The sequence below is a fragment of the Trachurus trachurus genome, assembly GCF_905171665.1.
Source record: "Trachurus trachurus genome assembly, chromosome: 16".
In the NCBI taxonomy this organism is placed as follows: Eukaryota; Metazoa; Chordata; class Actinopteri; order Carangiformes; family Carangidae; genus Trachurus; species Trachurus trachurus.
In genome coordinates, this window is record NC_139902.1 from 32,848,184 (window position 1) to 32,920,272 (window position 72,089).

The window sequence follows — 72,089 nt, forward strand, 5'->3', positions numbered from 1 at the left end:
AGGTGGAGGGGTGTCAAAACAGCGGAAAAGAAATGGGTTTTTCCCCCTAGAAATGACTATGGAAAGCTGCAGAAGACGATAGAATTTGTAACTTATGTGACATCCAAGAGGTGGAGAATGAAATTCATTTTGTGTTCTACTGTCCTTTTTATGACTGTATAAGACAAAAATTGTTTAGTAAAGTAGATCCAAATAATGAATTTGTGTGGTTAGACGATGCTGAGAAGCTAAAGCATCTTTTTCATTTGAATATTTTTGCATTTTCTTTATTTCTTGAAAAGGCTTGGGCAATGAGAAGAAGAGCGATATATATAGTTGAGTACTGAAAGTAATCTGAAATTGTTTATTTATGTCACACCTGTGTGGCAGGTAACACCAACAGGAAGGACTGTCTAGTTTTGGTTTTTTGTATTTGTTATTGTGTCTTGTACTCTCATATGGGATGGAACACAGTGGTGGCATGACACCAAAATAAAACATTCATTCATTCATTCATTCATTCTGTAAGTGCAGGACCTCCTCCACTACCACAGGTCAGTTTACAAACGGGGAAACACCTGCAGCTGCACTCTGCTGCTGCTGTTAATGCTGCTGCAGCCAAACCCTCATGTAGCCAGAAACAGCTCCATGTCTTACATAACCATAAAACTCTACTGAGTCCAGCTGAGTCCGGCCCAACTCTGATTCACTGTCAGAGAAAAACCCAATAGATACATTAAAATTAAAAAAAAAAAACCCCGATCCGGTCCAACAGGAACAGGACCAGGTCCCATCAGACTCCAGAGTCCAGAGGCTGCAGCTGTTCAGGTTCGACTTCATCACTTTCACACTGGGTTTGAAACGTGGCACAGATCCTCCTTAAAGGGATAGTTCACCCAAAATTCAAATTTCACTCATTATCTCCTCCCCCTCATGTGGACTAAGGGCTGGGAGAAGTTTCAGAGTCCTCCGTGGCTTCTCTGAGTTACAGCGGGGCTCCGTGCAGCACTGCATGTCCATATGACGGTTGAGAACGGAGCTCACTTTTCTTCGTAACAAAAAGACACACCAAAAAACATCCAAATACCTCCATGCTGCTCGTCTGTAATGTCCCTCTTGTACAATTTTCATGTTGGGGCTTCAATACAAGAGGGACATTACAGACGAGCACTATGGAGGTATTTGGATGTTTTTTTGGTGTGTCTTTTTGGACGGAGAAAAGTGAGCTCCGTTCTCAACCGTCATATGGACATGCAGTGCTGCACGGAGCCCCGCTGTAACTCAGAGAAGCCATGGAAATTTGAATTTTGGGTGAACTATCCCTTTAAACACAACTCTGTCCAAGATGGACGCCTGCTCCTCTGTCCAGACAGACAGTGTGAATCCAGCTACAGTTTCCCATCTGATCGATGCAGCTGTCAGAACAGCTGCTTTTCTTTCCCCCCCCCAACAATATCTTTATTTATTTCCAGACATAGTAACACATCCATAACCACTGGGACCCATGTCCAGCAAACCACGACCAAGACAGAACAACAAAACAACAACACAAATAAATAAATATAAATAACTAAAGAAAGAAAGCAACTTAAAGGAATAGTTCACCAAAAAATGAAATTCATAAAACTACACAAAAACCATTAAATATTCCTCCACACTGCTCGTCCACTGCAATCCAAGTGTCCTGAAGGGAGATAGTCCAGAGTTTACTGGAAACGACCTCATTTAGGACATTTTTACAGCCTCAACAGTCCTGGATTGTGGACTATGTCCCTTCAGGACACTTGGATTGCAGTGGACGAGCAGTGTGGAGGAATATTAAATGGTTGTTGTGTAGTTTTATGGACGTTTTTGTGTCGGGCCCTATTACTCATATAAAGTTTTGGTTGGACTAGGAACCGGCCTCCCGGGTCTCCAGATGCACTTTGAGGAATAAGAAACTACTCCGGAGTATTCATCAGCATGAGGGGGAGTCACTAATCACTGGATTTCATTTTTTTGGTGAACTATTCCTTTAACTACACAATTAAATAATGAAACAAATACTACATAAGCAAATAGAAAGGGGGGAATAAGTACAAAACCAACCACACACAGCTCTGTGCACTACACTGAGTTAGATAGTGGTCATTCAGCACCAGACATAAACATTTCTCCCAAATAAAAACTGTAAATTAACTGCAGAAGGCGACTGATCATCCCCAGGTGTTTCCACCAAAGTCTTTATTCACAAGGAAATGTCTAAAGGGGCTCCAGATGTTGGTTGCTTACCCCTGATCGCATACGTGATATTTTCTAAGGGCAGAGTTGCTGTTCATTCTGAAATCCATTTACCTACAGTATCCTCGGCCTATCAACTCGGTCTCTTCCCAACCAACTGCAACAACAGGCCGACATCTAGATGAGATAATTGATGCTTCTTAAATACTCAATAGAAAGATTTTTGGCTCTAATTGTAATTGTATCAATCGATACACTGCCACACAATAGTTACATTTAACAACAACAACATGGGTCAACTTCAGGAAACCTCAAGGGTTTACCTACAGTTAACAAAATAAAAGCCACAGTTAACAAAATAAAAGCCCAGCTGAAATAAAATACAACAACCACATAAAATCTAGAAACTGACTGTAAACAGTGTGTAAATATGAGCTACACACTGCAAAAACTCAAAATCTTACCAGGAATATTTGTCTTATTTCTAGTCAAAACAAACCTCATTCTACTTAAAATAAGACTCATCACATTAAAAAGTAGCTTGTTTTTAGACACTTTTTACTTCTTTCAAGCAGATTTTCACTTGAAATAAGTAGAAAAATCTGACAGTGGAGCAACTTTTTCTTTCTTATTACAAACACAAAAAACTTGCTTTCACTGGCAGATTTTTCTACTTATTTCAAGTGAAAATTAGTTTGAAACAAGTGAAAATGATCTAAAAACAAGTTCATTTTAAGGTGATGAGTCTTATTCTAAGTGGAAAGAGATTAGTTTTGACTAGAAATGAGACATTTTGACAAGAAATAAGACAAATATTCTTCGAAAGATTTTGAGTTTTTGCAGTGTATAAACAGTATATGGTTTATTACTGACTGGCCGTTGCTCCTCCAGGTGTTTAGAGGGTCAGGGTCAGCTGATGTCACCGCTCTACGCTGCATTTGATTGGCTGAGCAAAAAGCCGTCGTAAAAACACAATAAATTAAATATTTCCTTTGGTTTGAGGGCCTACCTCGGTCCTGCCGGGGCCTCGTGGTCTCATCCAGCTGTTACAGGTGTTACAGGTGTTAGAGGTCAGGTGACCTCGCGTGCTGCTGCACCTGTAACAGGAGGAAACACAAGCTGATGTAAAAAACAAACAACCAGGTGAGACTGGTGTAAACTGTGTGAGGCGTCAGGACGTAACTTCAGGTGGAGTCCAGGTCCAGGACGTCCTCGGCTCAGCCAGCAGCTTCCTGTCCACACCTCCAAACACGTGCAATCTTTAATGCATCATAATCTTATCTATTCTTATTTATCTTTTTATTTTACTTAAAGCAGAAGTAAGTGGTCCGGTCGTTTTCGCTAATGCTGCGTTCCAGGCAGGCTTTTGAAATCGTAAATTACAGCTTCAAGTCACAACTTACGACTTTGTAGCGTTTCAGGCAACCCACTCGTGTTTTTCCGACCTGTTTTACCGGTGAAAGTCACTATAACGGCCACTCGTAACTTCCGACCGGTGAACTCGTACCAGATCGAACTGGTACCACTTCACGGTCGGAAAAATACGAGTTTCCTTGAACGCACCATAACAGTCCTCGTCGCTACGTCGCCACATTCACGGCGTTCCTTGGCTGCACACACAGCCCTGCATGCCGTTCTCTCTCCTCATTGGATAAAAACTGTAGGATACGATAAAAGTTTTCTCCTCGGCTCAGAGCAGAGCAGAGGGACTGACAGACCCGTGTTTCAGTCCAAACACTCTATGTAAGTGATTGCTGTCGGAAGATATAACTATTTAAGACTTATATTAACACAAATATATCACTCACTTCTGCTTTAGCAGAAGTGAGTGATATATTTGTGTTAATATAAGTCTTAAATAGTTACAGTATATCTTCCGACAGCAATCACTTCTATAGAGTGTTTGGACTGAAACACGGGTCTGTCAGTCACTCTGCTCTGCTCTGAGCCGAGGAGAAAACTTTTCTCGTATCCTACAGTTTTTATCCAATGAGGAGAGAGAACGGCATGCAGGGCTGTGTGTGCAGCCAAGGGATGTGCCTGAATGTGGTGACGTAGGGACGAGGACTGTTATGGTGCGTTCAAGGCAGCCCGTAACTCGTGTTATTCCGACCTGTGAAGTGGTACCAGTTAGATCTGGTACGAGTTCACCGGTCGGAAGTTACGAGTGGCCGTTATAGTGACTTTCACAGGTAAAACAGGTCAGAAAAACACGAGTGGGTTGCCTGGAACGCTACAAAGTCGTAAGTTGTGACTTGAAGCTGTAATTTACGATTTCAAAAGCCTGCCTGGAACGCAGCATTAGCCAAAACCACCGGATCGCTTACTTCTGCTTTAACAAAACTGCTGCTGTCTCTTCCTCAGAATTATTGTCTTTTTTTTTCTCAAATGTGTCTCCATTTTGTGTGTCTCCAAACAACAAGACAGGGAGAACGGCTTCTCGCTCCCATGTTAAACAAAGTGACAATAAATTGAGTTAAATTGAAGGAATTGAATTGAAACACACACCTGAGCACACACTGAGAATCAGAGCCGGCCCAGGGCATAAACAAACTAAGCACCTGCTCGGGGCCCTGTGACTATTGGGGCCCCCAAATGGCATGAAACTTTTTTTTAAATTGTAGTGCGTAACTTTTGTCAATCCTTAGAGAAACACTGCGTAATTACAAAAAACGTATTCAATTATTGTTGCATTTCAAGTTGTTGTTGCACTTTTCCGTTGCAGTTTATTTAAAACCAAAAATTTTAAAAAGCAGATGATGTGTTTACAGTAAATGCATTGTCTGTTTGTTTATTTTGTTACTATTAGGTGACATTCAGTATCCCAGTACTATATCAATATGAAGATTAAATGTAAATCAACCCCAGGCTGCTGCACTTTTAGCTGAATTTGGTGCCATTTCACCATGATGATTCGTAATGACGAGTAAAAAATGAAATAGTATTATTGGCAGTAATAGAGGGTACCAAAATAAAGATCTAGCTTAGGGCCCCATGGAGGCTTGGGCCGGCCCTGCTGAGAATAAAACCTGCAGTAACTTCTGTCACTGTTGTACTGACCAACAGCCTCGTTAGCGCTGCTGCCGCCCCCTGCTGGTCTCTGGACAAACACACACTTTCATTTACAACATATTAATTATGTTCGTTAAAGGTTTGGACGACTTTCTAATAAATAAAGTGTTTTAGTTTGGTGTCTGAAGTTGAAACAAAAACAACTACACTTCACTGAATTTATTGTATCAGTATTGATTTTCAATATTATAACAGCAAACGGCATCAATATGATCAGATGATTGTATTGATTGTTTGGTTTATAGATTCTGTCTAAACCAACAAACAGCCAATTAAACAAAAGATATGAATAATTTAAACTAAAAGCGAGTTTCTTCTGGTCAATACATTGATAAAGGTGTGAATGTACTTCACTGAACCACATCACCAGACTTATAATCAGGTTATGTGGCGCCGCCTTGTGGCAGACAGGGAGTACTGCAGGCTGCAGCTGGAAACATCTGGGCCCAGTTGTTCAAAAGTAATCTGATCAGATTCTGGATAATGGATTGATTGGATTAAACCAGTATAGTGATAAAGTAAATACAGTTTTTTTTTTTTTTTTTTTTTTTTTTTGAGTATATTTTTTCGGCTTTTTGCTTTTTATTTGATAGTGATGACAGTAGAGATAGACAGGAAATGGGGAGGCAGAGAGAGGGGGAATGACACGCAGGAAAGGCCTGCCCGACGCGGGATTCGAACCGGGGACGCCTGCGGCGAGGACTGTAGCCTCTACATGGGACGGCCGCTCCACCCACTGCGCCACGCACCGCCCCTAAAGTAAATACAGTTAACTTTTGAGTATTTCACAAATGAAGAACTTTTCCCCAACTACCAGATATTTACATGAAAACGGAAATTTGAAGTTTCGATTTTGAAGATTGAATTTGAAACACATGGAAAAATATCTTGTATTTGACTAATGTATTGAATATTTTTTTTTTTTTATATAAATTTAAAGGGATAGTTCACCCAAAATTGAAATTTGGGTGAACTGGGAAGAGGACAGACCCTGGTTCGTCCAAATTTGACGAACCGGGAAGAGGAGCTTCGAGAAGCTTCCGCTACTAAACAAGCTTGAAATATAGACTTATTTAATTTTTTTTCGGGACAATTTCGCATTTCGGGGCTTCAATACAAGACGGACATTACAGACGAGCAGCATGGAGGTATTTGGATGTTTTTTTGGTGTGTCTTTTTGTTACGAAGACAGTTGGTATCCATTTGAAACCGTTATATGGAAATTTCAAATTTGGGTGAACGATCCCTTTAACCTCATGCTGCTGTTCTACCTGTTGTTTACAGACCTGTCAGTCTTCAGTCTCATACAGTCACATTTAACAGGATCTGGATTCGGTCAAACATTACATGATCCTGGATGGGAAAAAACAAGGGATTTAAAGATCTGGGCTGAGACACTGATAGACGATGCTGAGCTCTGGTGGATTCCTGTCATGTAACTTTTAATAATTATTTTAAAAAAAACAAAAAAAAAACTGGATCAGTACAAAAACAAAAACATCTCATGCTGCTATGGAAACGTGGAAACGAGAAGTGATGGAGGAAGCAGATGGATCCTGAGTCACGGCGGTGAAAGATGAATATTATTAATGAGCGATGATTGTTCCTTTAAAACGTCCATGAGTCCTTTTAGTGCCGGCGTTGGGCCACGACTCCTTCTACTCCTCCTCCTCCTCCTCCTCCTCTTCCTCCCACGGTCTTCATGGCACACAGGTTCATACACTCCCTCTGCGTGGCGAAGCGGTTGGCGTTCCCGCCGCAGCCGCCGTACCTGAAGGGCAGACAGCGGCGGTGCTCGCTGCTGAAGAACCACATGATGCTGAAGGAGCTGCAGCTGCCGCGCTCACGAGGGAGCCAGCAAACATCTGGACCAGAGAGAGAGGGAGGGAGAGTGTGTGTTAGTGTGTGCAGAGCCGTTGTATAGGCAATATTTTTTTTCGTAGGATAGGTCTGGGAAAGTCCCGCCTTCTCTGCCTCTGATTGGCTGGATGAATTCTCCTCCGATTGACGTCATCTCACAACAGTACTGTAGTAAACTAAAATACACACAACTGAAGTTCCCAGTGTAATCAGACGCCATGGCGTAGCGGTTTGCATTTTCGCCTGCGGTGTGGTGAATCCGAGTTCGATCCCCGCTGGTTTCACATAACGAAAAATTTAGTTTTTAAATTTATATTCCAAGTTTACATTTTGAGTTTGAGAAAAGTGTAATTGTCCCATTGGTTAGGTTTAGGCAATGAAGAAAAGAGTTGGTTAAGTTTAGTAAAAAGACCAGGTAGAGGCTAGACAGGCCAGATAAGTAGAGAGAGTCCAGGTAGATCTAGGCACTTATCACACTTTGCCGACAGCCTGCGTTTCACAGCCGTTTCACAGCCAAAACAATCAACCAATAAGGCGAGAGTCCTTCTAGCCAATCAGAGGCGGGAACGGCGGGAATTTCCCGGACCTATCCTACGAAAAAAAATATTGCGTTGTATAGGGGAGAAAGGTGATGATAACTCTAGGGGCCCAGCGCCCAGTGGGGCCCATAAAAAACCCCAGTAGTCTAATCTTTGTATGACTGATTTATTCTGCATAAGACCCTGACTAGTACTCATAGTAATGCTGCATTAGCATCAAAACAAAGTAGGCTAAATAATAAATGATAATACGTAGTCTAAAAAAAAGTGGAAAAGTCAGGGGGTAGGGGCCCACTTTAGTATTCTTTCAGGGGGCCCAGAATTCCTAGCAACGGCCCTGTATGTGTGTGTTCAGTGTTGGACAGTAACGGAGTAAATTTACTTGAGTACTGTACCTAAGTACATATCCAGAGGATTTGTACTTTACTTGAGTATTAGATTTCTTTGGTACTTATTACTCTTACTTGAATACATTTCCAAGACAAATATTTGTACTTTTACTGGAGTTAATTAGTAGGAAGGCTGAAAAGTACTGGTTACTTTCAGGTCTTTGTCTAAAATCCTATTGGACACAAGCTGTGTTTGTCAGAGAAGGAAACCCTGACCCCTAAAAGCAGCACATTTCACACAGTTCATTCTCAGAAACAAGAGTTAAAAGCTGCTTACATTCATTTAGAAACTATTAGAGTCATTCATTGATGTGAAGAATAAGACATTTACTCTGACTCTGACTTTGACTTAAAGAACATTTAAAAGCATGTACTTTTGGATACTTAAGTACCTTTAAAAGCAAGTACTTTTTTACTCTTACTGGAGTAACATGTTGACTGTGCTACTTTTACTTGTAACGGAGTAAATTTTGACCAGAGATATTTGTACTCTCTGTCCATCTCTGTGTGTGTTAGTAAATGAGTGTGTGTGCAAGAGTGTGTGTACCTTTAGCAGCCAAACTGATCGGTTTCGTCATCTCAGGGATGTTTGAAACTGTTGGGAAACACACACACACACACACACACACACACACACACACACACACACACACACACACACACACACACACACACACACACACACACACACACACACACACACACACACACACACACACACACACACACACAGTTAGGCTTTGGTCTGTAAAATACAAGACAACCACTTCCATCTGTAGACGACTGTGCGTTACCATGGATACGGACCGAGCAGTGACACCAACACATGGTTGTGTAGCTACATCTGGCTCATAGATCCTTGTGTTTTTGTTTGTTTTTTTTTTTTACATAGTTTGGTTCATTTATTAAACCAAAATCTAAATTTCTATTCTTGTTATTTCTGTTTCATTCTGAATTGACTCTGAAGTTTCAAAGTAAAACTTCCTGTAACTGGAAAAAAAAAAAAAAAAGCAAACATGTTCCACTTTCTATATCGGCCATTTTCTATTCAAAATTTGAAAATAAATAAATAAATACAAATTCACTGCAAGACAGTCGACAAACTAAGCAGCGTGTTCTGGTATGAAAATATAAAGTTTAAAGGGATAGTTCACCCTAGAATGATATTTCGCTCATTATCTACTCACCCTCATGTTGACTAAGGGCTGGAAGAATTTCCAGAGTCCACCGTCCCTTCTCTGAGTTACAGGGGGTCTCGGCGTAGCAGTGCATTTCAATGCAACGGTTGCAAAGGGACACCAGAGCTCTTCGTAAAAAAACACACACAAAAAAACATCCAAATACCTCCATGATGCTCGTATGTAATGTCCGTCTTGTGCTGAAGCCCCAAATTGCGTAATTGTCCCGAAAAAAATTAAAGCAGAAGTGAGTGATCCGGTCGTTTTCGCTAATGCTGCGTTCCAGGCAAGCTTTTCGTAAATTACAGCTTCAAGTCACAACTTACGACTTTGTAGCGTTCCAGGCAACCCACTCGTGTTTTTCCGACCTGTTTTACCGGTGAAAGTCACTATAACGGCCACTCGTAACTTCCGACCGGTGAACTCGTACCAGATCGAACTGGTACACAGCAAAACCAGCAGAGTTGATTTTTCGGTGTCAATGTGTTGGGAGTATAAAGTGTTACTCATTGGAGTCAATTCAACACCATGTAGTGTCTTATCTGTTTATTGTAACACTCTGTCCAGTGTCTTGATGGTGATAGAGTTGGGTGTCAAATGTGTGAGTGTCATTTTCAGCAAATCAACTCTGGATAGGTGTTAAAAAATTGCACATGGGTCCCTGCCCTTGCGTTTCAGCCCAGGTAAACCCGTGCAAGGGGGGCGGCCCTTGTTCATTGTTCTCCCTTCGCGCCACACTCGAAAAAGGACAGAAGGTGGAGGTCGCATCGCCCGGTGTGCACCAAGACCCTTTGGTAAGTATTAATATATTATTTTAATGTGCCTCATCAAACTGTAAAGTGTCAGGGTAAATTCGGGATCTAAATAATCCACCAACTCAATCATATTTTTAATGGCATTCATGATAAATTTTAGCTTTGTTCAGCAGGGCTGCTTGTGAGCTAGCAAAGGGCAAACTTCTTTTGTGGTTTTGAAGTTTAACATTATTTCTTTAAACCATATTATCGAACACAACCGACGTAAAATTTAATTTGTAACTTTAAACAGTCGCTCGTCTAAACACGGCAGGAGACTGGTGAATTTTAACACTTATGTCCGGTATCTAGCACATTTCAATTTGTAGCTGTTAGCATTAACCGGCATTTTGATGCAGGTGCACCTCAGAGTTTAGTTTGTGAAGGAGACTGAGCATGTTGAGGATAGGTGTCAGAAGCTAAGCCAACATAGTATGTCTGTTATGGACAGCAGCTTTTTCTGTTGTATTGTAGCCTACTGTTATTGTCTTCCATTATGTGATAGTTAAATTGACTATTGTCTGTGGCCAACAGAGTATTGTATTGTAAAAAATTATTGCTGGCATACATTTAATTATGTGCATGTCCAAATATGACCTTGTCTCTAGGATGGGATACTGATGTCTGCACCTCCTCCCCCCAACCTCTCGATCACCATCGTGTTGTGAGATATCTTCAGGTATGTGTTTATCCTGTGGTGCCTTATGATAAAACAAAAATAACTTTTGTCTTGCTCAGTAAAAAGTTGCAGTCTGTAAAAGTAAAAACAAAAGGAATACCTTTACAAACAATCACTAACATAACATTCAATTGCCAACAGGAAGGAGCCAGTCTTTCAACCTTCCTACCTGGGAGGACTGATGGGATGGGAGCGCAAACCAGACAATCCTTCCCCCTTGCTCTTGGACAGCAAAAAAAAAAAAAACAAGATCCAAAGGTGTGTAGTGTGTAGAGAAAATGTTTTACGAGTGCAAAGTGCCCGTGGTGGAACATGAAACTATGGCTTGATATCTTCGATTTTAGTAATGGTTATTTCTGTCACAGGTTCTTCATCGTCCTGGATCAAAAGGAGATCCCCTGCAAAGGCCAGACCGCCGTGGCAGCCTTTGAAGAGTTATTCAAGGCTCATTATGTCTTTGGGCTCATCTACGACGACATGCTCCACAGCTTTTATTGTGTTGAAAAATGTTGACTATTTGAGTCACTGGTCCTGTTTTGTTTGTCAAATTGTTAATGTATTTTTTAAAATAAAAATAACTAAAGTCAAATGCCTTCATTTTCATTGTACTAGTTATTATCAACACCTGCAAGAGTCATCGACTAACCCCTGCTTGAGAGTTAAGTTAAGTTAATTTAATTTAAGTTAAGTTAAATTAAGTGACACTGCATTGGTGTTGAGAAACACCTGGTGGGTGTAAAGCAAGTATCCATAAGTGTTAAATCCCAACTCCCCACATAGTCAATACTTAACTCCAAACATGGTGTAAAAATGCCAACTCTCTTACTAAGTGTTAAATTAACACTTTCTGGTGTGGATCGTATAGGACACCAGGAATAGTGTTAGAATTAACTCCCATAGAGTTAATTTGACTCTGCTGATTTTGCTGTGTACCACTTCACGGTCGGAAAAATACGAGTTTCCTTGAACGCACCATAACAGTCCTCGTCGCTACGTCACCACATTCACGGCGTTCCTTGGCTGCACACACAGCCCTGCATGCCGTTCTCTCTCCTCATTGGATAAAAACTGTAGGATACGATAAATGTTTTCTCTTCGGCTCAGAGCAGAGCAGAGTGACTGACAGACCCGTGTTTCAGTCCAAACACTCTATGTAAGTGATTGCTGTCGGAAGATATAACTATTGGACTTATATTAACACAAATATATCACTCACTTCTGCTTTAAATAAGTCTATATTTTAAGCTTGTTTGTAGCGGAAGCTTCTCGAAGCTCCTCTTCCTGGTCCGTCCAAATCTCGCGTGATTCGCAATAACCGCACTGACGCCGGCGCAAATCACGCGATATTTGGACGGACCAGGAAGAGGAGCTTCGAGAAGCTTCCGCTACAAACAAGCTTAAAATATAGACTTATTTAATTTTTTTCGGGACAATTACGCAATTTGGGGCTTCAGCACAAGACGGACATTACATACGAGCATCATGGAGGTATTTGGATGTTTTTTTGTGTGTGTTTTTTTACGAAGAGCTCTGGTGTCCCTTTGCAACCGTTGCATTGAAATGCACTGCTACGCTAAGACCCCCTGTAACTCAGAGAAGGGACGGTGGACTCTGGAAATTCTTCCAGCCCTTAGTCAACATGAGGGTGAGTAGATAATGAGCGAAATATCATTCTAGGGTGAACTATCCCTTTAACTCGTTAAAAATCTCTCTCACTAAATCCTTTTGGGAGGTGACGATAATCTGGACTTCAATAGAAAATATTATTAGACATGAATTTATTCAGTCTACATTTATTCTATTGTTGTTTGTATAGTGCATTATGAACCATTCTGTGTGTGTGTGTGTGTGTGTGTGTGTGTGTGTGTGTGTGTGTGTGTGTGTGTGTGTGTGTGTGTGTGTGTGTTACCATTGACGTAGGTCACTGGACTCTGACTGAGGTCTCTGGTCTCCTCCTCCTCCATCAGCGGTGGCTCGTCAGCCATCCACCCGTCAGGCTGGGCCGACCCCTGACTGCACACAGAGGTCACAACTAAGTCATCTGAGTTTAGTTTATTTATGTTGTATCATTCATTAAAATAATGAAAAATAAAAACAGTTTACTTCATGAACGGGGGCAGAAAGAAGCAAACTTATATTGTCTACCCCAGTGATCCTCACTATTTTTTTCACAAGAGCCACATTGGCAGTGCAAAATCAAGGGGAGAGCCACTTTTGCGACAACATACTAAGTCACTTTTGCAAATGTGCATTTCTACATATAAATTGGACATCCCACCAAAAAAGAAACAACACAGCCAGTACATTTTCATTTAAGACCATATTTACCTTAATACTGGGATGAGGGGAAGCTGGGCATGCATGTCCTTGACTTTCAATCACAGTGAGGGTTTGTTGCATATTAAACACAGACGGTTCATGCCGAACAAATAAAAATTCATCTGCCCACTTGTCTTGAAATTTTCTGTGCTCATCTTGTGCTACCTATTTTTTCGTTTCTTACTGGGTAGCCTACACCGTTTGCCTTCATCCCCTCTCTGGTGTCTTCGTGCTGATTTTTGTTTGCTGCTTCCTCAGACTCTCACCCACTCCACTATTCGTTACAACACTGTGTGTCTGTCCGTCTGGTTTTTGAGCTGGTTTCTCTCCTTTTTCTTGTTAAAAACGGTCCATCACGCTGGCTAGCGGAGCTAACGTAGCCTGCCTGCAAACGTGCGCTACGGTCAAGTGTTTTAAACAATGCCACATGGCCTGCGGGCTGCGTTGCCAGGTTTGACAATTATAATTATATTAATGCCCCCTTTAGGGATGACCTTTAGGCCAATATTAGAACGTCTCTGATTAGGCTAAGGCTTGAATACTTCCTTTCACCTTCATTATTTGGGTGAAGGGAGAAGTATAATTCGGATGTTTGCGTTTTTGTAGTGCAGTGTTGTATGTTTATGTAGCACATTTGAAAAAATGTATTGGCTGTGTTACCACATAGGAAGCTACCAAGCGAGCCACCAATTGACCCTTCGCGTAAGCCCCGCCCCCTTGGTTACTGTTGCTAAGCCGGGCAAGCTTTCACTCCCAGCCATGCTCCTGGCAATATTTGGTATCGATTTCAAAGGAAATATCAGAACATTTCTGGATAAACTGTTCTGAGATAATAGAGAGAAGAAGTCACAAAGATCATTCATAGTTTTCAGTGACGTGTGACTCGCGCAGGAGGATAAAACATCTGTTCAACGACACGACTGGACAATGTACAGAGCAGCAGTAAGGGCTGGTCATTTTACCGTCTATCAACCCACGAAGACTTAGGTCATCTCACTGGTCATGAAACGTTGTCAAACTGCAAGTTTTTGGGCGATTGTGAACCACATACAGCTTTCGCTGCTGTTTTTTTTCTCCCACCGCTGTATCAGTCAGTGAAAGCAGTCCCTGCCTGGAGGATCCCTCGCCTAAAAGCCCAGGTAAAAGCCCTAAAAGTACAGCTGTCATTTCGGAGGTGAACATATGGTTATCCCCATATTTACACTTGCTCAAGTCGAAAAAAAAGTCAGCTCGTATCTGAACATCTCTATATTGCTGCTGCCGCCGCCGCCACCGCCGTAGTAGCAGCAGCAACAACAACATCCTTCTCTACAAACAAATGTTTTTCGTCCTAGTCTCAAAATGTGTCCACAAAAGCAAACGTAATGACTCACTGCCGAAAGCTTGCCAGGCCTATAGTTACGGTTGCTAACGTAGGATTGGACAATAGCCGCTTGTGGGAGGAGTTGGCGAAGGGTCAATTATAGCTTGACGAGCCGTATGTGGCTCGATGCTGAAACTTTGGTTCATTCATGGAGACTCACCCCGGACTGAGTAAGTCGCTGTCGCCTCGGCCGGGGAGTCGACTGCAGGTCTGCCTCAGAGAGGGAGGGGGGTACCTGTTGATCCCCTCTGAAACAAACAGGACAGATGTGTCAGTGCAGCGTCACAGCAGAGTCCAGATGTTGCCGATGTGCCGGGTTGTGGCCTCACTGTGGACGGCGTTGAGGAAGACCCTGAAGAAGCGCTGGACGTAGCCCTGCTCGTCCGCCTTCAGCCGGTCCACGTGGATCAGGTGCTGCTGGACCGGAGCGCTGGCCAGCTGCTCCGCCTGCGTGCGGCTGTAGCGGTCGCCCACCGTCACCACGAACAGCGCCACGCCCTCGCACTGGGCCTTCTGGGAGACGCGCTGCAGCAGGGCGCGGTCGGCCGAGGACGTCTCGGTGCCCACCACGGCCAGCAGCACCTTCTTCCTGCGGGCCGGGCCTCGCAGCACCTCCCTCAGGGTGTACTGCAGCGTGTGGCCCAGCGCCGAGGAGCCGCCCCGCTGCTGCATCCTCTGGACCAGGTGGCTCCGCATCGAGTCCCGGTTCTGGTACGTGGCGAATCCGAACTCCAGCTGGGGGGTCTGGGCGCCGCTCTGCTGGACCACGGCCACCCGGGCCTGGGTGGAGGCCTGTCGAGGCTGCTGGCTCACCACCAGCTGCTCCACCACTGAACCCAGGAGCTGCTGAGCACCGGCGAACTCGTCAGCCTGCATCTCCCTGGAGCCGTCCAGCAGCACGGCCAGGTCCACGTCCACCTGCTGGGGCTGCAGCTCGTGGCTGAAGGAGCATCGGTCCGGGTGTGTGCAGGGGTCTGAGCACCGGAGTCAAACATCAGTAAACTAAATAGTGCATATCTGAGGCATTTAGGGCAGTGGTCCTCAAAGTGTGGTCTGGGGACCCCCGGGGGGATGGTTTTTCTATAATTTTAAAAACATTTTTCTTGAAATTTGACCACTTTTTTTTTTTTTTTCAAAATTAGACCACTTTTCTTTCTCCAAAATTTTACCACCTTTTTTTTTTTTTTTTTTTCAAAATTTAACCGTTTTTTTTTTTTTTTTTTTTTTTTTTTAATTTGACCACTTTTTCTTTTTCGAAATTTTATCACTTTTTTGTAGAATTTAAAAAACTTTTTTCTTGAAATTTGACCACTTCTTTTTTTTTTCAAAATTTTACCCCTTTTTTTTTTCAAAATGTGACCACCTTTTTCTTTTTTTTCTTTTTTTAGAAATTTTAAAAACGTTTTTCTTGAAATTTCACCACTTTTTTTTTTTTTTTTTCAAAATTTGACCACCTTTTTTTTGGGGGGGGGGGGGGGATTTCATCACTTTTTTGTGGAATTTTAAAAACTTTTTTTTTTTTTTTTTTTTCTATTAAAATCACATTTTGTTCCTGAATCCACCAAACTGTTGGAATCAGATTAATCTTAATGTTTTGGATTCGGATTTATATTGTATTGATGGATTGTTTGTAATCAGGGCGTCACTGGAAAAGAGAGCTTGTTCTCAATTGGCCCTCAATGAATAAATAAAGGTAAAAGAAAAGAAAGGGCCTACTTTAAGGTTTTGAACAATGGAGACAACGTACCGTGACAGATGGCACAGTTCTTCACACTCCTCAAGTCAGCAGCCATGTCCCTCCCCAGCACTGTGACGACGTAGTGTTTTGTGTCATCAACCTGAGATGAAACAGAGGCTGTCATCATTCAGAGTGGATAAACCCAGAGGAAACATTAAAAAGACAGGGAGCTCAGTGTCTGGCACTGAGAGAAGAACTCCAGTCGTTAAGCACAAGAATCATTTTTTTTATCCTCTGGAAGACAAACTGCTGAAGGTCTGGGATGTCTCCAAACATCATCAAACTAAACAAAAAGATGTTTTTTTTCCCTGATCTCTCTTGTCTGGTTCAACAACTTCTTCAATTGATCATCAGTAGCTCAGAGAGTTCTTCAGGCTCTCATCCTGCTGGGCTGAAGTCCAAGAGCACTCTGCCTGATCCAAATCACAGCCAGGGGATGAAATTAAGAATATATTTTAAAGGCAACTTTGGCATCCCTAGTCTAAAAAATGGGTGCACTCTTAAAAACGTTTGGGGATCACCAATTTAAAAAAAAATAAAGCTTTAAAGGGATAGTTCAACATTTTTGAAAATTGGCCCATCGCTTTGATCCCCCTAGTAATAGCAGTAGGTTCGTTACCTTTAATTGTTGGTCCAAGCTGCTTTTAGATCGGGGGAGAAGAATACCGAGCGGCGCAGCTACACTACGGAGGCTAATGGAATTTCTTGGTTTTGCTCATCAAACTCAGCAAATACACAACCAAAAAACTCAAAAACGCTGTGGTGGACAAGTTGTGACCTGCACATTCACCACGCTATGAGATAATAGCGGAAAGTTGCGAGATGGAGTTGTTTTAGAGGCAAAGTCGGACTTTACACTCTAGACGGCTGCTCGGCGGAGTGATTTCAAAAGCGCCTGTTTACTGCAGATACGTCCGTATACTATGGCACTGGCTGAGGTGCGCACACTGTGTCCCTCCGACCAGTGGTTCACTGAAGAAAGTAGTTCCGAGTATTTGCTTCACTTCTCTTAACTTTCCGCTATTATCTCATAGCGTGGTAAATGTGCAGGTCACAACTTGTCCACCACAGTGTTTTTGAGTTTTTTAGTTGTGTATTTGCTGAGTTTGATGAGCAAAACCAAGAAATTCCATTAGCCTCCGTAGTGTAGCTGCGCCGCTCGGTATTCTTCTCCCCCGATCTAAAAGCAGCTTGGACCAACAATTAAAGGTAACGAACCTACTGCTATTACTAGGGGGATCATGGCGATGGGCCAATTTTCAAAAATGTTGAACTATCCCTTTAAGTTATTCTTTATAGATGAAAATCCTAAACAAATGGAAGGCATACTAATAACATTGAGAATAAAGATACATTCTTAGTCTTACATACCAAATACATATACTACATACCGTAAATTCTCAAATAAAAGCAGAGTCTCTGACAGACTCTGGTCTCCTGTACTGTATGTACTTCATTCTTGTGAACTCTTTCCTTCTATTCTTACTCTTTTAAACAATAACAACAGAACCATCTGAGAAGATTTCCCATCTTTGCTGATCACAAGATTTGTTCAACAAGCCACTTCAGTGGCTGAGAGCCAAAGAAAAGAGAAGAGAAGAGGGACCTACCTCCATGGCTCGAGCAATCGCAGGCGTGTTCTCCAGGGAGATGATTGCAGGGAAAATGTTGAGGGCCCGGTACTCCATGACGGAGGTGACCAAGTCGTTGACGTCCTGGGTCGGTCCACCAGAGAAGAACACGGCCACCTTCCTCATCATCATCCCCGCTCGGACGCGCTTGAAGACGTTCTGACCCACGAAGCGCATGGCGGCGGCGAGCTGGCGCCGGTTGCTGCTGCGCTCCAGGATGATGTTCCTCACGGACTCCAGCAGCTGCTTCTTGCTGTGGTAGTCCTGGAAACGGATCAGGTACCGGACGTTGGTGTTGTAGCCCACCACCACCACCCGGGCGCCCGTGGGACAGTTGCTCTCAGAGACGGTGATGTCATCCAGCAGGGACAGGAGGGCGGAGCGCTGCCTCTCAAAGGCGGCCGGGGTCACGTCCTCGGACATGTCCAGACCGAAGACAAGCTCCGTGGGGAAGGCCGGGCAGGCAGACATTCCTGGAAGAGGTAAAGCTGCAGTCAGATAAATCCCAGAATCCTTAGAGTGAACAGGAAGAGGTTCCTACAACAAACATTTTCCTGGGTTAAATGGATTTAGCTGCTGCAGCAGACAACATTGTGTTGTACTGTTCTGATCTCGTCACACTGAATCACAGAGAATCTCAAAGAGAAACAAGAGCTGTTTCTAAGAGTCTGAGGACGATACAACACATGTCGTGCCATCAGGATGTGGTCCTGATGGCACTATTGGCCTGTGACCTTCAGCACGCACTGCACCAGTTCACAGTGTGTGAAGAGTGTGAAGCAGCTGGGATGAGGATCAGAACCTCCAAGTCTGAAGCCATGGTTCTCAGCAGGAAACCAATGGACTGCCTACTCTTGGGACAGTAGTGTTGTGGTACTCGAGACCGGTCTCGGTCTTGGTCAAGACCTTTGACATTTTATTCGGCCTCGACCCTCTCAAAGTCTTAGTCTTGTCTTGGTCTAGGTATGATCTGGTCTTGGTCTTGTCTCAATCTCGGGTTAGGCGGTCTTGACCACAACACTACAGGGTATAGGGAACAAGTCTTTGCCCCAAGTGAAGGAGTTCAAGTATCTCGGGACTTTGTTCAAGGGGTATTGGGCATTGGAGTGTGAGATTGGTCAGAGAATTGCCACAGCAGGAGCGGTAATGCAATTGCTGTACCTCACCAAGAGAGCTGAGTCAAAAGGCAAAGCTCTCGATCTACTGGTCGGTCTCCGTTACTACCATCACCTGTGGTCATGAGCAATTGGGCCATGGCCGAAAGAACAAGGTTGTGGATACAAGCAGTCAAAATGGGTTTTCTCAGCAGGATAGGCTGAGGTCTCCTTTTGAGATAAGGTGAAAAGTTCAGTCATCCATGAGAGGCTCAGAGTAGACCCACTGAAAAAAAGAGCCAGTTGAGGTAATTTCAATTGGCTATAATGGATGCCCTACTCATACTTTTTTGTTGCTTGTGTGGGCCACCTATTAATGCGAGGTGGAGACTACGCCGCCAAAGCATTGGCCTACCGATATGTTGATATTAAATACCCGCTACCTTGCCGAAACGGCGATCATTGAGGGTGGGAAGTGTCCATTGTTCCACACTCAACTTTTTGACCGTTATGAGTTATTGAAGATTGAATGGATGGACTCAATGCTACACAACAAACTGTGATGTTTGTGTATTCAAAAACCTTTCTATCAGAACCAGCATGAACTTCCTCAGCAGTTTGAGCAGCAGTAGCTGGTCTGTTGGACCAGTGAGTCTTGGTACTGCTCCTTCCTTTGGACAAACCTCTGATAGATCCTGACCACTGCAGACCAGGAACACCCCACAAGAGCTGCAGCTGTTGAGATGTACTGACGCAGTCGTCACTGTTTGGACCTCATTGTCAAACACCTGACACTTGAACCATGTTTCCTGCTTCTAACACATCCGCTCTGAGACAACATGTTCCCCTGTTGCCTCATATATCCAACCCACTAACAGGAGCCATGCTCAAGTGTTATTCACCTGTCAGTGCTCATCATCCTAGGTTGTTAATTTATCCCCTGTTTCTTTTAATGATTCCCTTGCTTTCACTCTCTTATTTATCTATCTATCCAGCTCATCTCTTCTGTTCGAACTTGGACTTCAGCCGTTCATCATCATCAACTCTGAGTCTGATCTCACCAACAATCTGAGTCCAAAATAAACTCCACACACGAGACCAGAGAGGGGGGGGGGGGGGGGGGGGGGTGAGAGGTGTCGATGTTTATCTGATACTTTCAGTGGTTTGGCAGCTCGTCAGCAGTGGATCATGTGACCATACTCACCACTACCACAGTTCACAGATACACAACACAGAGAGGTACGCACCAGCAGAACAGGCTGTGGACCGGAGAGACAGAGAAACGGGTCAGAACTTTTTAATTTTTTGATATTGTAACATGTTTGTATGTGTGTGTGTGTGTTTGTGTTTCCATCACTCACCACAGTTGTCTTTGATGAGGTTGACCAGCTGACAGTCCTGATACACACACACACACACACACACACACAGGAGACGGTGTTGGACACAGAACACAGTATGATTGTGGGTGTGGTGGATTTAAGGTGGATTTAAGGAGGACTCACAGTATATCCTCTGGTTCCAGGAGGACCTCTGGGACCCTGGACCGAGGAAACACACAATGTCAATTCTGCTCATTCATTATTAAAGAGTGCATTCACACCTGGCTTGTTTGGAGCAGTTGTTCAGAAACAGGGAGCGTTTCACCCCAAAGATTGGTTTGTTTGCTTCAGATGTGAACACAGCAATCGCGCTCGATTGTGGGATAAAAGAAGCGGGCCGAGATTGCCAAAAAAGGCTGGTCTGGTCTCCACACAACACACTGCTGATGGTCAATGGTTCTCAACAACCAGACGTGCTGGTTCGGGCTAAACAATTTATACCTAGGATGACTCGGTCGGCTTCCTGTTTTTTGGGCAGTGTTTGGGTCGGACTTGGGCCAAGAATATAGACAAAAGACTTGGATCTGATCGGGTTTCAACAGCGTTTAATTTTCAGGCCAGTTGAGACCTCTATTCCATGTTTTTCTTTGTTTTTCCCAGGTCCTTCTAGGTAAGATTTGTGATCAATTAGAGAACAGTTGGTTCACATAAGGTATTTGTTTACAACTTTGGACCGACTGGGACTGTTACCATGTGAACACAAATTACCCAAAAGAAAAAATGCAGCAATAGTATCGTTTTAGCTGCTGATCAGACCAAAGCAAACAAGCGCAGGTCTGAATAAACCCCAACCGTGTCATTCAGCTGCTCCAAAGGTTCGATCTCTGTCTTACCCTGTGTCCTGTATAACCCTGGTTTCCAGGAGTGCCTGGAGCTCCTGGTCTGCCGGAGTTCCCCTGGGAACAAAAAAAAAAAACAGTTCAAATGAATTCTAAAGATATAAACAAAGAGTTGTTGCTTCACTCACATCTCGACCATCGTTTCCGTCACGACCTGGATATCCTCTGGTTCCCTTGTCACCGGGGTCACCCTGAAACACAACAGCAGCTTCTCAGAGAGGAAACTAAGCTGCACAGGTCAGCACAATAATGCAAATGAAAACAGCTCAAACTATCTAAGAACTATGAATAAATAAATACTGATTCCTGCAGGTGCCAAAAGAGAGCTTTGAGCCTAAAAAAACCTTTCTGAGCCGAGAGGAGAGGCTGTCGGTCGGATTTCCCAAATATAGCACATTCAGTTTTCTTTTCATTAGTATCTAGGTTAAATCCATCCGGTCTTCAGATGGCTCAGCCCGGCCTGAACACATCTTACATACGTCACTCTGAGCCAAGCGTTGATTGGGATCACTTGGGTTTTTTTTCTTAATCAGGGTTCGGTTCTGACTCACCGATCCTCCAGGGTATCCAGGAAAACCAGGATCTCCCTGTACAGAGAAGGTCAGAGGTCAGTGTGTGGTTTAGGATGACGAGGTCTAACTTGGACTAAACCTTTAGATATATTTTTTTACCATGGCACCTTTAGGTCCTGGAGGTCCATGGCCGTCTCTCCCGTCCAGACCCTGGAACAGAACCAGGCTGCTCAGTCTCATATTAACACAAACACATACACTTCATATTGAACTGTAGTTAATGTTCAGCTTCGTACCGGCGCTCCTCTGGGTCCCTCAGACCCTGCAGCTCCCTTCACACCTGGATCTCCTGGTTGACCCTGAAAGAACAGATTGAGGTTCAAAACCTTCTTCTCCAGACTCAATTTATTTATAAAAACATCATTAGTCTGAACCATGGGTCTCCAACACATCGCTCGCGGGCTACCGATAGCTCGCAGCCCCTTTCGCAGTAGCTCTCCAAAGGATTGATGGATCATACAAAAACTTGAAAACTTGAGTGGTCATTCGGAAAACCTGCATCTTATATCCAGGATTTTCCCTCCCTGTGGCGGGCCACCTTAGTTGAAGCGTGTGTGCGTGGCATGGGGCCCATAGCGGCGTGCACAAACTGCGTCACGGCTCTTGTTTCGTGCATGTCCACGGTGCAGAGAGTCAAAATCTCAACTTTTTGGGAGGCTGCACGGACCTGCTTCTCCGATAGCGACATGCTAACCGGCTCTCAGTTCATGTCAGTGTTGTGTCAAATCCCGGTTCCCTGTCCAGCTGTTTCTCACGTACTGGTTCTTACGGAGCTCTGCCCCCAGATGTAGATGTGTTTTATAGAAGAGAAACACACATTTCAGGACCACCAACTTGTATCATCAGAACAGACATGTCCTGTGGTTTTCTGCCTCCTTTCATATTCAATAGAGGAGGGACAATACCTGAAAATAATAATTTCAGTTATAAGTATGATGGAGTCTAAAAACATATATGAAGAGTGGGAAACACAGTTTTGTGTTACGAATGTAAAGAATTAATGTTACAAAACATGAGCATCTCTCGGCCATTGTCATTTCGTAAAAGTAGCTCTCAGAGGAAAAAAGGTTGGAGTCCCCTGGTCTGAACGCTGCACAGACAAAAACACTTTTCATTCTTCCACTGACTGAACACTGTGATCTGTTCCAAAAAAATTTTTTAAATGACATTCTAGTTCATTTTAGTTTCCTCCATTGGTCTCTTTGTTTTATGACTTTTACTTTGTCTTGTTTCTATTGGCCACACACACCCGACATCTCCACACACACCTGGATCCTCATGAAGTGATGAATCCTTCCGATCTTATTTGTTAATGATGAATTCTGATTCTCTGGGTTGTGATCAAATACTTTCAGAACCAGATTCAGACTTTGCTCAGACACAGATCATCTAACTTCGTCTGCTCTCAGTACGACTGACGGGACAGGAAGTGATGTCACACACCTTCTGTCCGTTCGCTCCTCGACGTCCACCGGTTCCGGGGGGTCCAGGCTGTCCGTGCGCCCCCTGCAAGAAACACACTGGCAGAGTTAGAACAGAACCAAACAGCTCATCTGGACCTGAGGGTCAGGGTCACAGTGAACTGAGGATCGCTTCTGATTGGCTGGCAACATTTTGACGTATCATAAAAGAAAATTACATTACCACAACACATTTACATTTCAGAAAACAAATGAACAAAACGCGAAACACTTTTACAAACGCCAAGACAAATTTACAAATGGCATCAACGGGAGCAGCTAATTCGAGTCCAATCGAGATCATGGTGATGTTCTGCCAGTTTTATGTCGTAGAAAGGGTTACTCCTCTACAAACTCCATAATTAGGGCCGCCAGACCAGATCACATCAATCACTGTCCATCGGGTCACCAGGAACTCAACTGGCTCCTGTAAAAGTTCCAGGAGGCGTAGCTACTGACCTGAGGTCCAGGAAATCCAGAGATCCCTTTTGGTCCCGGTTCGCCGTTGGGCCCTCGGCGTCCCTGCAGAGGAGACATGGACCGGGTTTAAGGACAGTGCTGCAGAAACACACCTGAAGAACTTTGTGCATGGTTTATTCATCATTCATAAAGTCTTGTTTCTCTCATAATATGCTGCTGTGATGAATGAATGTTCCCTTGGGGATGAATAAAGTTTAATCTAACCTCACTTACGTACAGACAGATTGGTCACTGTCATTATGTCACACTGCTTTGGAAGAGTTCATGAACATAAAAACTAGACACATACATACAAAACAGGGCACAACACAGGTGAGAGGCCTCAGGTATCACACAGCCCAATGCACTGAGCAGAAAGCTGACACGCTAAGGAAGACGCTGAACCCAGTATCTACAGTGTTTCTGACATGTTAGCCCTTGCACCTGTGAACACATGAGCAGAAGTTTAACACTGCAACTCTTCGGACAAGGACAGGAAGGTGGCCGGGCTGCAGCTCTGACTCAGCCTCGTCAGTCACACAGTTTGTGGTCATTTTCCACAGAAACATTCATTCACACACACACACACACACACACACACACACACACACACACACACACACACACACACACACACACACACACACACACACACACACACACACACACACCAGTCGACTCATTGAATCACTGAATACCAGAGGGAAGAGCTTTTATTCTCATTGGCTTCCTCATCCTCCTCAGATTCCTCCCTGCTCCACAGACACACATGGTTTCTCTTTGCACACACAGCTCCGCTGAATTTCCTAGGAAGTCTGAGTATCAGCCAGAAACAGTTACTACAACACAAGCTGCCAACCCCCCCCGCCCCCTCCCCCTCCTTCTCCTCCACTTCCCAGCACCACACACTGATGGTGCAGGGTTTAAAAATATCATTATATATCAATCATTGGTTGGAAGTTACAGGAATGGATCACTGACATAAATCATGCATGTGCAATGAGATCCGTGCACACACATATCAAACATCTGCGCGCACATATTGTTTTTTCGAGCGCTTTCAAAGCACTAGCGACCTGTTTTGTGTCATGCATCTCTGCTCCATGGGGAGTTGGTTTTTTTTAGTGGCCGGTTTTTGTCAGTAAAGGGATGTGCCTGGGGGCATGCCAATCAATATTGTATCCCCGAATATAATTGGTTGAGCGACTTTGACGGAATCGCCTTGTTGTTTACAAATACTTCCGGGTAGAAAACCAGCACGTAATTTTAATGAGAATAGTGACAGACGAGAGGGGAGGATCGATATGGATTTGAATCGATCCATACAATAAGAAAAACTTAGAAAATTCCTAACAAACCAACCATGCGTGCTACAGTTTTGCAACTTTCACCACAATGTCACCCCAATACTGCAGAAACTTTTGTATAAATCCAGTGCAATTATGAAGTCCATCCAAACGTATTAAACCTTTCTTCTCCCACAGTTTTTGCTCAATTGTCACCAAATTTGTCCTACACAAAGTTACCATCTGGCTTTTTGATATCTGAACAATTGAGCCTATAGTGCATGAAAACATTTGACTGTCAGATCACAGAGGTGAAGTTGTGCTGAAAAATGTTCAGTTAAAACCTAAAGTATTTAAAAACAATCAAAACCTACAAGGGATAACAGTTACATCCTGTTGACGCTGCCTCCTCTGCTTTTCCTCAGAAACAAGTTTTAAATTCAGGACTGACACATTGTCCTCACACAATATGGAAAGAGTTAGGATGAAAAGGCTGAGCACGATGGGGGTGAGGGATCTGTGGCCCTAACATGTGAAGATAATAAAGAAATCCAATTAAACAAATTAGTAGCAGCCTTCTGGAAGATTAAACAATATCAAAAATATTAAATAAAAAACCATAAGTAACAATGGAGGTATTTGGATGTTTTTTGGTGTGTCTTTTTGTTACGAAGACAGTTGGTATCCATTTGCAACCGTTATATGGACATGCACTGCTACGCCGAGACCCCCTGTAACTCAGAGAAGCCACGGAGGACTCTGAAACTTCTCCCAGCCCTTAGTCCACATGAGGGGGAGGAGATAATGAGAAATTTCACTGTGTTAATCACTGGACTTTATACTGCACCCCCATCAGGTCAACACACCTGCAACAACCAAGCTCCAACCTGTGAGTCTGAGACCAGCAGCTGCAGTTCCTCTCCTGACCACAAGAGTGAGTCTCCATAGACTCAACACGTTTACAGTCTATGGTAAAGAAACACACTTGGAGCTTTATGACCTCCATAAAGGTGTGTGCCTATGTGCTATTTGGGAAATGGTTGAGAAACAAGACGCTGTATACGCCCCCTTTAGGAGACCATCAGACTATGACCCCGCCCACTTTAGGAGACCAGCATGCCATGACCCCACCCCCTTTAGGAGACCATCAGACTATGACCCCACCCACTTTAGGAGACCAGCAAACCATGATTCCGCCCCCTTTAGGAGACGAGCATGCCATGACCCCACCCCCTTTAGGAGACCAGCAGACCATGACTCCGCCCCCTTTAGGAGACCAGCAGACTATGCAGCAGCAGGACTTGAGTCTGTTGACTCCAATGGGAGAAGTGAACATGAGCTCAGATTACGGTCCATTCTTTTGCTCCACAGTCACTGAAGTAAATATTGGACTCATTTATCACGAGACACGTCTCTTCTGAACATTTTGACATGAAAATGGACAAATTTCAACAACACACTGTTGCCAGATCTGACACAGATCTTCCAAGTACCGTCAACTAATGTTCAAATTAACATGATTCCTTCTCTGGTGACATATTGGGTGATTTTATGTTTACTTGTCACACATTTCTTACATATTACTCCATTAAGAAAACAAGGAAACAAACAACATGAACACACATCTGATAAAAGTAGGGCAAAGATAAAGGACAAGATGCTGGCTACAGAGTGCTAAACCTGTCCTGTCACTAATTACCTCCATGCTGGTCAGGGTCCTGCCTCCACTGGAAAAAAACTTTTATTGTGTTGTAGCTTTATTTGATGTGGGTTTCACATGAGTTTCTGTTTCGACTCGGGTGTTATTGTTCATGGGCAGCTGATTCCTCTGTTTTGTCTGTTTCTCTTTGCTCCAGTTTGTTGATCTCTCTCTCTGCTACAACTCAAAATGTAAAAATCATGTGCCTTCTCAGTTTTTAGAGAGTGATGCAGGACTGAGCGTGGACTTCAGATCACTCACCTGTGGACCAGCAGGACCTGGGCTACCTGGCTCTCCTTTAGTTCCTTTACCTCCTGGTGCACCCTGCAAAATGCAAAGAAACACAGTAAAATAAGGGAGTTTCAAGATAACAGGATATAAACATTAACTTAAATAAAGAGTTCCTACCTTCCCTCCAGGTGGGCCTCTCCTCCCATCTGGTCCCTGAACAACAACAAATACACACATTATATCAAAGAGATTTCAAGCTAGCTGCTAGAAAAAAATTTCTTGGGATCTTGAGAAACTTTTGAAAGGTCTCGAGAAACTTCATCCTTTTTTTTTTCACCCATCAAATTTTTTTCCCCCATTTCCCTTAAGGGGCTCTATAAAAAGGAAACTCTTGAGCCAGGTTGCTCCAAATTTAAAATATCACAAGACAAGTGACCAAAATGAGAGAACCACCATGAAGCTAACACCCAATTTCCACTCTTTCCACTATCAGAGCATTTCCACCGTGGTGCGCACACAGTTCCGGTGTATGAGCCGCCAAATTGGACAAAAGCAACTTTTGCAACTTTTCACTAAAATGTAGCCCCAATACTGCAGAAAACTCAGTACACATTATGAAGTACATCACTCTGTTTTTTTCCCAAAAACTGTACAACTTATAAAACCTTCCTGTCCCACATTTTTTGCTCAATTGACACCAAATTTGCTGCGACTGCATCTTCAGACCGTCTTCCACAAAAATACCACCCGCCCAGTGTTTCCCCCAGAAAATGTGTTAGTTAAGGTGGTGTCTGTCCTGTTGGCGGGGGGGGGGGGGGGTGCGCGAGCGGATCGATCGATCGTCCTGGGGGGGGGGGGGGGGGGGGGGGGGTTCGGCGTGCGCCGTATTAAGTTTAACTACTTCTCTGGTCTTCTCTGTGGTGTGTATGTGTGTGTGAGAGGATGCGGAGATGAATGAAGGCGCTCGTCCGACGGGGGGGGGGGGGGCGGCGAATATCGCTACATTTTAATTTTTTTAGGACGTTAGTTTAGGCGGCAGCTCATTGTTGTTAAGGCGGCCGCCTTAACAGGAAAGCGCTGCGGGAAACCCTGCCGCCATTTTGATATTTGAAAAATTGGGCCTACAGTGCATGAAAACGTTTGACTGTAAACATGTTCCAGCCAATTCTTGATCAAGCACTTTAAAAATCCCCGGATAAAATGGAGGTCAGGAATCTTACCGGGTTCCCGATGACTCCGTCTCCACCTGCCTTCCCATCTGTTCCAGGCCGACCCTGTGGATGATGTCAACACACACACAGTGAACACGTATCTATAATCTATAATCACATCAGAGATGATACACCTATGTACACACTCATTCTGTTCTGTGAGGTTGTTTCTTACCGGTTGCGCTGGGTTCCCCGGTTCTCCTTTAGGTCCAGGGCGATTGTTGTCAGCACCGGATTCACCCTGTAGCCCAGAACACACACACACACACACACACACACACACACACACACACACACACACACACACACACACACACACACACACACACACACACACACACACACACTTAACCTACCAGCTAATACAATATGTACAAATGAATCTTTATTTTGGATCTTTCTCCACTTCGTTGCCTCTTGTCTTTGCAGGGGGAGCGACTGTAACTCCCTCGTTTCCCCCCAGCGATCAATAAAGTTTCTGATTCCTGAGGCTGTCGTATTAAAACCATCTCCATCCATTGCCTGTTTGTAAGCACAGCAAAGCATTCTGAGACTCGTCCTTGTATCTTCTCACATGAGTTGTTCAAAAGGAGAATTTATTTTATGAGCTTCCAGCTGTGACCGCTTTCTAACACATGTCAAAGCAGATGCTAAGAGCCCATTCACAGGAATAGGGATTTAATGAATCCGCGGAAGTATTTTATCATTTCAGCGTGTCGTACAGAGCATTTTCAGGGGGAAAAACAGAACTTTTTGAAAATGGCTCCAAGCGTGGGAACATCTGAAAACGCCACCTGAGTATTTTCATTGTGACGCCCAAAACAGATCCACCACTCTAACCTGTAACCTGAGACACACCTCTACACGTATAGGAGTCTATGGACGTAAGGTAACAACAACAACAACAACAGTGGACTGCTGTTGGTCTGAATCTCTCTCGTTAAATCATCATCATCGTCATATTTGCACAACTCCCAGTCAACATTTAATCCACTTACAATGTTTGGAGTTTGAATCCAGCGGGGAAGCTTTCTGTCTTCTTCTTTGTTTCTGGTGTTTATGTGTGGCAGCGTTACATCGCCACACACAGGCCTGGTGGACGTACTACAGCGTTTTCAGTCATTTTCAGTGGATCAGAGTGAACGCAGAGATTTCTGGAAACCATGACGTGTTTACGGAGATTTTTTTTGTGGATAAGTGAAATTTAGGCTGGATTGCACCAACAAAGTTTAATTTAATCTAAGATTAGCTCTAATCAGAGATTAGTAAAACTAGGTTTAAAATGAGTCAATCCAGGTGTAAAAATAAGCAGAGCTCTGTTGCACCATTTCAAATTAATCTCAGTTTAGTGAAACAGTTAATATATTTAAACTGAATTCAAACTGATTTTAAACTGACTGAAATCAATAGGGACAAATGTGTATGTTTGGTCAGTTTAGTTTTTTGTTAGGGGTATTTTTTATTTATACCTTAATAATGACCTAAACTAATAATACGCACTCAATAAAAGGTCAGCCACATGCAAAGAAAGATAACATGCCCCAAACCATATCGAATGGTTCAGTCTACAGAGCGAGCTGCTCTTTCATTTGAAGTGATGGTGAAAACAAGAACCTGCTTCTTCTGACCATGGATGAGTTCACATCTGAGCAAAACAAGCCATTCATGAACATAATTATCTGAAAGTGCCGGGAATTGAAAAGAGGCAAATTTTGGGAAGTTTCAGCAACACTAGTTTATGTAGTTGGGACTCTGCTCCAACCGAGCACAACTGCCCCAAATATTACAAATATTTCTACTTTTCTTCACGTTCAGGTTTCAAACCTCCACTGTAGTTCACGTCCACATAAATCTGTGTAAAACTGTGGATTTCTAACATTGTTTCTTTTTCTTTCTTGTTATTCTCCACAATGGTACGTTTACGTTGGCGTCTGTGAGTTGTTCATGATGTAGTAAAGCTTTGGGACATGATGCCTTTACAGCAACAGGATGTTACAGATGCATCAGGTGTCAGGTTTGTTTTTCTTTGGAGTGGGAAGCCAGTTAGGGATCATACTCACCGGATCTCCTCTCAGCCCTCGCTCTCCTTTCAGCCCCGGTTCCCCTGTGATTCCTGGGATACCCTGAGGACGACAGATCAGCCAGAGCGGTCAGAGGTCAAAGCCTCCGACTGTCACTCTGAATAACTGATGGATGACTGAAGTATTCAACTTAAAGCAGATATCAGTGGAATGTTTTTGTTAATATAAGTCCTAAATAGTCCTATTTTCCGTCAGCAATCACTTACATGAAGTATTTCAGCCTAAACACGAGTCTCTCCGTCACTCTGCTCTGCTGTAACCCGAGGAGAAAATTTTCCTTGTGGGATACAAGTGTTATCCAATGAGGAGAGAGAACGGCATGAAGGGCTGTGTGTGCAGCCAAGGGATGCGCGTGAATGTGGTGACGTAGCACGAGGACCAATTGATGCCTGACAAGGGCGGGGGCTGCTAACTCATGGTGCGTTCAAAGAAACTCGTACTTTGTGTTTTTCCTTCCTGTGAAGTCATACCAGTTCGATCTGGTACGAGTTCACGGGTCGGAAGTTACGAGTGGCCGTTATAGGGAACTTTCACAGACAACAGGATGGTAAAAACACGAGCTACGGGTTACCTGGAACGCTACCAAGTCGTAGTTGTGACTTGAAGCTGTAACTTACGGTTTCAAAAGCCTGCCTTGAACGCAGCATTAGCCGAAACGGCCGTGAAGCTGATATCTGCTTTAAACACAAATAACTAAACACAAATAAACACATCATTCTGCATTTAAAACAAACAAATATGGAGACAGTCAAAACAAATTAAAGAAATGAAAATCATCATATAGATTTTTTTTAACTGGGTTTCCTGGGTGTCCTCTCTCTCCTTTCTCTCCGTCTAGTCCCGTCACTCCCTGAAGAAACACAACAACAGACACAGATCAAACTCAGAGACTAAAAAACCTGCTGCTAATTATCACAGCTCATTAGAAGACCTAAACTCGCTCCATGCTTCCTCTTCTCCTGTGTTGTTGATCAAAACACCATCTCAGTGTAGTTTTCTATGAGACCTACTGTATGGAGCATTTACATATTATAAATATAACATACTGAGAGGAGCTTAGACGTAGATGTTGAAGTTCGTACCTGTTCTCCGTTGATCCCGTCCAGCCCGTCCTCTCCGATCTCCCCCTGTAGCGTTGGACAACAGTTGTGTGTTAGTGCGACTCTGTCTGAACTAAACTTGTCTACTCGCTGCACTTCCTGTTCCTTGTTCTTTGACTCACCCTGTTGCCTGAGACGCCTCGAGAGCCCTGCACACACAAGACAACAAGTCAAACACAACATCGTGTTTCATGTCACTGTTACTAGTTGATGTAAAATGAGCTGTGTTGTTTTGCACGTGCAGACGGTTCTGTACTCGACCTTCTGTCCACTGACTCCAGGACAGCCCTGCAGGCCCTGGGGTCCGCTCGGTCCGGGGGGCCCTCGATCGCCCTGCAGCGACAGACAGAGAGTCAACAAGTGCAATGTCTTTTACAATGTTTACTATGAATGAATGAACATTAAAAACAGGAAAGAAGGAACGATCGTAAAAGGAAAGAGATGATCTTTGTTTTCAGGGTCAAATCTGAGGGTTCTCATGGAACACTTACACTGACTCCCTCGTCTCCTGGGAAGCCTTGCTGACCCTTCTGTCCACCTGGACCCTGTTTATAATCGATCACAAACACAGCAGTTTCAGAAACAGGTTGACCACTGACCACTCCTTCTATCATTTTCTGAAGAATGTATAAAGTTAACATGTAATGCACTGTGCTGACCTTTGACCCTGGTCTACCTGGAGAACCACGGGGGCCCTCATGTCCTGAACATTTGCATGAGACATTGCAGCACTTCCTGTCCGACACCATGTTCTGCAGAGAGGAGGAGAAAACAACGACAGGTCAAATCTCCTGATTCAAATATCAGAAACTTCTGTTTTCAAACTCTGTCTATTCATAGAAAATATGAAATATTAAAACAGACAACACCCTAGAAATTATTTCACTTTGAATGCAAACCAAACTATGGTTTGGAGCTCCTGTCCAAGGGATGTAACGTTAATTAATGGTTATTAGAATGCCTGTACAGCGGAGTGATAATGCTTGTAAAAAGCCCCAGTGCTGTTATACTCTATAGCTGTGTCCCAATTCAGTGGCTGTAGCCTTTGGAGGACCCAGCCTACGTGGTCTACTGAGGCAACGGCTTCATCAACCGTCGGGAAATGAGACGGTCAAGCCTTTGGAGCATTTCCTGATTGCGTCCGAACGTGAACAAAATCCTAGAGCCACTAACGTTCGACAGCATGCTAGGTTGCAAGAATCTTGGGATACAGGAGGCCACGAAGGATAGGTGTGGTGCGTCCTCCTAGAACTGGCAAAGGAAGGCTGCATTTGGAGGAGCCTTTGAATTAAATTGAATTGAGGTGATGTACCAGCAACACACACAGCACTTACAATCTGGTTGAAGATGGTGCTGGCTACGTTCGGCATGCCGATGGTCAGGGGGGGTTGGTAGGTGAATCCACGGCCAAACTCCAACATCTGCAGCCGGGCGGTGTCCCGCACTCCCTCCAGAGCCACGATCAGCAGAGCGCTGACCCCTGCAGACACAACACACAACAGCAAAGTGTCGTTGACTGGCTTTAACGGTAGACAAAGACGAAAATAAATGGAAAAAGCCACAGAGAAGAACCCTCGTTAAGGAACTAAATCCATATCAAAGAGTTCAGTGGTGCAGAAACATCTTAAGACATGAATCAAAGAAACAAGAGCAAAGTAAATGTCAGTATGGAAATGATTTTATAATGACTAAAGTGAAAGACATTCATCCAACAGAACATTGGAAACAACTTTTTACCCGACTGTCTCAGCCGCTCTGATTCCTCCTGCAGGTTCATCATATCATCAGCTCCGTCTGAGAAGATCACCAGCACCTACAAAAGATAAGGTCAATCACATGATAGCTTGTTGACAGGCTTTCATGGCGGAGTCTTGCATTTAATCCCTGTGTTTGTCCTTAAACAGCTTTGGTTCAGACGGAGACACAACATTTTGTACAGATGATCCTGCTGGGGTAAACAGAGGATAAATGGTAACACTATAAGACTCAGATTTGTTGGTTTTCAGAGGCCTTACTATTATAGCGTGACCTTTTGAACATACTCAGTGTTACTTGTGGTTATTAGGTTGACGATACTTTCCAGAGCTTTGACTAATGACTTCTCCATCATACAAGCCGCCCTGTCACATTAGCTGCTGAAAACACACTGCAGCGACAGAACGAGGAAGCATTTTGTCACCCTAGCATAATTTCATGATGACTTTGAGGATCATCATTCTTACCTTGACATTAGCCGTGGACTTGGCTTGGAACAGCTCATTGAAGGCCCTCAGCTGGGCGGAGTTTAAGTAGGTTGGTTGTGACACTTGATGGCTCATGACTTTCTTCACTACATCTTCACTGTAAACTTCAAAATTTGTGTCATACAAAGACTGTCCATCACCACCGATCAGATGGTAGGAGATTTTGGTTTCCACATCTTTCTGTGCAACACAGCATAGGCTGTGTGCTGAGGAGAGATAAAAAGCGATTTGTGGCAGGAAGGTTTGCAGCTTGGTGTGACCACTGATCAGCATCTGACCAGGTGCACTGGTCCTTTGAGTAATATCAAATCCCATGGCGACATCAATGGTGCAGCCTGCAGCAAAGGGAAACATGTCTTTACCTTGGGCAGTCTTGGATGTTAAGGAACAGTGGGAAAGACATTGAGACACTGTGACAGAGAACATTTTTCAACTTACCTTTACTTATAATGTTTTGAGGTTTGCACAAAGCGTCAACCACCTTTTGCTTGATCTTTACCAAGCCGTCGAAGTTGCGCACATTGAACAGCCTCTCTGGGGTGCCAGTGATCTGTAGGAGTTGTAGGTCGTAGACATCTCCTACGCCAACGGCAAACACCTCTATTCCCAAATTCCTGAGATCATCAGCTGCTTCCTCCACGTCATCATGAGAATTACCATCTGAGACCAACACCAGGTTCTTGGGGACAAACCCACGGCTGCCCTTTGATGCATGAAAGTACCCCTTAATGTGACGTAAGGCCTTTCCAAGATAGGTGTTTCCACCAGTGTACTCCATCTTCTCAATGTGTGCGATCATGTCCTCCTTATCGGTGAAATCGGTGAGGAAAAACTCATCATGAGGGTCGTCACTGAACTGAGCAAGTCCAACATGTATGAACCCTTTACTGACATCAAGGCTGTTCACTATGCCTGTCGTGAAGCTTAGCATGGCTTTGTAATTTTTATCTTCGATACTACCTGATCGATCAAGTAGAAAGACAACATCTGCCAGCTCCTTTTCACAAACTGCCAAAGCAAAGCAAGAGAAATACATTAGTCCACATCACTGATGAACAAATCAAGCATAGCGTTAGTTCTGAAGTCAGAAGTTGTGTTTTGTAGAATCTAGGGTTAGACACATCCTCACCTAGTTTACAATTGTCTGAGGTCTTTTAAAAATGACAACTTTCACTGGTCAAAAACCAAAGAGGGGTGTTTGCTGCACTAGTGATGCCTACTGGTTAAGGCACTTGTAGCTTGAGGATCTTGGGGATATACTATATTTGACCTGTACCAAACCTACTCTGCCTCTAAATTCTCTATTATTTGAAATTCACAAAATGTTACCAGTATGTGCTTTTTCTGCTTCACCTGCTGATAACTCATCTCATTAGCTGAACTTGGTCCATTTGATCAAACAAGAACAGGAAAGTGCTTTTTTGTAAATGACCAAAAATGAGGTCCCTTCCCCTGAGAGAATTATGGTGCCACCTACATTGAACAATGTGGACATGGATAATGGCTTTGATTCTTACCTCGAGGAGTACCGCAGAGCTCTGATGAAATATTCTTGTGCAGATTTTTTAGGCCGTCAAAATTGTCCACATAGAAGACTTTGGATTTGTCGCCACCAGCCATGGTTTCCAGCTGTTCCCTGATTGCATTCCTTATTCCAATACTAAAGACAGTGATCCTGTTTGTTCGTAGTTCATCAGATGCCAGCTTCAGACCATGATGGTCGGTAGCATCCCCGTCTGTGATAACCATGAGGATCTGAGGTACCTTGAGAGCTTTGCGGCCGCCATATTCAGCACCAAAGAATGGTAAGCAAAATTTCAAGGCTTTGCTTGTGTAGGTATCTCCCGTTGGTTGCTTCATGTTTGTAATTGCATTAAGAACAGTTTGTTTGGAGTTACTATTCTTTAGAAAAAAATCAGTTGTTGGCTCATTGGAGTAGACAACGATCCCAAAACGAGAGTGGTCCAAGCCAACTGTGGTCTTGTTCACCATTGACTGCATGAATGTTTTCATGCTCATAAACTCTGTTTCATCTATGGTTGTGGAGCCATCCACTAGGAACAAAATGTCAGCTTTGCCAGTCTGACATTCTGATTTAGGAAAAAAGACAAAATTGAAACTTAATCAATCCAAAATGATCTTGATTACTGCAAAAAGAAAACATATTTAGATAAAATCAACCCTATAGGCCGCCTTGTGAGAGAATGAATGTGATTGGATAGAGACTAATCAGCTGGCTGTCAGCTGACTACAGCTGGGGCTTATGACTTATGTGTCCTGCATGAATTTGTGCAAAGCTTAATTTTTACCTCATGAAATGAAAAAAAGGTCTACATACTCTGCATTTTTCTAGTGGCCCAAGGCCCTCTCTTCAGTTCAGTTAAGTGCATTCATTTATAGAGAGGCTCATTTTTAGTTTGTTTGCAACTGGTGTGGGATGTGCTTTTTAAAAATCAATGAAATATGTCCTTTGCTCAGGTTTGCAAGTGTTTTACATTCAACTGTACGATGTGTAGACCTGACAACTCATTCTTATTTGAGGTGTGGACTTAAGCGTACATTGAAAAAAGAAAGATCAACATCATGACAGCTTCCACAAAATCTGGTTCAAGTACTTTTGGCATAAATCCATGCTGCTCTTACCTTCGCAGAGTTTCAGGACCAACTTGCTCTCCAGTTTCTTCAGAGAATCAAACCTGCCCACATAAAAGACGTTGTCCAATGAACCACTAAGCTCTCTCAGCTCTGTGGTGTCAGCCTGGTCCACTCCAATGGCATAGATCACTACATTCTTGTCTCGCAGAGCTTTAGCAGGGACTCCAACTGCATCTTGGGACTTGCCATCTGTTATAATGACCAGCCTCTGTCCCACATTAGGACGCCCTCCACTGACTTCAAGAAAATGCTGTGACACCTCTGTGATGGCCCCTCCTGTGTGAGTGCCTCCTTTCATATGCTTCATATTGTCGATGGCTTCCAACATACTGTCTTTGCTGTAGATGTCGGTCAGGTCAAACTCCATTTTTCGTTGAGTGCTGTACTGCATGACACCAATATGCACCTGGTTGTCCCCGATGGCAGACTTTCTAATGATGGATTTTATGAAATCTTTCATTTTCTGATAGCCTAGATCAGAGATGCTCCCAGAGCTATCAACTAAGAAAATGATATCAAGTGGTACGCCTTTGCAAGCTGTGGACAAAGAACACAGAAACGTTAGTGAGATTTTCTTGTCCAAATTATTGAGAATCTATTTCTAGTTCTGATCTAGTTGTGATCTGTGCCAGTTAAGAAACTCCTGCAATCTTGAATCTTCTATCTCACTAGTAGAACAGCACTATCTGAACTATCCTCCGCCTCTTGACTGGCCTCTTATAATAATAATAATAATAATAATAATAGCATTTATTTGAATAGGGACAGTGCATATTAATGAACATTAGTATAACTAAAAGAAATACTGCTGTAAATATGCCGGATTATAGCCAGGCGGCTAATTTGCGTCTGACGTCCCTAATAAATAAATAAAATACAGCAGTACACCACAAGGAATAAAAACAAAACAATAAATACAATACATATAGCGAAATACATAAAAGTGCACTACACAGACAAGAAAGACAAAACAATAAAAACAATGTTAGACACGGTACTAGGACAGGACAAACATTAATGTGCAAGACATAACAGTAATACAACATCCAGACAGCACATAAGTAAACAATTAATCAGTCATATCGCCCCAGGTCCAGTTAATGGTCACACTCTTGTGTGTCCTTAAGCCACTGCTTAAGATTCCCTTTGAAAGAGGAGTAAGTGGGACATTCCCTTATAGTGGAGGGAAGACTGTTCCAAATGCCTCCCCCCACCACAGACAGCACGTTCCTCCCAAATGAGGTGCGCCTGTGGGGAATCTCGCAGTCACCTCTCTCGCAAGCCCTGGTGCTCATGCCTCTCACTGTTCTTTTTTTGATGAACTCTTTCAGTGGTGGTGGAGCCAGACCATGAAAGCATTTATACACAGAGCAGGCCATTCTATACATTTTAAAACTGTGAAAACTTAGAAAATTATACTTTTTAAGGACATTGCAGATGTGAAACGAAAAAGGTTTTTTGTCCAGAGTCTTTAGGGCTTTTTTGTAAAGAGAGTCTATTGGTTTAAGTGCGGTGGTACATGCCAGTGACCAACTTCTGTTGAGCTGGTGATGTATACCATGTAAGGGGGGTATGGGAGACATACTATTTTTGCATTACTAAACATCTCCATCCAAAATAGTGAACCACTGAACACATGCATGACTCTGTTTATATATCATGGCCACAGTTTTAATTTTTGCTATATTACAAAAATCCGAATAAGGCTTTCTTACTTCTCAAAGAGACACATTAGTTCTGGTTTCAACTGAACTGCAATTTTAAGCCATGTTCAGACCAGTTTTACTTACCATCTGTAGAACAGATTTCTCTGACAATGTCATCTTTAAGGGACTTCAGAGCATCAAAACTGGTGATTAAGAAAGTATTGTTGTGGACACCAGCAATTTCTTCCAGCTCATCCTGGTCTGGTCCTCCTTTTTCTCCTTTCACTCCAACAGCAAAGATGGTGACTCCCTGTGCCCTTATATTTTCTGCAGGAACTTTGACTTTATCTTGTGATTCTCCATCTGTGATGACAATCAGATATTCTGGAACTTTGTAACCCCGACTCTCCTTTGCTTTCTCAATTACTCTCCCCATGGCTTCCAGTGCTCTTCCTGTGTTTGTCCCGCCACCTGCATGGTGTATATTCTGCACGGCTGTCACCATACTTGCAGCATCTGAGTGAGTTGTTGGCTCAAATATCACAGTTCCAGATTTAGAGTATTTCATGAGCCCAATGCGAACATGGTTTTGCCCAATTTGGAAAGACTCAATAATCCCGATGATGAACTTCTGCATGTCCTTGAAGTCATCTCTTTGAATGCTTCCTGAGTCATCCATCAGTAAAAAGATATCTGCGTCATCTTTTCGTTTACATTCTAGAGGGGAAACCCAAGAACAGGAGTTAATTATTTTTATCCAGACAAAGAGGAGGAGGTTAATAAAGGAAATGTTATGCACTAGGAAATATTTAATTGAATGCACAGAAATTGCTTTTCACACCCCCATAACCCTAATAAACATACGGGTCAACAGGCTGTTGATTTATGACTTACTCTAAATTGGAATAAATTGGAAACTGATCATTGCTCATTACGGAAACCAAATCTTCATATTTTTTCTTTAGTTTCTAGGGTCAGAGGTACTTCCAAGCCCACATGTATAATTTTCATCTTTATTTTATCTTCATGTTAATTTAAAATCATGTTTGCCACATAAATGGCCATAGAATCCTAAATCTCGGACTCATGCGACGAAAAGTCTGTTAAAAAAAACAATTGTTCAGACCTTGTTTGATGTCAGTCACTTTATCAATGATGTCGCTGCATAGGGCTTTCTGCAGACCCTGCTTCAGGGGTTTCAGGTCAGTGAAGTGGTCCACATTGTAAACATATTTATCGCTGGGATGAGATGCCATCTTCTCCAGTTCGGATCTACTGGCGCCTCTGATTCCTACAGCGTAAATGGTGACACCAGCCCGACGAAGACTAATTGCTGCTTCGCTCACTTTATCGTTGGATTCACCGTCTGTGATCAACACTGCCACCTGCTGGACATTTTTCCTTTTGCCCCGTTTCTCAGTGAAGACATTGTCCCGTGTGAAGTTTAGGGCAGCTCCAGTTTTTGTACCACCACCACGGTATGGCAGGACGCTGACAGACTGCAGGATGTCAACTTTGCTTTTGGTTGTGTCGAGGTAGATGTGTGCTGTGGGACTGTCATGGTACGTAACAATGCCAACTCGGACCGATTTCCGACTGACGTCCAGGCCACTGATGATTGAGTGCAGGAAAGTTCGTACCAGCTGGAAGTTGGGAGTTTCAATGCTCCCTGACTCATCAACAATGAACACAACGTCTGCCACATTGGCCCCTTTGCAATCTGTGAAAGAAGCAAAATTGGTTAACTTGAGCCCGAAAACCAACAACAAACAAGTACCTCAACATGATATCACATCTGCAGAGAACTTTTAGCTGAGGTAATCGCCAACTGACACAACTGGCTGCCTCTTCAGCAAAATGTTGTCATCTATCACCATCTATAAACTGCAGCATGGTCAACTACCAAATGTGCTTGTTTGTCGAATCAGTACATAAACATGACCACCAAGTCATTTCACATGGCAGAATTTTTTCAAGTCTTTCCAAAACAATTTAGAGCTCCTTCATAGTCTGCCTTGTTTGAAATACAAACTAGTAATAGCATACGTATTAGTTCACTTCTCTGAACACATTAACCTTTCATGCAAAGCATTGATATTGAATCAGTCAGTAAAAACTTTCTTACCTTCAGTAACGTTCTCCTTTGATGGAGTCACAAAGATTTCTCTCAGAAGACTTACTCTGGGACTATCAAATGCATACGAAGGACTGCTGGCAAGATCAACCATAAGGCTTCTTTCTGCACCTGCACTCATTGCCACAACATCTAACCCTGATGAGTGGATCAAATAAGCCTCCCTAGACACAGGACCGACTGAGTCTCCTCCTGCCACAACGACCAAGAACTGTCGTGAGCCCTGGTGTGCACGACCCCCTGCCTCTTTGGTGAAAAAGTGAGTCCTTGCATACTCAAGAGCTCCAGCCAGGTTATGTTGTCTGCCAGGTTGCGGTCGTCGACGGAAACGTTGAACAGCATTGTATGTTGCCTGCTTGGTATAAGAGGAATTGAGAAAGAATTCAACCTTGGTTTCTTCAACATACTGAGCCAAACCTATACGGAATGCAGACGGTCCAATGTTCATTTTGTTGATCTCTTTGAGGAGCTCTGTTCTAAATATGGAGTATGGTCCTTGGGCCATGCCGCCGTCCACCAAGTAGAAAATATCTGCAAATTTGTCCGCCAAAGCTGGAAAAGAAAAGGAAAGTGCATTATGGCGCAGTACAACATGGTTATCATGTTATGAGTGATTAATCTCCTTCAAACAAAGTGCTCCTGTTGTTTTGTTTGAACATCGTTCAAAGAATTCAGCTTTTCAACTCAGACATCTGCATGCCTGTAAGCCAGTTGTCACAGCAATCAACTGAACTTTTTCACTAGATGGTAAATGGCAACACTTTATAATAAGTACACACTATTAGTATGTAGTTTATAAATACAGTTGGTACTTAACCTTAACCCTATGAGTAAAACATTTTAACTGTGTTTATAAACTACATACTAATGAGTATTCATGTGTTAAAAATAATGAATTCAGTATTTAATGCTTAACTAATGCTTAATAGTGTGTACTTATTATAAAGTGTTACCCACTAAATGACTGCAGGAGGTTTGCAAATCTGAACTTTATTGAAAATGTTGTAGTACTCAAACAAACACAGCCCACGTGATTTCAGCCTGACAACAGAAACCTTACAAGGAACCTCAGATGCTCTCTCTCATTTCTTTCTACACATCTGCAGACATGGTCGTTTTCATATGTCATGGGGAAATTGCCAAACTGGTTCCTAACCATCCACAGTTTCGCAGACCCTTTGCAGCAGCGTCCCCCTCATGGCCTCCAGAGCAGTGAAATCCGTGACGTGGACCACATATTCGTGGAGGTTAGCGATGTCCTGGAGCTGTTTCTCTTTTGCTTCTCCCACACCGATAGCAAACACAATGATTTCCTGATCCCTCAGTTCCTGTGCTGGTTTAATCACGTCGTCTGTGGACTCCCCATCGGTGATGACCACAGCAATCTGAGGAACCCCCTGGAGGAATCGGCTCCCTGCTGCAAGGGTGAAGAACTCTGCCCGGATGAAGTTGATGGCCTTGCCCGTTTCTGTCCCCCCATCTTTTTGGATGATTTTGTCCACAGCACCCACCAGTGACTTCCTATCAGGGTGAGCCTTCAGGAGGAACTCCCTTTGAGGATCATTACTGTACTGCGCTACGCCGATCCGAACTTTATTGGGGCCAATGTCTAGGTCCCGGATGACATTGTGGAGAAAAGTCTTGACCTGCTGAAAGTTTTCGGCTGAAATGCTGCCGGAGCCATCGACAAGGAAGACGATGTCGGCCACAGTTGCATTTTCACAAACTGGATGATAGAAGAAAAAACGTCAGCATCACATATCCCACAATAGCATTCTGGGAGAAATGTTACAAACAGCCACAGTAACGTTATTGGTCACAACCTCCCAAAATTGCTATTGGCTGACTAAACTAATTGAACTGTTAGTTTAGCATTGCTGCAATGTGCACTAAAATGTGCAAACTTATTCCTTTTAAAAATTCTAAACATATACTTTGTTTTGTTTACCTCTTAAACTCATAAACATTATGTTGAAATGGATTTTAAAAACCCATTCAGTGTGTTTCTTTATACAGGAACCTGGCTAAAGGTTAGTGTGACATAAACCCTATGGACACCAGCGTTAACCTTTACTGTACTTGTACATGTCTCATTTCATAAAGCAGAGCTTACCTTTCACCTGAGCAGTGACACCATAGCAACACGCTGCTACGATGAGGCTGAAGAGAAGACCTGCGCTTCCCTTCATTCTGAAAACGCTCATCAGCTTCTCTTCTCCTGTAAAACAGACGTAAGAGCTGGGTTGAAGCCTGTCATCACCCATCCTCGGGCCTACAGTATCTCCTCAAATATGCTCAACTCTGTGAAAAGTCTGGGAGTGCACCTTGATAATTCTTTTAAAATTGGTAAACAAATGTCATCTTTGGTCAGCTCAAGCTTCTTCCAATTGAGATTAATAAGCAAAATAAAAGCCTACATTCCCCCGGGTGACTTACCTTGCATTCACACCAAGCGCGATGGATGCGATGCCATCGCCCGTAATGCGAGTATCACGTCGCTTGACACATCACATTTTTCACCAACGCTTCATCGCGCTATTTTCTTTCTCTCGTCAACCATGGCTGAGAAATATTAATAAATATAAATACATATGAAATATTCACAAGGAGGAAGCTGTAGGTCCTCTGACCCTCTGCAGGCATTATCTTTTTTATTACGATCGCGGTAAAAGTACGACGTCGTGTCGTAAAGCTCCGGGAAACGGCCATGGATGTATATTATTGATCTGAGGAAAACACACACAGCCCCGGGTTTTTTTTTTTTTTTTTTTCTACACAGCCACAGTTCTTCTCTGGAGGAGGGTCTGGTGAGCGAGACTACAGCCACAGTAATCTTCTCCACCATGTTTTGAAATGTGTGTCTGGTAGCTGTGTTGGTGACGTGGTTGAATATCAACACTGATTGGATGTCGCGGCACAGCGTCATGCGATGTCGCTTGAAAAGTTCAAATTTTTCAACTTCAAGCGATGGCCGCGATGATGCGATGGCCGCGTCATCGCTTCATCACGTCGCTCGTAGCGCCCGAAATGCGTCACCCGACGCGCCATCGCATGTCATCGCGTCATTTACACTGACTTTTAATGGAAAGTTGTGGCGTTCATCGCGTTTGGTGTGAACGCACCGTTAGAGAAAGCGGTGCATGCCTTTATTACGGCTGGACTACTGCAACGCTCTGTATGTGGGCCTAGACCAGTCCTCTATCCAGAGTTTTTTAAAGGGAAAAGAACTGTCTATTTCTGGGAAAAAGGATTTAAATTGGTAACAGATGCAGATCAGCTTTTTGGCTGCAAACTAACCTTTGCTTAGACATTAATGTCACACTGAGTCAAGTGATTAGCCTACAGCAGAGAAACCTGATAATTTCAAGATTTGTTCCGACAAAATTACATCGTCATATATGACCATAAAATGCTTTAAGTTCAAACATTAATTGAATGCCAACAGGAATAAAAACAAAACAAAAAACAAAAAAAATACACATGTGCATGCAAGACATCACTTTGAAGGAGAAGTAATAAAATCCAAAAGACATTGGTGCACTTTAAAAGACATCTGCATGCCACCTAACCTGTGCACATTGAAATGTTAAACTGTTAAACTCTGCATAAGTGAAGAGATGTTCAGAGTAACTTACAGATCTGCTGCTGCTGCATCAGCTCCCTCTGCATCCAAACACACGAGTCACAGGTTTCCCCCTGGACGATGATAAAGATAAGGAGGAGGGGGGGGGATGACGACAATAAGTGGAGGAGGAGGAGGAGGAGGAGGAATGAGACCCGACAATCGAACTCCTCCTCGGCCCACCACATGTTGCAGGAGAGGCTGCTGAACTTTAATCAATCACTTTTTCTTTTTCTTTTTTTCTCAGCACTCTGGACCAGAAGCCTTTGTCCTTTTAAAACCAGCTGCCGACTTTCAATCATTTACCCTCTCTCAGTTTGCGAACACGTTTGCAAGGTTTGGAATCTGTACCTTATGCTGCTGTGATACGGAATCTGACGTATAGATTCATATGTAAAGCATCCAGGTCATTAAATGGTATTATTTCATGCATAATCAATCCTGCAATCAGCTCAGTCAGGTTCACATCAATGATGTGGAACCACTGGCGCTCATGTCTGTACACTTATGTGGGATTGTTATATATCTACATCACCGTTTCTTTTCTTTTTCTTTTAATGTAGGTGCCATGAGTAATTAAGTATTTCATGATAATTTCGATTAATGATGGAGTATATTTTGGATTTGATATTAGTTTCATGATTTAATTGCATTTAAAAATGTTAATTTAAGTCATAATTAATATTTAATATTTGCGCTTATTTTGCACACAAATGTTGATATTGTGGAAATTGCATTGAAAAGGTAAGAACAATTTCTCAGCTTGAGTGCACAAACTGTGTGCCTCGTTTATTGAAGCAGGAAGTGCAACGAACCGCAAGATGGCGACGTACAGTACCCAAAAGACGAGCACGGGCTCGACGTCTTCACAAAGACATAGTTACTTAAAGGGACCGTGATCCCGGAACAGTACTTCCTACATGCATAACACAATAAGAAATAATCGCATGACATAAGTGTATAGAATTACAAAGTGCAAGGGTGAATTATGTAAGTCCATTCAGTCCCCCCAGAATTCACCATATGAGAGAAAAAAATTAAAATAAAGACACATTCAGCCGTTTGAAGCCCAGCGGGGACGTGTGACTGAGGTAGGCCGTGGTGTGAGGTAGGACTAGGTGCAAACAGCCTCGCATTGTCCAGCAGTGTGTCCCGCTGTAGAGTTGTTGACCAACGTATGGTGGTGTTGGAGACAAAACCCCCTGGAACCTGCAGCGGCTGGCCATAAACCAGCTCCGCGGAAGAGGACTGTAGGTCTTCGTCTTTCTTTTGGTGATATGTCCGAAGGGGTGCCGAAACGGGCAACCCAGGTGCCAATGAATGCCCGCGTCACCTCCACAGACGTCAGTGATGACAGCGGCACACCCTCAGGCCAACGTGTGGTCCTGTCTACCATTGTCAACAGATAAGTGAAACCATGAGAGGAAGGCAGAGGGCCAACCAGATCCACGTTTACATGATCAAAACGTCTCTCTGGCACCGGGAACATCTTCAACGGGGCTCACCAAAAACCACGTCCTCTATTTTCAAACCTGTAGTTGAGGTGCTCAGGAGCTGCACATCCTGGTCTGTGATTTGGTCTGCAGCCATGCGGCTGTAATCCGAGCCAATATGGACTGCTCCTGCCACAGCCCATGACAGGCAGTCTGCCACCGGGTTGTCCTTTCCGGCCACGTGTCGTAGGTCTCTGGTGAACTCCGAACGAAATGTAGGACAGGTGACGTTGCTGGCGGGCGGACCACGGCTCAGCCACCTTGGCCATGGTGAAAGTGAGTAGCTTGTGATCGACGAAAGCGGTGAAATGGCAACCTTCCAGCAGGGTGCAAAAGTGTCTGATGGCAAGGTAGAGCCCAAGCAGCTCTCGATCGAAAAGTGCTGTACTTCCGCTCGCTGTCGCTCAGTTGACGGCTGAAGAAGGCAAGCGGCTGCCAGGCCCCGCCTACCCACTGCTCGTAGATGGCACCGACAGCGTAGTCTGAGGCGTCAGAGGTGATGGCGATGGGGGCTGTGGGACACGGATGTGCCAGCATGCTGGCGTTGGCCAGGGCGGCCTTGGTGTCGGCAAAGGCTTTTTCTCTCTCCTCAGTCCAGTCCACAGCGTGTGTGGGGCTACCTTTCAAGGCCTTGTACAATAGTCGCATGTGTTGAGCGGCCCGAGGGATGAAATGGTGGTAAAGGTTTACCATGCCAAGGAACTATTGCAGAGCCTTGACAGTGAGCGGGCGTGGAAAATGTGTGACTGCTTGTGTGACTGCCTCCACTTTTGATGGGAGCAGGACCGCCCCGTCTGTCTTTGGTGACTCTGTGCCCCAGGAAATCAATGGTGGAGAGCCCAAATTGGCATTTGTTGGGGTTGATAATTAGTCCATGTTGGCTGAGCCACTCAAAAAGCGCTCGGAGGTGCGTTGAGAAGGTTTGGCTGAGTTTTTAAGGCCGAAGGGCATCCTCAAAAACTCAAAAAGACCACATTTTGTGATTACTGCTGTTTTGGGAATGTCCAGTGAGTGTACAGGCACCTGATGATAGCTCCGGACAAGGTCCACTTTAGAAAAAATCACCATACCAGCCAGGTGTGCTGACAAAATCCTGACTGTTGGGGACTGGGTATCTTCTGCTAATTCAGCATGCCTTCAGCTATGGCTTTCAGCATTCACACGCATTTTCCTTATAGAAATGCTCTTTCTAGTAATTCTCACATCTTCCGGCATTTTTTGCAGTCCGACTAGTCTTGTATACTTTCTGCTACTTCAACAATTAAAACATCAAATTGTGCAGCTTCTTCTGGACATTAAACAATATTTTTTTCAAATATTAAACTTTTTCAGATTTTTTTGTCCCATAGGAAATTCATTGGAACGGTCTTCAAAATGTCAGGACAGGACACCGCTGTTGGAACAAAACACACCTGTTAGAATGCACCTGAGACCAAGAGAATCTCTGTAGAACCATAAACGCCTCACTGTTCTTTGTATCTGTCGCTGTAGCAACTAGAACCAGGTCAGAACCGGGTCAGAACCAGGACAGTACCGGTCCTCAGTCCTGATGAGGCCTCGTGGTCTCAAACAGGTGTTACAGCTGTTACAGGTGTGACCTACAGCTGTTAGAGGTCAGGTGACCTTGCGTGCTGCTGCACCTGTAACAGGAGGAAACAGAAGCTGATGTAAAAACAAACAAACAGGTGAGACTGGTTTAAACTGTGTGAGGCGTCAGGACGTAACTTCAGGTGGAGTCCAGGTCCAGGATGTCCTCCGCTCAGCCAGCAGCTTCCTGTCCACACGTCCACACACACACCTGAAAATAAAACCTGCAATAACTTCTGTCACTGTTGTATTGACCAACAGCCTCGTTAACGCTGCTGCCGCCCCCTGCTGGTCTCTGGACAAACACACATTTTATTTTAAAACAAATTTGTTGTAAATTGTTAAAGGTTTGGACGACTTTCTAATAGTTGTATTCAGTATTCATTTTCATTATTATCTCTCATCTTACAATATTTAAACATATAACAGGAAACTGAGTATTGTGGATCAAAACTCTATTGATTATTTAGTTTATAGATTCTGTCTAAACCAACAAACAGCCAATCAAATTGAAGCTATGAATAATTCAAATTAAAGGATAGTTTCCAATAAATCTGCACTTACTCTTCTGGTCAATACATTGATAAAGGTGTGAACCACTCACAGTAAATGTACTTTACTGTACCACATCACCAGACTTATAATCAGGTGATGTGGCGCCACCTTGTGGCAGACAGGGAGTACTGCAGGCTGCAGCTGGAAACATCTGGGCCCAGTTGTTCAAAAGTATCTAAATAATCTGGAAAATGAGTTGTTTCAAAACCCAAAAAACAGATTCTGAGATCAGATCAGATCATGTAATCCAGTTTTAGTTTTAATCTGGATCAAACCCTTGTTCAGAAGTTTTTATTCGGATCAGAAGATCAGGATTATTCTGAATCCAGACCAGCAGTTTGGTGGATTCAGGAACAAAATGTGATTTAAATTCAATTCAAACTGGTCAAATAACAACATTTATAATTAATTTATATTTTGCACCTAATCTTTAAACCAGTATAGTGATATAGTAAATAAAGTAAACTTTTGATTATTCCACAAATGAAGAACTTTTCCCCAACTACTGGATATTTTAAGTTTCAATTTTGAAGTTTGAATCACATGAAAAAAATATTCACAGTGTATTTGACTAGACTAATGTACTGTATTTGTTTTATTGTATGAATTTGTTGTGGCTCAAATCACATCTGGCTGTTTAAAAGACATTGAAGAAACAAACAACAGCACAGAAAACAACATAAACATCCCATCCCAGCAGCATGGGCAGTATGACACACAGTCACATTTAAAACACTCTTTATCTGGAGCTGGTCATCTAGAAAAGTTTGTTTCTGGATCAGACTGATCCAATCCAACTGGGATAAAAGTAAAGATGGGTTATTGATTATTGATCTTGGATGGGATAAACAAGGGATTTAAAGGGATAATAGACTTAAATAAGTCTATATTTTAAGCTTGTTTGTAGAGGAAGTTCCCAGCACTGCTCTTCCTGGTCCGTCCAAATCTTGCGCGATTTGCATTGACATCCAGTTCACAGCTCCGCAAATCGCGCGAGATTCCGGCAGAGCAACACTGGGAGCTTCCGCTACAAACAAGCTTAAAATATAGACTTATTTAATTTTTTTCGGAACAATTTCTCATGTTGGGGCTTCAATACAAGAGGGACATTACAGACGAGCACTATGGAGGTATTTGGATGTTTTTTGGTGTGTCTTTTTGGATGAAGAAAAGTGAGCTCCGTTCTCAACCGTCATATGGACATGCAGTGCTGCACGGAGCCCCGCTGTAACTCAGAGAAGCCACGGAGGACTCTGAAACTTCTCCCAGCCCTTAGTCCACATGAGGGGGAGGAGATAATGAGTGAAATTTGAATTTTGGGTGAACTATCCCTTTAAAGATCCGGGCTGAGACACTGACAGAAGATGCTGAGCTCTGGTGGATTCCTGTCATGTAACTTTTAATAATAATTACAGTATAAAAAATAAAAAACTGGATCAGTACAAAAACAAAAACATCTCATGTTGCTATGGAAACATTGAAACGAGTTGGTCCGGTGGCGGCGGGACCAGGAGCACCAATTGCACCATTGTTCCTTTAAAACGTCCATGAGTCCATTTAGTCCCGGCTGCGCTTCAGCCGAGCGTGAGCTGGGGTTGGGCCACGACTCCTCCTCCTCCTCGTTCTACTCTTCCTCCTCTGCTTCCTCTTCTTTCTCTTCCTCTTCTTTCTCCTCCCACGGTCTTCATGGCACACAGGTTCATACACTCCCTCTGCGTGGCGAAGCGGTTGGCGTTCCCGCCGCAGCCGCCGTACCTGAAGGGCAGACAGCGGCGGTGCTCGCTGCTGAAGAACCACACGATGCTGAAGGAGCTGCAGCTGCCGCGCTCACGAGGGAGCCAGCAAACATCTGGACCAGAGGGAGAGGGAGGGAGAGTGTGTGTTAGTGTGTGTGTGTGTGTGTGTGTTAGTAAATGAGTGTGTGTGCAAGAGTGTGTGTACCTTTAGCAGCCAAACGGATCAGTTTCGGTATCTCCGGGATGTTTGAAACTGTTGGGAATCACGGTGACACACACACACACAGTTAGGCTTTGGTCTGTAAAATACAGGACGACCACTTCCATCTACAGACTCTGAATTTTCAAAGTAAAACTTCCTGTAACTGTTGAAAGCTTTGAAAAAAGAAAAAAAAGACAAACACGTTCTGCTTCCTGCGTCAGACATTTTCTATTCAAATAACATAATAATAATAATAATAATAAGAAGAAGAAGAAGAAGAAGAAGAAGAAGAAGAAGAAGAAGAAGAAGAAGAAGAAGAAATAACGGTCAATTGGTTTGGTGGAGAAAAATTCTGGCCTTTCCCTAAAAATTCAAAGCATGAAAAGCATAATCTTTTACCATTATGAAAAACATGACATTACTATTAAACTGGCCGTTATTTCTAGGCTGTTTCTAGACATTATGTAAATTAAAGTGTTACTGAACCAGTCTTTGTGTTGTTGTTTTGTTTCTACATGAACGTGTGGTGCTCAGATACAGTGTGTGTGTGTGTGTGTGTTACCATTGACGTAGGTCACTGGACTCTGACTGAGGTCTCTGGTCTCCTCCTCCTCCTCCTCCATCATCAGCGGTGGCTCGTCAGCCATCAACGGTTCAGGCTCGGCCGACCCCTGACTGCACACAGAGGTCACAGAGGTCATCTTAGTTTAGTTCTTTTATTTTGTATCATTCATTTAAAAAATAAATGTGTGAATGTGTTATGTTGTGAAAAACATTTTGAGCCATGTCTTGTCAAAATTAAGTAGAAATCTATATGACTGAACTGTTTATGAAAGGCTAGAGTGGTTTTAATTTGAAGGGCCAGACACAGGAAGTGGTGACACTCACTGTCAGTTTTTTTTTTCTTTTTTTTTTTACAGGACAGGTCAATGCGATACCGCGGTTGTGAGACAGTTAACTATCAATATCATGTCAGGCAAGAAATCTAAAATATGGGATTATTTTGAGATTGTCAATTGAAAAATAGTCACATCTCACAAAAAAGTCATCTACTTACTTGATGTTGCTCACTTCTACTCTATTGTTCTTTTTTTTTTAAGCATCATTGAATAATCTCACATTCATTTAAGTCCCAAACTCTGCTTTGCTCAACTGTTTCTGTAGTCCAGTGGTTAAGGTGGCTGCTTGCCAACCCTAAGGTCACTGGTTCGTGTCCCAGCTGCACAGTCTTGTTAGTGTCAGCCATTTTGAACATTAACCAATACCACATAGTCTGGTTGCATGAGCAAATTTGATAATGCATATGCCCCCCCACCTATTCTCTTTACCTCTTTCAATCTTGGTTTGTGTTAAAGGGACAACGAGGAGTTTTGGAAAAGCGAAGCCTCCGCGCGCACCATGAAATTCTTTGACCGGCGCAAGACAGACTCATGTTTTCATTCATCAAGAATTAAAGTCAGAGGTTGGAAGACGATCACATACCGTCGTAGTTCCGACCATAAATGGCGATTCGGCGGCGTTATTCTCATGACTCGCTGCAAAACCGAAAGTAAAGAAACGCTGGTCGGCTCGCCCAGCATTTCCACCACCACTAATAATAACAAAATAACGATAGAGACAAAACCATAGATTTATCGAAAATGGGCCCATTAACAAGTGTGGGTAGCGTAGATTCATCCACATTAACGTGAGACTTTTTTATAACCAAATAGAAACTCCTCGTTGTACCTATAACATGTTTCTTGTTTATACCACTGCACTAAGATTGATTTGCACCTCCCCCGCCTTCAATTGGTTACGGGTGTTCGTTATCTCATTGATTACTCGTACCACAGTTTGCAGCACATCATCACATTACAATGAATGACAACAGTCTTGAAAATGGTGTCCTCTCTGTGGCCTAGCAGCAGAATGAAGGTTTAGTGATCATAAGGTCATGGGTTCGATTCCTGCCTCAGTCATGTCACATCACTGCTTGACTTTTGATTCCAACTATTCAGCTGTCATTGGACAGTCTTTGATTCCTCATAGTATAAAGCTCATTGTAACTCAGGTCTTCTGTGGCCATGTGGTTAGTGTGTTAAGTTACCACTCATGAAGTTGTGGGTTCAATACCTGCCTTAGACATGTTTCTCGCATGTCATTCCGCATGTCTTTGTCAATTTATTCTGCTAATTCAGCATGGTTCAGCAATGGCTTTCAGCATTCACATGCATTTTCCGTTGGGAAATGCTGTTTCTAGTTTGAAATATAATGTTTGATCCTGATTCTTTGGTTCATTCCTGGTCCCATGTGCTAAAGGCTCAGCGACTCACCCCCGACTGAGTAAGTCGCTGTCGCCTCGGCCGGGGAGTCGACTGCAGGTCTGCCTCAGAGAGGGAGGGGGGTACCTGTTGATCCCCTCTGAAACAAACAGGACAGATGTGTCAGTGCAGCGTCACAGCAGAGTCCAGATGTTGTCGATGTGCCGGGTTGTGGCCTCACTGTGGACGGCGTTGAGGAAGACCCTGAAGAAGCGCTGGACGTAGCCCTGCTCGTCCGCCTTCAGCCGGTCCACGTGGATCAGGTGCTGCTGGACCGGAGCGCTGGCCAGCTGCTCCGCCTGCGTGCGGCTGTAGCGGTCGCCCACCGTCACCACGAACAGCGCCACGCCCTCGCACTGGGCCTTCTGGGAGACGCGCTGCAGCAGGGCGCGGTCGGCCGAGGACGTCTCGGTGCCCACCACGGCCAGCAGCACCTTCTTCCTGCGGGCCGGGCCTCGCAGCACCTCCCTCAGGGTGTACTGCAGCGTGTGGCCCAGCGCCGAGGAGCCGCCCCGCTGCTGCATCCTCTGGACCAGGTGGCTCCGCATCGAGTCCCGGTTCTGGTACGTGGCGAATCCAAACTCCAGCTGGGGGGTCTGGGCGCCGCTCTGCTGGACCACGGCCACCCGGGCCTGGGTGGAGGCCTGTCGAGGCTGCTGGCTCACCACCAGCTGCTCCACCACTGAACCCAGGAGCTGCTGAGCACCGGTGAACTCGTCGGCCTGCATCTCCCTGGAGCCGTCCAGCAGCACGGCCAGGTCCACGTCCACCTGCTGCGGCTGCAGCTCGTGGCTGAAGGAGCATTGGTCCGGGTGTGTGCAGGGGTCTGAGCAGCGGAGTCAAACATCAGTAAACTAAATAGTGCATACCTGAGGCATTTAGGGCTTTTAGGGCAGTGTGGTCTGGGGGGTCAATTTTTGAAAACTTCTTTTGAAAACTTCTTTTGATAAATTTCACAATTTTTTCTTTTTGATTTTTTAAACTTACTTTTGATTGAGACATTTTACCGTTTTTACCCTAGAAATAAATAAAAAAATAATTGAGAAATGCCAATGGCCCTAATTTGAATGTACATTCAATAAAAAAGTAACAAATATTTGTGTATTTCTGGTGTTTGTTTCAAAATTTTGTCCAATGGGGGTCTAATTTGTGTCAGTTTAGGGGTCCTTGAGCTAAAAAAAAAGTTTCAGAACTACTGATTTAGGGGACATCTTGGACTTGATCTTATCTGGTCTGGCTGTTTAAATACATTTTTAAAAAGCAAATATCAGAAAAAGCAAAAATCTTCGCACATCTATTTCTTTGACAGGTGCGTCGGAGGGTGACAATTAAGTCCAAATTAGAAAAAGAAGAGTTCATGCACACGTGGCCACTGTGCATAATCTATTGCATTGCAACGTTTCGGTGCTAGACCTTTTTCAAGCAAATGTTTGTGCCAACACAGGAAGCCATCTTAAATAGGAGTGGCTGTCTGACACAAACCAATCACTTTCCCACACGTCTGGGTGTGAGGAATTCAAATATTAAATATCAACATACAAACAATAGAAACAGCATCAATATACAAAGGTAAAGAGCAATGAATATATACAATAAATACTAAGCTGCCGTGACCGGATACATTAAGTCCTAATGGAAGGTAATAGCTAATAATCACACAATAAATACGACAGATACAATAGAAAAATAGAAGACAGAGGGACTTGCAATAAAAAGTGTGCAAGGATACAATATAAATCTGAAACAGTCTGAACAAGTCATGCAGAGTCTACCTGCATATGTAAATGAACACAAAACCAAAGGTCACATATAGATTCATAAGCCTGGTGATATGGACATAAACATACGTGGCCTGGGATGGAGTTGACGTACCGTAACAAATGGCACAGTTCTTCACATTTCTCAAGTCGGCATCCATGTCCCTCCTCAGCACTGTGAGGACGTAGTGTCTTGTGTCATCAACCTGAGATGAAACAGAGGCTGTCATCACTCAGAGTGGATAAACCCAGAGGAAACATTAGAAAGACAGGGAGCTCAGTGTCTGGCACTGAGAGAAGAACTCCCCTCTCTTTGTTTCACTGATCTTGCTCTAATATGGAGTCAAAACAGTCGTTAAGCACAATAATTCATTATTTATCCTCTAAGACAAACTGCTGCAGGTCTGGGATGTCTCCAAACTCACTCACCAAACTAAACAAAAAAACTTTTTTGTTTCCTGATCTCTCTTGTCTGGTTCAACAACTTCTACAACTGATCATCAGGAGCTCAGAGAGTTCTTCAGGCTTTGGTCCTATTGGGCTGAAGTCCAAGAGCACTCTTCCTGATCCAAATCACCGCCAGGGGATGAAATTAAGGAATTCTGGCCTCCACGGTCTAAAAAATTAGGCCACTGGGGCAATGTTTGGGGACCATCAAAAAAATTGTAATTAGAGCTTTAAGTTATTTTTAATAGATGAAAATGCATAAAGTCGTTGACACCTTGACCCTAAATGGAAAGCATACTAATAACATATTCTCAGTATTACATATCGAATACATATACTACACACTGTAAATTCTCAAATAAATAAGTTCTTGTAAATGTACAAAACCTCTCAAAGCCCACGATCGCCCGTTTGAGCGGTTTCTAAGCTTCTGACCCGCAAGTGTTGAAGCTAGGACCCAACGCAGCAGGACTCACGAACATTAATTCCTGAATGCAGCCAAAAAAAAGGGACACCCGTGGTCCGACCCAAGTTATTTGTACATGTTTTTGACCTGAACTCGGTGCGTCTGGTCGTGCTGTTTGGCCCGTGGAGAACTCTGACTGACCCAAGGAAAGAGGCGGAGCCTATATACAGTCTGTGGCTGGAGCACATATTTATTTATTAGGAGTTTAATGGGTGCTGATTAAACTTGTAAATCAATGCTGCTTTGGATCTGACTCTTTCCTTTTGTTCTCACTCTGTTAAACAGTAAAAACAGAACCATTCGAGAGGATTTTCCATCTTTGCTGAGCATAAGATTTGTTAAGGCAGTTTGGCAGTTGAAGCAAACTGGAGAATTTACGGCCTATTAAATATATAGCTGTTTTGAAAACTTGGGGTCAATTTCGGCCCCTGGAACATGGTATTTGGGGGCATTCTTGGCTAAATGGGTCATGGCCTTCGCTAACTTCCAACACCGGTCACAGCAAGAGTTGACGTTGTGATCTCCTCACCTAAAATTTTGACAGGAAGAATATCCTGCATTGTACTTATTGATCCTCCTCCTGTTCATTATCAGAGGGAGTTTCAAGTATTAAATCTTCGGACTGGTTGGGCCAGAGGAGTTGATGTGCACAAGACACTGAAGTGGAGGAGGAAAAGAAAAGAAAAGAAAAGAAAAGAAAAGAAAAGAAAAGAAAAGAAAAGAAAAGAGGGACCTACCTCCATGGCTCGAGCAATCGCAGGCGTGTTCTCCAGGGAGATGATTGCAGGGAAAATGTTGAGGGCCCGGTACTCCATGACGGAGGTGACCATGTCGTTGACGTCCTGGGTCGGTCCACCAGAGAAGAACACGGCCACCTTCCTCATCATCATCCCCGCTCGGACGCGCTTGAAGACATTCTGACCCACGAAGCGCATGGCGGCGGCGAGCTGGCGTCGGGAACTGGTGCGCTCCAGGGCGATGTTCCTCACGGACTCCATCAGCTGCTTCTTGCTGTGGTAGTCCTGGAAACGGATCAGGTACCGGACGTTGGTGTTGTAGCCCACCACCACCACCCGGGCGCCCGTGGGACAGTTGCTCTCAGAGACAGTGATGGCATCCAGCAGGGACAGGAGGGCGGAGCGCTGCCTTTCAAAGGCGACCGGGGTCACGTCCTCGGACATGTCCAGACCGAAGACAAGCTCTGTGGGGAAGGCCGGGCAGGCAGACATTCCTGGAAGAGGTAAAGCTGCAGTCAGATAAATCCCAGAATCCTTAGTGTGAACAGGAAGAGGTTCCTACAGCACTGAATCACAAAGACTCTCAAAGAGAAACGAGCTGTTTCCGAGAGTCTGAGGACGATGCAACAACAATTTATCTGGCGTAGAATAACCACACCCTCAGCACAGCAACAGTCACGTGATCTGCACATCTGGATTGTTTGATGACATTTGGACTCACACAAACAGACAGATTATCGAGTTCGGTGGGGTATGGATCACTTGGCTGCTACTTGCAGACGATGATGTGGTCCTGATGGCACTATTGGCCTGTGACCTTCATCACTCACTGGACCCGTTCACAGCCGAGTGTGAAACAGCTGGGATGAGGATCAGAACCTCTAAGTCTGAAGCCATGGTTCTCAGCAGGAAACCAGTCGACTGCCTACTCTGGGAAGTAGTGTTGTGGTACACGAGACCGGTCTTGGTCTTGGTCAAGACCAGAGTCAAGATCAGGGCGAGGGTCAGGGTCAAGGTCAAGATAGAGATCATGGTCTTGTCTCGGAATTTACTACATTTGATTCGGTCTCGACCCCCTCAAAATCTTGGTCTTGTCTTGGCCTAGGCATGCTCTGGTCTTAGTCTTGACTCGATCTTGGGCTTGGTGATCTTGACTACAACACTGTTAGGTAGGGAATGAGTCTCTGCCCCAAGTGAAGGAGTTCAAATAACACTGGAGTGTGACATTGGCTGGAGAATTGGCGTGGCAGGAGCAGTACTGCAATGATTGTACCGCACTGCTATGACAAAAAGAGAGCCGAGCCAAAAGGCAAAGCTCTCGATAGGGATGTACCCAAACCCAAATACGTTATTTGGAGGTACACAAATAATGCTTTGATCCCGAATAGTTTTTCTGTCCGAAGTTTCTCCTCATTATTCGGGAGCTTTTTTCTAAAGATTTGAATTGAGACACAGCACATATCTCCAACCTGGTCTGGGAATGCCTTAGAATCCCCTAGTCAGAGCTGGATGTTGTAGCCAGGGAAAGGGAAGTCTGGTGGATCTGCTGCCTCCACGACCCGGTCTTGGATAAGCAGATGAAGATGGTTGAATGGAATGGATGGACTCCAAGTCTACACAACAAACTTCAGAACCAGCATGATCTTCTTCAGTGGTTTGAGTAGGAGTAGCTGGTCTGTTGGTTGAATGAGCCCTGACCCCTGACCATTGACCTTTGTGGCCCTGTAGTTCACCACTGTTCCTTCCTTTGGACCAACTTTTGATAGACCCGCAGGGATCTGTACGCTGCAGACCGGGAACACCCCACAAGAGCTGCAGCTCTTGAGATGTTCTGACCCTGTTGTCTAGACGACATCACAGTTTGGACCTTGTTGTCAAACTCAAAGCTCAAATCCTGACACTTGAACCATTTTTCCTGCTTTCAACACATCAACTCAGAGACACCATGTTCACCTGCAGGAGCCATGATTCATATTAGGCCTGATTGTTGTATGTGTTATTTCGTTTTTTGACTTTTTTTTTTTAATTCCGAGTGCATGAAATGGAAAAAACTACTACAACCATTTCAACATTTTTGTCTCTAATGTCTCCCCTGTTTCTTTTAATGATTCCCTTGCTTCACTCTTTTTTGTCAAACGTATTTGTTTATCTGTTCAGCTCATCTCTTCTGTCTGTGACTCACTGAACTTGGACCTCAGTCGTTCATCATCATCAACTCTTGAGTCTGATCTCACCAACAACTTGAGTCCAAAATCAACTCCACACACATAAGACCAGAGAGGGAGGGGGTGAGAGGTGTAGATGTTTATCTGATACTTTCAGTGGTTTGGCAGCTCGTCAGCAGTGGATCATGTGACCGTACTCACCACTACCACAGATACACAACACAGAGAGGTACGCACCAGCAGAACAGGCTGTGGACCGGAGAGACAGAGAAACGGGTCAGAACTTTTTGATTTTTTGATATTGTAACATGTTTGTATGTGTGTGTGTGTGTTTGTGTTTCCATCACTCACCACAGTTGTTTTTGATGAGGGTGACCAGCTGACAGTCCTGATACACACACACGGGAGACAGTGTTAGACACAGAACACAGTGTGAAGTGTAAGTGTGGTGGATTTAAGGTGGATTTAAGGTGGACTCACTGTATATCCTCTGGTTCCAGGAGGACCTTTGAGACCCTGGACAGAGGAAACACACAATGTCAACTCTGCTCATTCATTATTCCAGAGTGTATTCAGACCTGGCTTGTTTGGAGCAGTTGTTCTGGAACAGGGAGCGTTTCACCCCAAAGATCGGTTCGTTTGGTTCGGATGTGGAATAAAACAAGCAGGCCGAGATCGCCAAAAAAGGCTGGTCTCATCTCAGCTCGTTTCCATTCGAGCCCTGGAGTCGTTCGTTTGCAGTGAGAACGTAACTGATTCAGCAACTGACACAACACGCAACACACTGCTGATGGTCCATGGTTCTCAACAACCAGACGTGCTGGTTCAACAATTACAATACAATATGCATTTTGGTTGTGTTCGGGTTGGGTTTGGGCCGAAAATATACACAAATGACTCAGATCTGGTCGGGTCAGACTTCAACCGCAGTTTGGACTGGGTTGGATTTTAATTTTCAGGCCATTTGAGACCTCTATTCCAGGTTTTTTTGTTTTTTTCCTGGGTAACTTCCTCCTCCTCCTTCCAGGTAACATTTCTGACCAATGAGAACAGTTGGTTTGTACATGGACCACGGACCACCTTTGGACCATTTGGGACTGTTACCTTGTGAACACAAACGAACGGCCCAAAAGAAAAACGCAACAACTGTATTGTTTTAGCCGCTAACCAGAACAAAGCAAACAAGCCCCAGGTCTGAAAACACCCCAACCGTTCAATCCCTGTCTTACCCTGTGTCCTGTATAACCCGGATCTCCAGGTGTGCCTGGATCTCCTGGACTGCCGGAGTTCCCCTGGGTGGGTCGGACCACAAGGAAAAGTCACACACGAGGGATAAAAACCCCAGTTAAGATTAATTCCAAGGCAAGAAACAAAGAGTTGCTGCTTCACTCACATCTCGGCCGTCGTTCCCGTCACGACCTGGATATCCTTTGGTTCCCTTGTCACCGGGGTCACCCTGAAACACAACAGCAGCTTCTCAGAGAGGAAACTAAGCTGCACAGGTCAGCGCAATAATGCAAATGAAAACAGCTCAAACTATCTAAGAACTATGAATAAATAAATACTGATTCCTGCAGCCGGTGCCAAACAGATTTGTGGTTTCTCTGCAGCTCCTTGTCCAAGACGTTTAGTTTTTACACCTTGAGCCTAAAACAGATATACGTACAACTCTCTAATCCAAGTTATTTATCAGGGTTCGGTTCTGACTCACCGATCCTCCAGGGTATCCAGGAAAACCAGAATCTCCCTGTACAGAGAAAGTCAGAGGTCAGTGTTACGACCCTAAACGACCACTAGGTATATTCACGGGAGGCAACATAAGTGTGGAGACGGGAGTTACAAATGCACATAAAAAGGTTTATTGTTACAACAAGGATGGATCAAATAAATAGAGCAACGGAGGCGGCTGGGCTGGCAGGCAAACTGAAACAAAAAGAACAAAGGAAAGGGCGGCCACCACAGCCAACCCACACAGGGCCGTCAGACCGGGCACCGACCTTCTTCCCTATCCCCCAACAGAACTGGAACCTAAACCCTGTAACAGAAACAAAACCGAATCAAAAGATCTGCCAGCCAGCCGCGAGCACCACGCTCCCGGACCCACGAGAGGAAGCGTGGCCGAGGGTTGAGCGCAGGACCGGAGAGGGAGGAGAGAGAGAGAGAGCGCGCAGAACCTCTGCCTTTAAATACGCCCCGCAGCAATCACACACCTGGATGGAAAAAGAGCACAGGAGAGATTACGACCAGGCCAGCAGAGGGGAACAATGTAACACCCCCACCATAAGTCACTGAACCAGGGCCAAGACACAACATTAGCAATAATAATAACACAATAGCTAACATGGTTCAGTAGATCAACATCATTGGCGTGACAACGCGTCGGCCAACACATTGTCGCGACCCCGCACATGTTTGATGTCGATATTGAAAGCTTGGAGGCGCAAACTCCAGCACATTAAGCGGCGATTCTTGTTGCGCATCCTACCCAAAAAAACAAGCGGATTGTGATCCGTGAACACAGTAAGTGGCCAGCACGTCGAACTGACATAGACCTCGAAATGCTCGAGCGCCAACACGAGAGCCAAGGTCTCTTTTTCGATGGTTGAATACCACTTTTGATGACAGTCCAGCTTCTTCGAAAAAAACGACACGGGATGGTCCACGCCATCAGGACCCTCCTGCAATAGCACGCCGCCCACCCCAGTGTCACTGGCATCCACAGCCAGCTTAAAAGGACAGTCGAAGCGCGGTGCTGAAAGGACAGGAGCATTAGAAAGCAAACTTTTAGTGTGTTGAAACGCCGTCTGGCAGGCCTCGGTCCACGTAAAGCTGACCTTGGGACTCAACAAATCAGTTAGGGGAGAGGCAACAGATGAAAAATTCTTACAGAACCCCCGGTAATAACCCACCATCGCCAGGTAACGGCGCAGCTCAGTGCGGTTAGTTGGAGCCGGAAAGTTCAAAATACTCTCCACCTTAGCATGGACAGGACGGACCTGTCCTCCCCCCACCACTTTTCCCAAGTATGTGACCTTCGCCTGCGCGAACTCACATTTCGTCAGGTTGACAGTCAACCCAGCCCCCTTCAGACGAGAAAACACACTCTCCAAATGTTCCACATGTTCAGCCCACGACTCCGAGCACACAACCAGATCATCAAGATACGCTTCACAACACGACAGACCAGACAAAGTGACGTTCATCAAGCGCTGGAACGTGGAGGGCGCGTTCCGCATCCCAAACGCCATGACCCTGTATTGGAGAAAGTCATCAGGGGTCACAAAGGCAGAGATCTCTTTAGCACGCTCAGTTAGCGGCACCTGCCAATACCCCTTCAGCAGGTCCAGCTTGGTCACGAACCGGGCCCCCCCCACACGATCAACGCAATCCTCCATGCGTGGAAGCGGGTAACAGTCAGGCTTCGTCACACTGTTTACTTTCCTGAAATCTGTGCAGAAACGATCATCACCATTTGCCTTAACAACAAGCAAACACGGAGAGCTCCACGCACTACAACTAGGCTCAGCAATACCGTGCTGCAACATATAGCTCACCTGATTTTTCAGACGCGCACGCTTCTCAGGACTGGCCCGGTACGGATGCTGTTTAATAGGACCGGAACCCTCCACATCAATGTCGTGAGCTATCAGGTGAGTCTGAGAAGGAACATCAGTGAACAACTCACTATACGAACCTATCAAAGCAACCACATCAGCACACTGCGTCTCTGTGAGGTGAGACAACCGGGCAGGCAGCTCTGCCAGCACCGCAGAGTTTGACAGCTTCCCCTCCGTCAACGCCACTGACAGCGAGCTGTCAGTTTCAGCACTGGAGAGCTCCCCACCCGTCGCGCCTGTCACCAGGCTGACGCGCGGCGACACAGCTTCAGCACCGGACAGCGACTCGGGAGACCTGTCAGTCTCAGGTACCTGCACCTCTTCTCTCTCACAATAAAGCTTCAGCATGTTAACGTGACACAAGCGGTGCTTGCGCCGCCGATCTGGAGTAGCAACAATGTAATCTCTGTCACCCACCTTTTCTTTGATCAGGTAGGGACCACTGTACCGAGCCTGCAGGCTACATCCAGGAAGCGGCAACAACACCAGGACCCTGTCACCAGGACGAAACACTCTGTTTTTAGCATTTTTATCAAACCAACACTTCATTTTAACTTGAGCAGACTCCAAGTTCCCCCTGGCAATCTCACAAGCCCGGCGCAGTCTCGTCCGAAAGTCACACACATAGTCAAGCAGATTTTTCTCGGTGTTCTCATCCAGCCACTTTTCTCGTAACAGCTTCAACGGCCCACGCACCGCGTGACCAAACACCAGCTCAGCCGGACTAAACCCCAGGGACTCCTGCACCACCTCCCTGATCGCAAACAGCTGCAAATGCACCCCCTCGTCCCACTCTTTCTGAAAATCCAGACAGTAAGTGCGCAGCATGCTTTTCAGCGTCTGGTGAAAGCGTTCAAGAGCACCTTGACTCTCAGGGTGATACGCACTGGAACACGAGTGTTTAATCTGGAGCTGCTTCAGGACCTGCGCGAACAGACGAGACATGAAGTTAGAGCCCTGGTCCGTCTGCACCACTTTAGGCAACCCAAACAGTGAAAAAAACTTGGTCAACGCTCTCACAACCACAGGAGCAGTAATTTTCCGCAGAGGAAACACCTCGGGAAAACGAGTTGACGCACACATCACTGTCAGCAGAAACTTGTTGCCGGATTTCGTACGGGGCAGCGGACCCACACAGTCCACCAACACTCTTTCAAATGGTTCACAAATCACAGGTATCGGGTACAGGGGAGCCGGCGGAATGACTTGGTTCGGCTTCCCAGCCACCTGACACGTATGACAGGACTTACAAAAACGCGCCACATCACCCTTCAACCCAGGCCAAAAAAAATTACGCAGAATGCGGTCGTAGGTCTTTCTCACTCCTAAATGACCAGAAAGAGGATTCTCATGAGCCAGACTCAGAATCTCAGACCGGTACGGGCGGGGCACAACAACCTGAGTAGAAACACACCAGTCATCGGCCGGAGACACTTTCGGCGGCGTAAACTTACGCATCAACACACCATCCTTCACAAAGAAACCCGTGGACAGAGAGTCCACCGACTCCGCTGCCACGGCGGCTTCAAACAGCGAGGACAGTGACACGTCCGCCTTCTGCCTCCGGCCCAACTGTTCTCGAGACAAAGTCAAGTCCTTCAGCTCCGGAGAGACACCGGCCTCGGTGCCCCCCTCAGACGGAGGCAGGTCATCATTAACACAGAGGAAACTGTCACTCAGATCAACCTCCTCCTCACTTTTCTTGTACCTGGACCGGGTGACAGCACAGGCAGCAAACACAGTGGGAAACTTGCGCGCCAACTCGTCTGGGGACTGACTAACAGGGACTGGCGTCACCTCCGGGGTAACCAGCACTTTACCCCCGGCCAGATCGTTCCCCATCAAGAACGCCACCCCCTGCACTGGAAACGCAGGGCGCACCCCCACAGTTACCTCGCCTGACAGCAGGTCTGACCGGAGATGAACCCTGTGCAAAGGCACATCTAAGTCCTCCATGCCAAAACCCACCACTGGCACATCTGAGCCCAGCGCTGACAGCTGACCCAGCGGCAACACTCCCTCCAGAATAAACGACTGAGAGGCAGCAGTGTCACGCAGTATTTTAACCGGGACCTCACGGCCGCCACCAGACAACGAAACCCAGCCATCCATAATGAACGGAGCAAAATCAGCGAGGCCAGCAGACACCACCGGCACGTCCAAAGGCTTCTCCAACGAGTTGACCAAAGACACAGGCTTCACATTTCCTCTTCCCAACACGGGGCAATCAGCCACAATATGCCCCCTTTCTTTACAGTAGAAACATTTCACACCCTCTTTAACAAACGGGCCACCTCTATCAGGTTTAAAGGCAGGCCTATTAAACGAGGCAGGTTTCCTCTCACTTTCCGAGACCCCCACTGAGGCCCGACCGCCCTCAAAACTCCCACGGTTCAAACCCCCAACAGGTTTATTAAAGGGACGATCCACAAACACAGGTTTATGAGTCAATGTATACTCTTCCACCAACACTGCCGCTTTAAACACATCGTTAGCTTTGTGCTCATTTAAATATGTGGCCACTACTTCAGGGAGGCAGTTTTTAAAATCCTCCATCAGCACTAACTGCTTCAACTCATTGAATTCAGTCACCTCGCTGGAAGAACACCAACGGTCAAACAGGGCTTCTTTTTCCCGGACAAACTCAACGAAAGTCTGGCCACCTTGCTTCCTCAGCCTCCTGAACCTCTGCCGGTACGCCTCCGGAACCAGCTCATAAGCCCGAAGCACCGCCACTTTCACTTTGTCAAAGTCCACACTATCCTCCGGGGGAAGCAACGAGCACACCTGCTGCGCTTTCCCCACCAAGACGCACTGTAACATCAATGTCCACACATTTCTCGGCCACTTTAACGTTGTAGCGACTCGTTCAAACAGCACAAAGTATTTGTCCACATCATCCTCATTAAACGGAGGCACCAAACGAATGTATTTTGCGACATCAAACTCTGCTGGTCTCACAATTGACCCCACCTCCAACTCCTTCATACGAACCTCGAGTTTCCTCATCTCGAGCTCGTTCATGAGCTGCAACTCCCTCTCCCTGCTGGCTAAACGCTGCAACTCAACATCCATGGGGGATCCCGGACGAGCCCCCAATTTATGTTACGACCCTAAACGACCACTAGGTATATTCACGGGAGGCAACATAAGTGTGGAGACGGGAGTTACAAATGCACATAAAAAGGTTTATTGTTACAACAAGGATGGATCAAATAAATAGAGCAACGGAGGCGGCTGGGCTGGCAGGCAAACTGAAACAAAAAGAACAAAGGAAAGGGCGGCCACCACAGCCAACCCACACAGGGCCGTCAGACCGGGCACCGACCTTCTTCCCTATCCCCCAACAGAACTGGAACCTAAACCCTGTAACAGAAACAAAACCGAATCAAAAGATCTGCCAGCCAGCCGCGAGCACCACGCTCCCGGACCCACGAGAGGAAGCGTGGCCGAGGGTTGAGCGCAGGACCGGAGAGGGAGGAGAGAGAGAGAGAGCGCGCAGAACCTCTGCCTTTAAATACGCCCCGCAGCAATCACACACCTGGATGGAAAAAGAGCACAGGAGAGATTACGACCAGGCCAGCAGAGGGGAACAATGTAACAGTCAGTCTGTGGTTTAGGATGACGAGGTCTAACTTGGACTAAACCTTTAGATATTTCTTTTTACCTTGGCACCTTTAGGTCCTGGAGGTCCATGGCCGTCTCTCCCGTCCAGACCCTGGAACAGAACCAGGCTGCTCAGTCTCATATTAACACACACACACACACTTCATATTGAACTGTAGTTAATGTTCAGCTTCGTACCGGTGCTCCTCTGGGTCCCTCAGACCCTGGAGCTCCCTTCACACCTGGATCTCCTGGTTGACCCTGAAACAACAAATCAGAGTTCAAAACCTTCTTCTCCAGACTCAACTCAGGATTTATAAAAACATCATTAGTCTGAACGCTGCACAGGCAAAAGACTTTTTTCATTCTTTTGCCGACTGAACTCTGTGATCTGTTTCCAAGATTTAAAAAAAATTACATTCTAGTTCATTTTAATTTCCTCCATTCCATCGATGTTTTATGACTTTTACTTTATCTTGTTTCTATTGGCCACACACACCAGACATCTCCACACACACCTGGATCCTCATGAAGTGATGAATCCTTCTGATCTTATTTGTTAATGATGAATTCTGATGACTCTGGGTTGTGATCAAATACTTTCAGAACCAGATTCAGACTTTGCTCAGACACAGATCATCTAACTTCGTCTGCTCTCAGTACGACTGACGGGACAGGAAGTGATGTCACACACCTAGGGATGTCACGGTTACTTGTTTTGACAATTAATCGTGGTATTAAACGCCACAATTAATTAATCGTAAAGATTCCTAAAAACCGTCACTTTCCAAAAAACATGATGGTAGAACCTTATCGGCAGATGTGCCTAAAAATAAAGGTAAATGCTCAGATACTGGTCCATTTATCTAACGTAACACGAATTGGTAGGAATTTAAATGTTAGCGTGTTATTTTTAATAATAAAAAAAAAAGCAAAACGAAACAAAAAACGATTAAAATAAACGCAAATATTTGGTATAGATAACAATTTATGACCTGAAACATTTCCCCTTGGGGATTAAGAATTGGTCATATATTAATAGATACTTGAAACATTTTGTATAAATAATGAGTAATGTAATTATATTTTGACTGTATTTGATTTTACACATTCATAGTGTTGTGAAATTAATTAGTGCATAATAATCGTGATAATCGTAGTACCGTGATTATTTCTCTGACAATAATCGTACCAAGAAAATTTATAATCGTGACATCCCTACACACACCTTCTGTCCGTTCGCTCCCCGACGTCCACCGGTTCCGGGGGGTCCGGGCTGTCCGTGCGCCCCCTGCAAGAAACACACCGGTAGAGTTAAAGCAGGGCCGGCCCTAGGATTTTGGTGGCCCTAAACAAGATTTTTGTTTGTGGCCCACTCAAAGCGCAAACACCAAATCACTGGTTAAAACTGAATACAGACATGTTTATGCCCTCTGAGGTTTGAGGCCATTTTCTTGACTTTTACATATTTTCTTAAATTTATCTTTTTAAGATACTTGCAGATGTAACAATACTCAAGTGTTTTATGTCTAAATATTAGAACCTCCGCTGTAAGCACTCTGACGCCAGTTTGTCCTAGAACACTGTAGAAAGAAATAATTTAGGCCAATGCTGGAAATTTGAGGTCTGCTTTTTGAAAAATTTCAAATCCCTTGTGAAAACACTCCTTCAGTCATGAGAATGAACCGTTTTGGTGCTTGAAATAGGATATGAATACAGTAATAGATAAGTGTAGAAAACAAGTCTAAAATGAAATTTTGTAAGATTGCTTTTTGAGCACAAATGTTGTCATTCTGCCATTCTATTTTCACCAAATGTCTCAAATGTGAGATAAAAGAAGCTGAATATTGACTTCAAATTACATATAAAGCTCATAGCTGCACGTGCAGACCTCAGGATGTTTAAATGACTTGAATGAACCCCGGTACCTTTCTGATCATGTGGCCCCCCACCTAACGGCTGTGGCCCTAAACAACCGCATAGAGTGTTTATGCCAGCGGCCGGCCCTGAGTTAAAGTCAGAACCAAACAGCTCATCTGGACCTGAGGGTCAGGGCCACTGTGAACTGAAGAAAATGACATTACCATTGCACATTTATTGTTGTTGTCGCCAATCGAGTTGGACAGCGATCAATGTGATCTGGTCTGGTGGGACTAATTATGGGAGTAATAGAGGAGTAATCCTTTCTACGATATAAAACATCACAATGAACTCGACTGACAACAACAACTTGAATTGGCTGCTCCTGTTATCACTTCCGGGTCAATCCTGGATTTGGAACGTTCCCTTTCCGGTTGATGTCATTTGTAAATTTGAATCAAGCTTTGTAAAAGTGTTTCACGTTTTGAAATGTTGGTTTGCACCTCCCAGTCACCGTAGACAAGCGCTGATGTAAGGGCAAGAACAGGAACTTTGAATTTATGAATCTGATTAGAGATCAGTCACCACCACTTAAAGTTTGTTTAATAAATGAGAGTGAATCAAGATGAGATAAGAACCACAACTGAGGCGGTGTTGGTTCTTAAAGGGATAGTTCACCCAAAATTGAAATTTCACTCATTATCTAGCTACTCCCCCTCATGTGGACTAAGGGCTGGGAGAAGTTTCAGAGTCCTCCGTGGCTTCTCTGAGTTACAGGGGGTCTCGGCGTAGCAGTGCATGTCCATATGACGGTTGCAAATGGATACCAACTGTCTTCATAACAAAAAGACACACCAAAAAACATCCAAATACCTCCATGCTGCTCGTATGTAATGCCCGTCTTGTATTGAAGCCCCGAAATGCGAAATTGTCCCGAAAAAAATGAAATAAGTCTATATTTCAAGCTTGTTTGTAGCGGAAGCTCCTCTTCCCAGTTTGTCCAAATTTGACGAACCGGGAAGAGGAGCTTCGAGAAGCTTCCACTACAAAACAAACATGAAATATAGACTCATTTAATTTTTTTCGGGACAATTCCGCGTTTCAGGGCTTCAATACAAGATGGACATTACATACGAGCAGCATGGAGGTATTTGGATGTTTTTTGGTGTGTCTTTTTGTTACGAAGACAGTTGGTATCCATTTGCAACCGTCATATGGACATGCACTGCTACGCCGAGACCCCCTGTAACTCAGAGAAGCCACGGAGGACTCTGAAACTTCTCCCAACTTTGAGTTTTGGGTGAACTATTCTTTTAAAGTAAACACAGCAGAAGAAGAAGAGGAAGAAAACGTGAGGAAGTAAAATAAATGATCTTATAACGAGGAATGTTTTCATGAAGTGAACTCAGGTTCACTGGTGTGATTAAAACCAGACACATACACAGTGAGAGAGTCCGGCTGCTGCTGCTGCTGCTGCTGCTGTGGTCCAGTGGGTCACTGTGCAGAGACAACACCATGTACTCACTTCCTACCAGCAGGGATTCACACCCAAACCCCTGCACCGCCTCCTCTGGTCTCTGGTCTCTCTCTTGTTCAACCTCTGTGATCGTCTGGTTCTGTTAATGAGGCGTCTAGTCCAGGTCCAGGTCCAGGTCCAGGTCCAGAACCACTGGACCACAGTAGCAGCAGCAACAATAACAGGTCTAAGCACTGCAAAAACTCAAAATCTTACCAAGAATATTTGTCAAAATGTCATTTCTAGTCAAAACAAATCTCATTCTACTTAAAATACGACTCATCACATTAAAAAGCAGCTTGTTTTTAGACACATTTTACTTCTTTCAAGCTGATTTTCACTTGAAATACAGTAAGTAGAAAAATCTGATAGTGGAACAAGTTTTTCTTTCTTATTCCAAGCACGAACAACTTGCTTTCACTGGCAGATTTTTATACTAAGTGAAAATTAGTTTGAAACAAGTGGAAATTATTTCAAAACAAGTAAATTTTTAGGTGATGAGTCTTATTTTAAGTGGAAAGAGATTAGTTTTGACTAGAAATGAGACATTTTGACCAAAAAAAGAAGACAAATATTCTTGGAAAGTTTTGAGTTTTTGCAGTGAGTGGTACAAGGTCCAATTCCAATCTGGTCCTGCTGCTCAGGGAGATTTAAAAACCTGAACTCTCCAGGTGTGGTGTCTCCTCCTCTGTGTCTCTAACCCTCCTCTCCAACGAAGCCGGTGAGAAATCAATCCATGGAGCGGTGGATAAGGTTATTTATCATCTACCATGTTACCATGTGTATATCTGTGTAGTCTTATCTGTCATCAACAAGAGATTACAGGGTTACGGGTTAGCGCGTTACGTTTGTGTGGCGGCCAAGAGACGCTCCATTCTCCCTGGAACTAGTTACAAGGCATTGATTTAACCAGAACTAGGACTCTGGAGCTGGAGACAAGGGACACATGGAGCTGAGTTTCTCTTTAAAGGGACAACGAGGAGTTTCTCCAGCGGCAGAACGAAAAATTCTGCGACAATAAAAAAGTCTCATATTAATGTGGATGAATCTACGTTACCACTTGTTAATGGTCCATTTTAGATAAATATATGGTTTTGTCTCTATGGTTATTTTGTTATTATTAGTGGTGGTGGAAATGCTGGTCGAGCCGACCAGCGTTTCTTTACTTTCGGTTTCGTGGCGAGTCATGAGAATAACGCCGCCGAATCTCCGTTTATGGTGGGAACTACGACGGTATGTGATCGTCTTCCAACCTCTGACTTTAATTCTTGATGAATGAAAACATGAGTCTGTCTTGCGCCGGTCAAAGGATTTCACGGTGCGGAGGCTCATAAATGTAGTGAGAAAACGCTTTGCTTTTCCAAAACTCCTCATTGTCCCTTTAAATCTCTTTACATCCACTTAAGGTCCAGAACAGGCAGCGACTGTATCACTGAGACCGTCTGAGCCTCCAGAACCTGGTTCAGCTGGTTCCTCTGTTACCCTGAAGTTCCTGCAGCGGAAACGTCCCTATTGAGATTTGATCATCTGACAGTGAAGCTCTGAGTGATCCAGCAGGGTTCTGGTCCAACATTACAACACATGTCAGCTAAATGAAGACTGACATGTCTCTGTTTGCTCTGAGGGACTTTGGCGGCTGTGATGGAGATGACGGCGAGGACAGGAGGCGTACTGACCTGAGGTCCAGGAAATCCAGAGATCCCTTTCGGTCCCGGTTCCCCGTTGGGCCCTCGGCTTCCCTGCAGAGGAGACATGGACCAGGTTTAAGGACAGTGCTGCAGAAACACACCTGAAGAACGTTCTGCATGAAGCCAGTCAGCTGCTTTGTTGACCACCCAGCTCGTTTAGCCTTTTAGCAGAGAGCAGAGTGTGTTTAAGTTGGATTATGTATTATATATTATGTACATTTTATGTAGTTCATGATTTATTTATAATTCATAAAGTCTTGTTTCTCTCGTAACATGCTGCTGTGATGAATGAATGTTCCCTTGGGGATGAATAAAGTTTAATCTAACCTCACTAACGTACAGAAAGGTCGGTCACCGTTACTACGTCACACTGCTATGTTAGAGCTCATGAACATAAAGACATACATGTAAAGATTAAATCTATTACAACATGGAACTAAGTGGGTGCATGTTGTTTCCTGTCCTATCAAAATAAAAGCCCAACTGACTACAAATATGTATACATCAGTAAATGTGGATATTCCAAAAGCCTAAAATTAATATATTGAATCACTATATTGTTTTTTTAAAAAGTTGCATATTTATATTACATAAATATCATATAATATGAAATGGTTTAGATTAGGTAGTGTGCATGTGTTTGGACTAGAGTGGGAGGAACCTGGAGAGAAGATGTAAAACTTTTTTTATCATCACTTTGCACAGTACAGTCAGTTTGGATTGATGAATGTTGGTTGTTGTCTGTTATTAAAGGGATAGTTCACCCTAGAATGATATTTCGCTCATTATCTACTCACCCTCATGTTGACTAAGGGCTGGAAGAATTATCAGAGTCCACCGTCCCTTCTCTTAGTTACAGGGGGTCTCGGCGTAGCAGTGCATTTCAATGCAACGGTTGCAAAGGGACACCGGAGCTCTTCGTAAAAAAACACACACAAAAAAACATCCAAATACCTCCATGATGCTCGTATGTAATGTCCGTCTTGTGCTGAAGCCCCAAATTGCATAATTGTCCCGAAAAAAATTAAATAAGTCTATATTTTAAGCTTGTTTGTAGCGGAAGCTTCTCGAAGCTCCTCTTCCTGGTCCGTCCAAATATCGCGTGATTTGCGCCGGCGTCAGTGCGGTTACTGCGAATCACGCGATATTTGTGATATAATGAGCGAAATATCATTCTAGGGTGAACTATCCCTTTAAGTGTGTGTTACTTAGTTTAGAATATATTAACGTGATTTAGCATTTCTTAGTTTTCTTTTCAGTCAGATTAATGTTGTTGTCCTGTCATGTTGTTTAACTGCACAGTCACTGGAGTGTATGCACACATCATTTCACTGCAATGATCTTGTATTATTGTATGAATGAATGAATGAATGAATGAATGAATGATTTTTTATTTTCGTGTCATGCCACCACTGTGGTCCATCCCATATGAGTCACATTTAATGACAAATACAAAAAAAGACTAGACAGTCCTTCCTGTTGGTGTTACCTGCCACACATGTGTGACATAAATAAACAATTTAAGATTTCTTAACTATACATGTATATCGCTCTTCTTCTCGTTGCCCAAGCCTTTTCAAGAAATAAAGAAAATGCAAATATATTCGACTGAAAAAGATGCTTTAGCTTCTCAGCATCGTCTAACCACACAAATTCATTATTTGGATCTACCTTACTAAACTGTTTTTGTCTTATAGAGTCATAAAAAGGACAGTAAAGGAAGATGCTGAACCCATTATCTACAGTGTTTCTCACATGTGAACACATGAGTCAGTCTCACAGTTTGTGGTCATTTTCCACACACACACACACACACACACACACACACACACACACACACACACACACGCACGTACGAGTGGACTCATTGAATGACTGGAAACCAGAGGGAAGATCTGTTATTTCTGTTGGCTTCATCCTCCTCCTCCTCCTCCTCCTCCTCCTCCTCCTCCTCCTCCTCCTCCTCCTCCTCCTCATCCTCCTCAGATTCCTCCCTGCTCCACACACACACACACACACACACACACACACACACACGGTTTCTCTTTGCACACACAGCTCCACTGGATTTCCAAGGAAGTCTGACCCTGAGCCAGAAACAGTCACTACAACACAAGCTGCCAACCCCCCCGCAACTCCCCCCAACCCCCGCCGCCTCCTCCTCCTCCTCCTCCTCCTCCTCCTCCTCCTCCTCCTCCTCCTCCTCCTCCCAGCACCACGCGCTGATGGGACAGATACTACCCCCCACTCTGACCTGATGGCTGCACATTCACTCCTCTCAATGGGCCGTGGTCCTCGGTGAATATGTGTTTGACAACGGAGGAACTGTTTGCAGCTGCTGTAAATGAATCCGTGTGTGTGTGTCTGACCAACCACAGGGGTTCAGTGTTGTGGGTTTAAAAACAGCCTCAGTGTCTTAAAGCTGAAGCAAGCAGATTTTTTGCGTTAATATAAGTCTTAAATAGTTGTATCTTCCGACAGCAATCACTTCTATAGAGTGTTTGGTCTGAAACACGGGTCTGTCAGTCACTCTGCTCTGCTCTGCTGGAGAAAACTTTCCTTGTATCCTACAACCTTTATCCAATGAGGAGAGAGAACGGCATAAAGGGGCGGTCCTCTCTGTGTGTGCAGCCAAGGGATGCGCCTGAATGTGGTGACGTAGGGACGAGGGCGGGGACTGCTAACTCCATCTGCTGACAGGAAGTTAGCCAAAACCACCGGATCGCTGACTTCTGCTTTAACTATCAAACGTTGGTTCAGTGAAGTGAACTCTGTCCTCACATGTTCAACACTGACAGTAATCAATCAACAATAATCAGCAATCAATTAAGAGTCACCAATCGACATCATTTGCACATCTTTAGACTGTTGTGGAGGTA

General features: G+C 44.3%; 2 protein-coding genes across 2 annotated transcripts in view; both read right to left on the reverse strand.

The window, feature by feature from the left end:
* Positions 1 to 6,900: 6,900 nt before the first annotated feature.
* Positions 6,901 to 42,117, reverse strand: LOC310999816 (collagen alpha-6(VI) chain-like; the record flags this gene model as incomplete). The annotated part of the gene is made up of 39 exons (XM_083990382.1): positions 6,901 to 7,136; positions 8,607 to 8,654; positions 12,620 to 12,723; positions 14,553 to 14,640; positions 14,722 to 15,366; positions 16,140 to 16,230; positions 17,741 to 18,249; positions 20,220 to 20,253; positions 20,361 to 20,396; positions 21,071 to 21,133; positions 21,205 to 21,267; positions 21,628 to 21,663; positions 21,748 to 21,798; positions 21,885 to 21,947; positions 23,092 to 23,154; positions 23,568 to 23,630; positions 25,741 to 25,775; positions 26,789 to 26,876; positions 26,961 to 26,996; positions 28,004 to 28,057; positions 28,170 to 28,235; positions 30,055 to 30,117; positions 30,872 to 30,925; positions 31,158 to 31,202; positions 31,298 to 31,324; positions 31,437 to 31,508; positions 31,667 to 31,720; positions 31,835 to 31,927; positions 32,510 to 32,655; positions 32,913 to 32,988; positions 33,398 to 33,598; positions 33,918 to 34,426; positions 34,936 to 35,508; positions 36,062 to 36,610; positions 37,864 to 38,436; positions 38,846 to 39,439; positions 40,271 to 40,405; positions 41,010 to 41,579; positions 41,967 to 42,117. The coding sequence occupies 39 exons, from the start codon at positions 42,115 to 42,117 to the stop codon at positions 6,901 to 6,903; spliced, it is 6,957 nt and encodes a 2,318-aa protein (XP_083846508.1).
* A 5,725-nt stretch (positions 42,118 to 47,842) lies between these two features.
* Positions 47,843 to 72,089, reverse strand: part of LOC310998998 (collagen alpha-6(VI) chain-like) — a 52,867-nt gene continuing 28,620 nt past the window's right edge. Inside the window, exons 24-39 of the mRNA XM_083989281.1 lie at positions 69,199 to 69,261; positions 65,375 to 65,437; positions 64,345 to 64,407; positions 64,208 to 64,258; positions 58,635 to 58,670; positions 58,317 to 58,379; positions 58,153 to 58,215; positions 57,404 to 57,439; positions 57,278 to 57,311; positions 54,759 to 55,267; positions 53,224 to 53,314; positions 51,533 to 52,177; positions 51,364 to 51,451; positions 49,611 to 49,723; positions 49,052 to 49,099; positions 47,843 to 48,959 (exon numbers count right to left, since the gene is read on the reverse strand). Of these exons, the coding sequence (XP_083845407.1) occupies positions 48,685 to 48,959; positions 49,052 to 49,099; positions 49,611 to 49,723; positions 51,364 to 51,451; positions 51,533 to 52,177; positions 53,224 to 53,314; positions 54,759 to 55,267; positions 57,278 to 57,311; positions 57,404 to 57,439; positions 58,153 to 58,215; positions 58,317 to 58,379; positions 58,635 to 58,670; positions 64,208 to 64,258; positions 64,345 to 64,407; positions 65,375 to 65,437; positions 69,199 to 69,261 (2,241 nt within the window). The 3' untranslated portion in view covers positions 47,843 to 48,684. The remainder of the gene's footprint in view (positions 48,960 to 49,051; positions 49,100 to 49,610; positions 49,724 to 51,363; positions 51,452 to 51,532; positions 52,178 to 53,223; positions 53,315 to 54,758; positions 55,268 to 57,277; positions 57,312 to 57,403; positions 57,440 to 58,152; positions 58,216 to 58,316; positions 58,380 to 58,634; positions 58,671 to 64,207; positions 64,259 to 64,344; positions 64,408 to 65,374; positions 65,438 to 69,198; positions 69,262 to 72,089) is intronic.